At 36.6% G+C, this 72,089-nt stretch overlaps 1 protein-coding gene across 1 annotated transcript; it reads right to left on the bottom strand.

The window, feature by feature from the left end:
* Positions 1–42,001: 42,001 nt before the first annotated feature.
* Positions 42,002–42,601, bottom strand: LOC140180164 (uncharacterized). The gene has a single exon (XM_072220586.1). The coding sequence runs from the start codon at positions 42,599–42,601 to the stop codon at positions 42,002–42,004; it is 600 nt and encodes a 199-aa protein (XP_072076687.1).
* Between the last annotated feature and the right edge of the window lie 29,488 nt (positions 42,602–72,089).

Genomic DNA, 72,089 nt, shown 5'->3' with positions numbered 1-72,089 from the left:
AAATGCGGAAATAAAGTAAAAATACAGCAAAAGAACAATGTATAAGTACTGAAAAATAAAAATAAAGATAAAAATACAGAAAAATAAACAAAATAAGATAAAAAAGAGTCTGTAGTGGTTCACCAAAAAGATAGGCCAGGGATGGCGACCTCCCCACACGTAAAATATAACATCGTCCTCGATGCTTGATGACAAGTCATCTTAGCCTAGTTCTAATAGTCTTTTTCTTTGTTTTTATTTGGTTTTAGGCACTTTCTTGCATTCTAAGTAAGTAATTTGGAATGGAAATGCATGGTTTCTTTGAATCAAACAACCACCATTTAATTGATGTTAAATCATGAGGTTTAAGCTAAATTTAATTGAGTTTTAATGATTTATAAGCCTTGTGAATTTGGTGATACTTTGATTGGTTGTTTTGAATAATTGTAGGTGAAGAAAAGAAGAAAATAAGAAAGCGTTGCTTAAAAAGTGTAGGCCCAAGAAGGAAAAAAGTGTGGCAAAGGAAAGAAGAAGTGTGGCGCAACAATGAAGGAAAACCACAATGCTCTCCCCAAGAGCTCAGTGCTCTCCAAAGGAGCACAACAAAAATCCAAGGAAGCAATGTTTCAATGCTCTGCTCACCTTGTGAGCTGAGCACAATTTGAAGCCAAGAAACAAGGAAAGGAAAAACAATGCTCAGCTCACCAAGGGAGCATTATCGGGCATTCATCACAAGAAATTCAAGGAAATTGTTTGCCAAATACTTGCTCCAAGGTTTGAACCCATGACCTTAGGGAAGTGGGGGAGCGCTACTCACAAGGAAAATAAGCCAAAAATTGGCCAAATGCATCCCCCAAGGTTCGAACTCAACACCTTGAGGAAGTAAGGAGCAAGGAGCTATAAGGAAACCAAGAAAATACCACCAACGCATGCTTCCCTCAAGTTTCGAACCAAGGACCTCCCTTGGAAGCACCAATGCTCAGCTCACTTGAAGAGCTGTGCGCTACTCATGGTGCACCACACACATGCTTGACACGGTCCAGGGAGCAAGACACGCAACATTTGACACGGCCAGGGAACAAAAGGCGCGCAAGACATGCGTACAAGGCCCCAATGCTCGGCTCACCTTGTGAGCTGAGCATTCCCCTGGTGCCTTCCCCAACATTGCACGCTACAAAGGATCCCCACACAAAGCTCCAATGCTCTGCTCCCCACTTGAGCTGAGCATCCTCCTGGGAGAAAATCTTCACATGGGCTGAAATTCAATTAAAAATCCAACTTAATTCATTTCTTCACCAAATTAAAAGCCCATCCAAATTCCAAAATCCAAGAATAGAAAGTGTATAAATAGGAGCTAGTTTGATGTAATTAGGGATCTTTGGAGCTAGACTTTACTTTGATTTTTCTTTGAACTTTCATTTTTCATTTTGAGCTTTTACTTTTGAATTTAGATCTTAGAGAATTGGGAAGGGGAATTGATCTCTCTTCTTCCTTGTTCTTGCTTGAGCACTCTTTTATTTTCTTGCTTTAGATCTTGGGTGGAGAATTAAAGAACTTCTGTTTCAATCTCACCTTGAGATTTCTTGTTTACTTCTTCTGCATAATTGAATTTCAATTTCTGTTTATTGCTTCATCTTCTACTCTTCTGCAATTTACTTCTGCAATTTACTTTTCTTTACTTCTTTTGCAATTGTTCTTGTTGGATCAAGAAAGGATTTGAGATCTAGACTTGTTATCTAGTCTCTCCCACTCCTGAGATCTTCAACCATCTTTTACATTGCTGCAAATTAAGCACCAGTCATTTTCTGTTTACTTCTCAAAGCATTTTACTCTTTTGTTTGAGATTTACGTCAATTCAATTCATCCTCTACTTTCCTGTTTAATGCAATTTACTTGTTCTTGTTTAAATTCTGCAATCCTAACTCCCAATCCCTTTTATAATTCAAGCAATTTACATTTCTTGTACTTTAAGTTTCAGCCATTTACATTTCTTGCAATCAAAGTTTTTGCAATTTACATTACTTGCAATTTAAGATTCTGCTTCTTTACTTTCCTGCTCTTTAATTTACTGCATTTTACCCCTGTCCCTTTACATTTCAAGCAATTTAGTTTCTGCCAATTGCAAACAACTCAACCAATACTTGATTCGCTTGACTAAATCAACCACTAAACTAAAATTGCTCAATCCTTCAATCCCTGTGGGATCGACCTCACTCATGTGAGTTATTATTACTTGATGCGACCCGGTACACTTGCTGGTGAGTTTCGTGTTGGATCGTTTTCCACACATCAATGCTCACTCAAGCTGGGTGTGAAGAAGTGTCATCACCGGAAGGATGGGCTGCTGGAGTCTCTGTGGTGGCCTGAAGGTCTGCAGACTGGATAAGTGTAGGAGGATCTGTCTGCTGCAGTGGAGGCGCTGACTATAGAGGAATCTCTGGGTCTGCAGCCTGAATCTGGTGTGGTTCCTCATGCTGTGGCGCAGCCTGCTCTAGTCCTGCCTGCTCAGCCTAGGTAGGTGCCTCCTCCTCGTGATCATCCTCCTCCACCTCAGATGTATCAGAAGGGGTGTCAGGCTCGGAGGGGATGTCGCTGCCGGATCGGATCATTAACTTGAGGTGCTCATAGCTTCGCTTGTTGCGACGCTCAGATCTCTCATATCGCCGCTTGTTGCGGTACTCCATCTGGTCCAGCTACTGAAATAGGCGGTGCACGAAGTGGTAAATGGGCTCTGAGGCAGGTGGAGGTGCAGTGGTGGTAGCTGGTGCAGCAGTGGATGAAGAAGGGGCAGCTGAAGGTGTGGCTGTCTCATCAGAGGCGGTGAGGAATGGGGTCTGTAACCTAAAGCCTGAAACTTCCTGCTGTGAGGGATAATTTTCTTGCAGTCTGCAGCAGGTGGCTTTTCATCAGCAAGCTCCCAAGGCACATCAGCTCGACGGCTGAGCTGGGTGATCAAATAAGGGAAAGGGAGAGTGCCTCTGACATGGACCCTGGCTATGTAATACCGGATGAATCGTGGAAGATACAGGTCCTTACCCTCCATCACACACCAGATGAGGGTGATCATAGCAGCAGGCAGCTCTGTCTCATGAGTGCTCGGCATCACATAGTTGCTCAGAATCTGGTGCCATAGCCAAGCCTCATCATTCAGGTAAATCAGCTTGATTCCCTTAGGCATTGCTGTGTTCTTTCCCATGACCCAGGGGACAGTAGGATCAAAGGCTATTCTCTGCTTGACAGCATCCCAGTCAAATCTCATAAAGCACATATCCTCCTCAACCTTTTGGTAACCGTCAGGCTGATCTGATTTAGGCTAAAGGTGAAGGATGTCCTCAATGGCTTCCTCAGTGACCAAAATCTGTTTCCCTCTGAGGTGCACTGCATCCAGGGAAGTCTTGAAATAGTTTCAATAAAACTCTCTGACCCAGGAAGCATTGACCTCTGTCAAGTTTCTCTCCAGGAAGAACCAGCCTCTCTATTTTATCTATTCGGAGGTGTACTGCTGTAGTTTTTCTGGAATTTTTAGAGTTCTCTCCAGGTACAGGTTCCTGGAAATGGCAAATACTGGATACTTTAGCTCACAGTATCTGTTTGCAAATTTAACTGGATCATTGGCAGTGAGGAGCTGGTCAGCCTTCTCCTGCGGGGTAAAGTGCTTTTCCCACCAGGAGTCATCATGCAAAATGTCCAGGATGGACATAGAGGATTTGCCTCTTTTTGTTTGCCAGTGGTTGCTTTGCCTTTTTCTTTGCGTTGAGGGTCAGACATCCTGAAAAGCAGAAATTGCATGATATAATGAAAGAACAAAAGCAGGAAAACAAGTAGGCAAATAGGATTTATAGCAATTTAAGCATAAAGGCAAACGAGCAGTAGAATTATGAAATGAGTTGAATATATGTACATTTTGGACTGTATATGAGTTAAAAAAATCGGAGATGAAAGATCACAATCTAAAATATAATATAGGTAGAATTCATGTTAATTAGGAAAAACAATAATCATGCCTTAAGTTAGAAAGTGAAAGTAGTTAGTTAAAAGGAAAAAAGAGAAGTTAGAGAGTTAAAAATGGGTAATATGTGAAAAGAAAGTTAGAAAGTGAAAGCAGTGAGTTAGTAAAAAGGAAGTTAAAGTAAGTGGCATGATAAATGTATCCTAGGTAACACTAAATTCACAAATTTAAAGAATAATCAACTCATAATCAAGCAAAAATATCAGGTTATTGATGATAATTCAGAAGGATAGAAAAGTTGCAAAACTAACATGAAATCATCAATAGTGCAAGTTATTAACTAGGGGATCAAGAGGAAAAAGAATGCTAGCCCGGGCAGTCATGAATTGGTTTGGTTGTAGCCAGGTAAGGCAAAATATGAAATTTCCAAACTCAATACATGAAGATAATTTGCAGAAAATTGGGCAGCATTCCAGCTAAAATTGGGTGTTCCCGAGTAATAAACAGCGAGAAAAATAGTTCATATGAAAAAATATTGCTGCAAAGAGTTACAAACAGTAGGAAAAGTAAAGAACAGTCTTAACAACAGCATGAAACATGAAAGAACAACATATGAACAGTATGAGCATCACAGCAAAATTAGAATTGTGAAATAGATAAAACAAGTAGCAAGAACAGTGCAATTATCAGGCCTAAATCCACTAACCACATCCTAGCTACCTAACCACCTAAAATCCACTACAAACATGCATCTCTAACTATCCTATACTGAACAAAAATTGAAAGACTAACTAAGGATTCGAAAAGAGGAATCGCAGTATGGCGGAACCTAGTGTGTAGAAGTACAAATGTATGGAACAGAGATGAGGGTAGAGAGATGGTGGTGGTGACGCGGCGGTGCTGGGAGGGAGCACGGCGGCGCGGTGGTGGAGCAGGGGCGGGGTGGAGGTTGGGGTTTGGGTGGGAGGAGGTAGGGGGAAAGGGAGGAGGGGGTAAGGGTTGTGGTGGTGGCAGGCGGAGTTGGTGGCAGGGTGGTCGGGGCGGGCCGTGGTGGGAGAGGGGCAGTGGTGGTTGAGAAGGGTGGAAGAGAGGGAATGAAAGAAAGAAGAGAGGGGGAAGGGGTGGTTTTCGGCGATGGGGTGCGGTGGTGGGGATGGCGCGGTGGTCGGTGGTGATGGCTGGAAGTGTTGGTGGTTGGGTGGCTGAGGAGGGAGGGGTTGCAGAGAAGAGAAGGAGAAGGGGGTATGGGGGGGGCGCGACGGGTAGGGTTTCGCGTAAAAGGGGGTTAGTAATTTTGAATCCACGCGAACGCGTGGAGCACGCGATCGCGTGACTAGGGTGAAATGGGTTCGACGCGGTCGCGTGATTGACGCAATCGCGTGAGTTGGGTAAAAGATGGGTGACGTGGACGCGTGAGGCACGCGACCGCATTGCTGAAAATTGTGCTAGACGCACACTTCCAGCGTCGTTTCAGCGCAACTCTCTGTCTCCATTTAGGGGGCCATAATATACATGCGACGCGGACGCGTCGCTCACGCTTTCGCGTGGGACGAGTGTTTTGCAAGTGACGCGTTCGCGTCAGGGACGCGAACGCGTCGGCCGTTTAATTTTCTGGGCGTTGGAACTTTACGCCGATTTCCTCCTCACGCCCACGCATGGCCTGCGCGATCACGTGGTGTGATTTCTCTCTCTTCTTTTTTTTTTACAATTATGCAGTATGCAACGCTAATGTAAATGCTACGAATACTTCCAGGTTCAATGAAAATAAAATAAAATAAAAACAAACAACACGAAATAAAATTTAAAAAGAAACGATCATACCATGGTGGGTTGTCTCCCACCTAGCACTTTTAGTTAAAGTCCTTAAGTTGGACATTTGATGAGCTTCCTGTCATGGTGGCTTGTGCTTAAATTCATCCAGAAATCTCTACCAATGTTTGGAATGCCAACAGCCTCCGAGGTCCCAAACTAGGCATGTAAAGCTTCTGAGCAGCTTCAAATAGATTCTCAGGCTCCCGGGGTGACGAATGTCAGAATAGATTCCAGGATCCCAAACTTTTCTTTTAAATCCGTCTTTGTCTTGATCTATATTCTTCCATCCGGGCGGTTTAGAAATTGTGTTCTCACCAAGATGACCAAACGCCTTCCAAGACCCATTCGATTGAACTAGATACCAATCCATGCACTTCGAATTGAAGCGTGGAACCTTATTGAATCTTGCACACCAGCTCTGAGTACGAGACATTTCCTTCTTACTCTTAAAGCCGCAGAGAGCTCTAAGCTGACCATCTGTTTCAAGCAAACCATATTCAAGTGGAAAAGTAAAGATAAAGGTTAAGGATTGTACCCACTTGAAGCTTGTATTAGGTGGTAATGGCCTTGGGATAGGTGTTTCCAGTGGTTCTGTAAGCTTTACTCCCTTGTATTCTTCTGTGAAATCCTCCATTTCCTTGCAAAATTCTTCAACTGTAACTGCGTCCTGATCAAAGTCTTCTATGTCTTCCTCATCACTCAAGTCATAAGCTAGAGCTTGAGAGAAATCTACTTCGACATCATCTTCGTATTCACTTGGATAAGGTTCTTCAAGCTCAAGGAGTTCAGTTGCGAATGTAAGTTCGTGACTAGGAGAACTTGAGTCATGATCATCACTGCTTAAGGAATCAATTTCTTGGTCTATTCCGTCCAATTTTTCACAAGGTATATGCTTTGGAGGTTGTACACTATCCTCCTTGGCATCAAATTCGAACTTCTCGGCGGAATCCTTTATAGTTCTCGATTCCCTTGGAGGTTTAGCATCTCCTAAATCTTCAACCACTTCTTCTTCTACAACTATTATGGCTTCCTCCAATTGTTCCAATACAAAGCCATGCTCTTCATTGTCCACCGAAGTTTCTAGTGTCTCCTTCATGCTACGCTCTTCTTTTGATTCTCCACATGTAGCCATGGGAGTACTTTGAGTGCTCAGATGTTGGGAAGCTAATTTATTTACTACCTCGGTCAAGGCAGTAGTGAGTTCCAGTACGTCCCTTTGCATCTTCACTTGTCCTTGAAGAAGAATACGAAGTTTGTCATTCATTGGAGGTTGGAGTGGATATGAGGGTTCATTGGTTGGGGAAGAGGGTTCATAATAAGAATGTGGTGGTTCTTGGGAGTAACTGGATTGGAATTGTGGTGGATAAGGGTCATATGGTGGTGAATGGTGAAAAGGAACTTGTGAGTGTGGTGGTTCAAAGCTATGTTGAGAGGATGATCTATAAGCACAGGGTGGGGCTTGTTGGTAATTACAAGGGGGTCTACCATATCTATCAGCTTGGTATGCATTGTAGAGTGGTCCTTGTCCATGATATCTTGGAGGGTGTTGTTGCCTAAAGGGTTGATCAGATCCTCTTGGCTCTATCCATCTTTGATTGCTTAGACCTTGATGCATATTCCTGTTATAGCTTCCACTCCTTTCAACAAAATTAGAACCAAACTCAAAGCGAGAGGGGTGAGAATTCATAGTAGCTAATAGAAATAAAAGGGAAAAACAAAAACAAATAAACAAGTAAAAGAAAAATATTTACAATAACCAATAATAAGGCACACGTTTGCAATTCCCCGGCAACGGCGCCATTTTGACGTACGGATTTCCTATCGGTAAAGAAATTCACAAATATAATCGCGCTGTAAGTATAGCTTCTAAACCAACAGAAAATCCTTTCGTACAAACGCTTAGTTGTCACAAGTAACAAACCCCTTTAAAATTGATAACCGAAGTATTTAAACCTCGGGTCGTCTTCTCAATTAACTGCAGGGAGGTGTTCTTATTATTAGTTATGGAAAACAGTATTTTTGGATTTTAAAAGGTTTGAACAAGGAAAATAAATTGCAGGAATTAATAAATTAATATCTAATAAAACTCTTGACAAGGTATAAAAATTCGAAAGCCATATCCTAGTTATCCTTATCGATGATGATGAGAATTGAGTTTTAATCCCACTTAGTTAACCTTTACTAAAGCAAGGGAAAGTCAAGTGGACTAATTAGTTAGATCCTCAAGTCCTAGCCAACTCCTAAGAAGGGACTAGAGTTAGGGGAATTCAATTCAATTAGCAAAAATAACAATTAACAACCACGATAAGTTTGATAACTCAAGAGTCTCCAGTTAATCAATTAAAGCCAAGAATATAAAAAGCTAAATAAGAATCATAAATCTGAAATACCTCAATTTATATTAAATAAAGAAAATCCTAACATGAATGGTTCAAAAGCCAATTTGGCAACATAAGTAATTAAATAAAAGCATTAAAGTATCTGAAAGTAAAAGAGAAATATAAAGTAAAAGGAATATTGAACCTGAGAAGAAGTTGTAATCCTAAATCCTTTAAGAAGAATCCTAATCATAAAACCTAAGAGAGAGGAGAGAACCTCTCTCTTTAAAAACTACATCTAAAATATCAAAAGTGAATGTACGATATCCTCTCCTCTGATTCCTCCATTCTCTGGCTTATATTCTGTGTTTCTGGATTCAGAATTGGGCTGAAAAAGGGTCCAGAAATCGCTGGGGGCATTTTCTGCAGATTCTGGTGCGTGACGCCTGTCACGCGTCCGCGTTGGTCACGCGGTCGCATCATCTGGGAGTTTTCCTTGTCACACGTTCGCTTTGGTCATGCGTACGTGTCATTTACGTTCTACTCAAGGCACGCGTCTGCGTCAATCACGTGTTTACGTCAGTGCCTTTTCGCGCTGGTCACGCAGCCGCGACGTCCATGCGTTTGCGTCGCTGCCCTTTTCTTCAAAACTCCATTTTTGTGCTTTCCTTCTATTTTTGTATGTTTCCTTTCTGTCCTCTAAGCCATTCCTGCCTTAGAAGATCTGAAAATACTTAACACACAAATCACGGCATCGAATGGTGATAAAGGGTAATCAAAATTAATATTTTTAAAGCATAGGAAACATGTTTTTCACATATATCACATAATAAGGAATGGAAAGTAAAACCATGCAATTTACTTGAATAAGTGGGTGAAGGATTGGATAAATCACTTAAATTGAGCATAAAATACATCATAAAATATGGGTTTATCAGCAACTCAATTCATTCATTGATTATATATTCAAGAGAATGGAAAGAGTTTACTATGGTGGGGTGTCTCCCACCTAGCACTTTTAGTTTAAGTCCTTAAGTTGGACATTTGGAAGGCTCCTTGTTATGGTTGCTTATGCTTGTACTCATCTTGAAACTTCCACCAATGCTTGGACTTCAAGTAAGCTCCAAAATTCAAAATCAATGGCACCAAGCTTTGATGAAGTTCCACACAAGCTAAGGGCTTCCAAAATTGATCTTCATATATTCCCGGATCCCAAATCTTGTTTTTGCACCCATCTTCTAATTGATCATCATGATTCTAATTGGGTGAGAAGTGATCCAAATTCTCAAGTAAACACCAAAGCATCTTCCTAGACCCCTTTAGTTGATAACTATACCAACCATTGTACTTAGACTTTGAGTTTCCAACCATAAGGAACCTTGATTGGCATTTCCACCCACTAATAAATTCTCTTTTGCTCTTAACCCCACAAAGAGCTCTAAGTTGCCCATCTGTCTCAATCAAACCATATTCAAGTGGGAAAGTAAAGATTAGAGATAAGAATTTTACCCACTTGAATGTTATGTTGGATGGTGACTTAGGAAGGGGAACCTCCCCACACTTAGACAATGCGAGGTCTACTCCCTTGTGCTCTTTCTTGACTACCTCCACCTCTTGGCAAACTTCTTCAACTTCAACCTCTTCCTCTTGACAAAGTTCTTCACATTCAACCACCTCTTCACCAACTTCTTCTAGCTCTTCCCCACTCTTCATGTCACAACATGGAGGTAATGTGGAACTTATCTCAACATTTACCTCAATATCAATAGGAGAAGATTCCTCAAATACCAAAGGATCATGTCTTGGTGTGGGCTCATCTCTAAGAGGAAGATTTGTTATTTGCTCACCTTCTTCCAATTCTTCATCATTCATTATAGGCTTAAGAGGTTGCGTATTATCCTCCTCAACATCATCTTCAAGTTCAGTGGAAGAAAGTTCAACAACTTCCACAAGATCATCAACAACATCACTTAGTGTGGAAGTGTTCTCAAGCTTGGAATCCACCTCTTGCTCAACTTCGCCTAGCTCTTTAACCACTTTTTCTTCATTAATACTCTCCATCCTTTCCACTTGTTGCACGACACACTCCATGCTCCACTCTTTGGTTGGTTCTCCACATTCATCCGTGGAGATGCTTTGTCTACGGTATGAATCCCATGCATCCAAGTTGGCTTTAATTTTGGCAAGGTTAGTCTCGATAGTTTTATGTCTCTTTTAGGCTTCCTCTTACTCCTTTTGACAGATTATTGCTTGAAGTCGATCCATTACTTTCTTGAGACGATCCATTGGCTCTTGTTCCACTTGGCTAGTATAAGTAGGATCATATTGCTCTTGGATTGATGGATATGGGTATTCTTCCATAGAGGGTTGTGGTGGAAAGGGGAATTCATTTTGCGGTTGAAAGTTATCATACATGGGAGGTGATTCATCTTGGTAAGAATAGTGAGGTGGTGGTTCTTGAGGGTATTGGTGGTGGAATTGGGGTGGTCCTTCATATGGTTCATATGGTTCACAAGGTGGTTGGTATGGTGGATATGGGTTGGGGTCATATGGAAGTGATTGGTGAAAAGGGGCTTGTGAGTAAGGTGGTGCAAAATTACGTTGAGGAGGTGGTTCATAGGCATATGGTGGTGGTTGTTGACAATCATAATAAGGGTCACCACATCCATTAGATTGATATGCATTAGGATTGGAATTATACCCATAAGAGTCCGGAGGTTGTTGTTGCCAAGAAGGTTGATCAATCCCTTGAGGCTCCTCCCATCTTTGATTGTTCCATCCTTGATGCACATCCTCATTGTAGCTCCCATTTTCTACAACATAATTTGAACCAAACTCATAGCCAAAGTGAGGAAGAGAATTCATAATAGCAAATAAAAACAAAAGCTAACAAAATTAAGCAACAAAGTCCTAAGCCTAACAAAAACTAACAAATAAGAAAAAGGCAAACATATTCACAATATTCACAATAGCCAATAATGTAACACCATTGCAACTCCCCGGCAACGACGCCATTAATTTGATGGCAAGGATTTATACCGGTTTGGAATTCCACAAAATATTTCCGTTGTTAGTATAGTCCAAACCAATAGTCAATCCTCACATCAAATTAAATTTGGTTATCACAAATAACAAACTCCAAATAAGAATTAACCGAAGTATTTAAACTCTGGGTCGTCTCACAAGGTATTGCAATGAAGTGAATGATTATTGGCTATGAAAGGGGGTAAGGGGTTTGGTTTTTATATTGTTGCAAGAAATTAAATGGCAAGACAGTAAAATAACAAGAACTAATAAAATAAGGGAAAGAACTCTTAGCTAGACATAGGTAATTGAGATCACCATCCTTGTCTACAAACCAAATATTGATAATTATAAGGAACCAAGCTCATTAAGTTTACTTCTATACTTGAAGTATATCAAATGGCTTAATCAACATCAACCCATAGGTCCCAACCTATCTACTAATTAGATTAGTAGTGGGTTAGTGTCAATGGATATCAAATTGATCACCAAGGGTTCTCAAATCACCAATTCAATGAAGCCCAATGACTCAAGGTCACTCAATTCCCTTAGCCTAGGCCAAGAGTAAAGAAAACTACTCAAAAACTAAAGGAAACATTCTATCAAACACCTAGTGTGTAATAAAAGTAAACATCACAAAATGCAAGAATTAGTGAAACCCATGACTACCACAAGCAAGAAATCAACAATAGCAATTAAGATGAACATAAAAAGGACATAGAAACATAAAATTGTATTGAGAGAAATTAAGATCCAACAATTGTTCATCAACATAAAAGAGAGAAAAACAAGAAACTAACAAGAGAAACTAAGAAGATTAAGGCAATAGAACACTAAAATGTAAGAGAATTAAGATCAAAACAAAGAATTGAAAGATGAATTTAAGAAAATTAAACCTAAACTACCCTAAATTCTAGAGAGAAAGGAGAGCTTCTCTCTCTAGAATTCTAACCTAAAACATGTTGAAAACTAAACTATGACTACTTGGTTCATTCCCCCCCCCCCCCCGCTCAATCCTTGGGTTCAATAGCATCATAAATGAGTTGGATTGGGCCCAAAATGCTTCAGAAATCGCCCCCAACGAGTTGCCTAAAGTGGACCCATGCTGCTCCATCAGCACGCACGCGTACCGTGCGTGTGCGCATCTCTAGACGTCAGGCAACTATGGCAAATTTTATATCATTTTTAAGCCCCGGATGTTAGCTTTCCAACGCAACTAGAACTGCCTCATTTGGACCTCTGTAGCTCAAGTTATGGTCGATTGAGTGCGAAGAGGTCAAGCTTGACAACTTTGCGGTTCCTTCATTTCTTCATGAGTTCTCCCACTTTGTATACTTTTCTCCTCACTTCTTCCATCCAATACTTGCCTTATGAACCTGAAATCACTCAACAAACATATCAAGGCATTGAATGGAATTAAAGTGAATTGAATTTAGCTATTTTAAGGCCTAAAAAGCATGTTTTCAAATTTAAACACAAATCAGGGGAGAATTACAAAACCATGCTATTTCATTGAATAAATGTAGGAAAAGATGATAAAATCCCCCAAATTAAGCACAAGATAAACCACAAAATTGGGATTTATCAGATGGTTATTATGAGCTTGATGGATGTTGAAGGAAAGTGTGCCAGGCACTATATCCTTGGAATGTTGAGAATTGAGAATTGAAAGTGGATTGAGATGAGAAATGGTGATGACTGGTGATGCTTTGAGGTTGATGGACTTGTTGGATGTGGAAAGTGTGCCAGGCACTATATCCTTGGAACTATTTATTATGAAATAGATATTGTTGATTTCCTTCTCTGCCGCAAGAGTGTGCCAGGCACTATATCCTCGGAATGAGCATGCAAGTGTGCCAGGTCTATATCCTCGGAACAAAAGCGTGCCAGGTGCTATATCCTCAGACGTGGTAAAAAGGCGACATCCGAAAGGATGTGTCGGGTTGGCATTCATAGACTGACAAGTGATATCACGAGCCAATATGACAGGCATTCATCATGTGCATCTTCTATGTGTTTTGTTTGCTTTGCCTAATTGCATCTCTTGCCTAAATGAATAATATGCTTATTTGCTAGTTGTTTTATTTGCTGTACATGTATATTTCTTGAGTTTTACTTGCTTGTATCATTTGTGATTGTCTAGTGCTGAGGAGATTAGGTAGGAGGTGGCGATGGGATCGCACGGAGGTTAGGTTGGTGAAGGCTGAGGGATACAGTGGTGATGTTAGTATTAGTTAGAATTCCCCTAAGTTTAGATAACCTGGTTTATGTTTTAAGTTCTTTATTTATTTAATTTATTCTAAGCTTGAATATCCGTATTCGATGTGAAGTTCTAGGATTGCCTTCGGCGTCTCGGAGCCTTACATCTTACATATTGGGCACTGTTACCATACTGAGAACCTCTGGTTCTCATTCTATACTTTGTTGTTGTTTTCAGATGCAGGTTGTAATTCACCTCGATAAAATTGCGGATATGGTGGCAGAGCGGAGTATGGTTTCTTCATGGTTTATTTTTGTTTTACTTTTGTTGTAGTACTTTCTCTCGCCCTTTTGCTTTAGACTTTATGGCCTTAGAGGCTTACTTGAGAGCTAAGTTGTATAAGCTGTTTTAACTCTAAGACTCTGTATTTTTCTATTTGTAACTAGTCGGCTTAAACTCTGCAAGCTACGGCTAGTTGCCTCATGATTATTATACTCTTATATTTATATATGTTCTATTCTCTTGCTATCTATACCTTGTGTTTTGTACGTTAGCTTCGTGAGAACGTTTCGTGCTTTTGTAATTCTTTCTTTGAGCTTAATCCTTCATCGGGCTTTTAGAATATATTATTTCCTTCTATATAAATATGTATAAGCTTTAGAATTGTTGTAACCTTTGATTAACCTTTGCTTTATGGCTAGAGGTAAGGCTTAGGGTAATTAGGGTGTTATATGATAAGTCGCATATTCCACTAATTGATAATTCGGGACATGTTGAGTTTGTAGTGCACACTCCACAACTTTGAACTAGTTGTCTGCTTTAGCAGGATTTGTCAATCCATTGAAAACAAGCAGGCCAACTTTCAGAAAAGCAACTAGAGTTCTCAGAACACCACCTAAGCTATCCTCAGCACCTTCTCCATTTTCATTTCCGGCTGATTGCCTTGTCTGCCACATAGAATGAGTAGTCATAGTAGTGCTCGCTTGAATCGTGTTAGCTAAGTTAGTTATCGCCGCCATGAGTTCACTGTGATTGTCCGTCGATGGGTTACCCTCACTCTCTCTTCGAGTACGTGTCTGACCTCGTCCGCGAGTCACCATTCAGGGTCCTATCCACACCAAGCAATCGATATCAAGGTGATCAATCTCAATATCTCGAGCCTAGTGCTTCAATTATCCCAAAAAGGAACTCACAAATAAGCATGCTATGCAATATCAAACAGATAACCTAAATAGCATGAAAGAAAAAGACACAGAGTATGCAATGAAGCACAATCGGTCAATCCCTCAGGCTCACGAGGATGAACCACTCTGATACTACTAACTGTAACACCCTAATTACCTTAAGCCTTACCTCTAGCCGTAAGGCAAAGGTTAATCAAAGGTTACAATAATTCTAAGGCTTATACAATATCTATATATAGAAAGAAATAATAGTTCTAGAAGCTCGATGAAGAATTAGGCTCAAAAACAGAGTCTCAGAATCACAAATGTTCACACGAAGCTAAAGCATAAGGTACAACATATAGATACAAGAGACTAAAACATATATAGATATAAGAGTATAATAATCATAAAGACTAGCCGTAGCCCGTGGAGTTTAAGCCGACTAGAATATATAGACATACAGAGTTTTGAAAGTTAAAATAGCATATACAAAATATCTCTCTAAAAGTAAGCCCCAAAGGCAATATAAATACAAAAGTGTGAAAACTAATCAAAATAACCAAATGACTCCAACATGAGATAAAGATCCTCCGCTCTGTCACCATCCCATAACTCATCAAGGCTAGTTACGACCTGCATTTGAAAAATAACAACAAAGTATAGAATGAGAACTGGAGGCTCTTAGTATGGTAACATTGCCCATTAATGTAAGTATAAGACTCTAGGACGCCAGAGGCAATCCTAGAATTTCATATCCACACAAGATTCAACTTAAAGCATAACTAAAATTAAAACTATAACTTTAAAACCTTTATGAAATCGGGTAAACTAACTTAAGGGATTTCTAACTAGCAGTTCACCACTCTCCCACAGCCTTCTCCAGCCTAACTGCCATGCGATTCCATTGCCACCGCCTACTGAACCTCCATAATCCCAGTCGAAAACACAAATAATAGCAATGCAAGTAAAGCACAAGTATAGCATGTATATCAAGAAATTCAAGAAGCAAATAGTCATGTTATACAATTAGGCAAGCAATTCAAGTCGTCAAAGTAAACAAACAGATAGAAGATGCACATGATAAATGCCTGTCCTATTGGCTGTGATATCACATTGTCGGTTAAACTGCCAACCCGACATGTCTCATAATGGGAACCCCCGAGATATCGTGCCCGAAACATGGTCTAGGATATAGTGCCTGCACACTCTTGTGATTTTGAAGGGATGCGGGCGGGATACTCTTGCCACGGACCTCACATCTAAATGTAAGCAGGACTAACCACTGTCTTACGCCAAGCGCATAGCGTCTCAACAATCTCATGTTAAAAATATTACTTCAGGGGTTTCAGAAATCATTTTATTCAGTACTCAGTAGTCCACAATTTCCACAACTCATTTTATCAGTCATCAATACAGCATTTCGCCATCTCACTCAACAACTCCGTCTTCAGTACTCTAGAAACCTAAAACTCCGTTTTCTAAATTCATATAGAAATTCACTAAAATAATTCACTAACTTATCTTTAACGATATTAGAAACTAATTATTAGATAATATTCTAAATCAGACTTTTAAAGGATTTTAGAAAGTAGGAAAATCTTCGAAAACAAAGAAAAATCATGTTTCAGCAAAACAGGGGTCTCGCGTACGCAAGCCCTTGCCTCACGTACGCATGCTATTGAAAAAAAGGGTTGGTCGCGTACGCAACCCCTTGTTCACGTACGCGAGTGTCCCAACCTGAATGGGTTGCTCGCATCGTGTGTTAAAGTTCGTGTACGCAAGGGTTTATTTTTGAATAGCTCGCATACGCATGCAGTGTCCGGGTACGCGAGAGGCCCAACCCAAAGGGTTTGGTCGTGTCGCGTGCACTGTGTCGCGTACGCAAGGGTTGAAAGTCTGCTGGCTCGCATACGCATACAGTATTTGCATATGTTAGATGCCCAACCCGAATGGGTTGGTTGCGTCTCACGGACCATGTCGTGTACGCAACCCTTACCAATCTCAGAAAAATTTCAAACTTGCAGAATTCAGTTTTTGGCACCAAACTTTAAATAGTCATAACTTTTTCTACAAAAATTCATTTTTATCAAACTTTATATCAATGTAAAGATCTTTAAAAGAACTTTTATTTAATATAATTTTAAACAAAGTTTGGAAACTGAGGCTCAAGTGATGATCCGTCAAAATTCACCAAAAACTGGTTTTTACCAAAAGTTAACAAGGTTTTCAAATTTCCAAAATTCACAATCAAAGAAAATCCTAAACCACATCAAACTTCAATTCACATCAGAACTTACCCTTTTTCTCTATTTACCATTCTTATCAAATTTTCCACTCACATCATACAATCCTCAACCCCAAATGATCAATTTATCATATTAAAACTATTTCTCAACCGACGCACTCATCAACCATCATTCTATCACTACTAATCATCACAATTGACATCATTCCACCTCAATATCAATCTCCAACACCATTTCTCAACATTAATAATACAATTCATCAAAATAATCAAAATCATCAAATCATCATAAATCCTCATTCAACAAGTTCAACAACCAATTCAATTCAAACCTAACCTATAGGGCACTAGTCAAAGTGTCCAGAAATATTACCTTTTACATAGAGGAAATCGAAACCATACATTGGCCAATTTTTAATATGCCAAAAACCAAAGATTGAGTCCAAACAAGTTTCCAATCAACAACAAATCACCAACTCACATTCCAAGCTCCAAATCAACTCCAACAAGTGCAAGAACTTAAATAAAACCATATAAATTACAATAAATCAATACCTAGGGTTTCTAATTACACAAATTCACAAGGTAAAGAGTTTCCTTACCATTTCTGATGGTGTTTGGGGCACAAACCACCAATAGCCCAACCTTAGAGACCACCTAATCAATCAAAACACAAAAATTCATTCAAAACCAAAATCTAAATTTTCAAATTTCTAAGGGCAGAAGAAAGGAGATGAAATTTCAAAATATTACCTGTAAAAGTTAAATAGAACTAACAGGCTCGACGAGAGTTTCACGTAGCCGCTAACGGCACGCAAATCGAAGCACTGTAGCTCGAGTTATGGCCACCAGAAGTTGTATGTGAATAGTAACACTTCTCTCTTCTTCCCTCTTCTCACTTCCAGCTGCTATGGCTGTGTTTGATGATGAATGAGGCTGAATGGCCTTTATTAATAAACTTATATATGTTAGACTTGGGCCCGGTCCAACCCGTTAGCATTTTTGTCCCGTTTGGCCCAACTTTGGGCCAAACCTCTAAAATTAGTGCTCGGTTTTCAACTTTAATTTATTTCCTAAGGTTTTCTACTGTTTTTATTATTCTCGCACAGTACTGAATAAACTTAAGCCAGTACTGCTGGTAAATTTACCGGTACGCGTTTTTACATAATTTTTCGAAGAAAATTACATTTTCCAACTCAGAAAAATCTACTGAGTCCAATTATCATATTTATATTTTCTAATTAATATTCAAAATTTTTGGAACCTATTTTAAGACCATTAATTTATTATTATTTTATGTTAATTATTTCTGGTTCTTACATATGAAGCTATTGGGCTTGCTCTATCTCTCCTAATTTTTTTTTGTTCTTTTTTCCTTTGGACTACCATCCATGGTATGAAGTTGTTGTTTCCCAACTCCATGATGGCTTTCCTTTTGTTCTTCTCCTATTGGTCTAACTCAATGCCTTTTTTAGTTTGTCTTTTAGCTGCACTTGCCTCTCTTTCTTTTTCTTTCTTCGTAGAGCCATCCTCATTTTATTTCTCATTTGATGTTATGTTTCTATATCTCCATATAGCACAATATTTTTACTCGTGATGTGCCTTTCTATATGTGAAACATATTTGGTAGATGCATCCATATTCCATGTGATAAACTTTACTATTAACCATGTATCTTTCCATAAGAGGTTTAGTCAAGTTAACCTCAACACACAACTTTGCAAACTTTCTTCTGCAAAGATGTGAAGTGTTGTGATCTATCTTGCATGTTTTTCCCACCAAATCATCTATTCCTTTGTGAAGTGTACATTATCAATGAGTGTATGGAGAGAAAATGGTAACTTTTTGTATATTTACACAATTAATCCAAAATATATTAGTTCTGTAAGACCCGGTTAATTAACGGCTAATTAACCCATAAATGAGAATTTATTCTAGAAAGTCAAAATTGTTATTTTTATGGCTTAATATGATAGAGGAAATTGAGACGAGAATTTCGGTACCAATTTTATAGAAAACGGACTAAGTTTGGACCGAACGGGCCAAACCGGTCCAACCGGACCCAAAGTGGGCCCTTTGCCCAACTAAACTAAACCAAAACCCTAGTTTTCAGCACTCTCTCTCCTCACAACACTCTCATTCACGCTGAAATGGTGGAGAGGAAGGGAAGAACACTCTCTCAAGTTCTATCTCTCACTTGATCTTCAAACCACCATAACTTTTGATCTAGAGCTCCGATTGACGCACCGTTTGCAGCCACGCGTTCACCGCGGAGAGCTCTACAAAACCCATACAATTAATCTTGAGATAAGTCACGTTTTTCTCTTCGAATTTCCAGCCTTAATTTCGAGTTTCATGAGCAAAAATGTTGAGATTTTGGGTTCTTTGATGTTATAGAACCCAACTCTCTTGAAGGAGAAGGTTAATCTTGTCTCCTTGGACCTTGGGTGTGGTAAGATTCTCAACCCTAGTGTAATTTGTTGTTCTATGATGTTTGGGTATTGAGATGTTGTGTATGGATATGATGATTGTGGCTTAGGTTGTGTATATGTGAATATTGGAGCTTGATTGGTGATTTTGGAAAGCTTGGGAGAGAATTTTGTGAGATAAAATCTGTTCTTGGAGGTGTTGATACCTTGAGAGCTTGTGGACAAGTGGTTTGGAAGTGCTCCGGTTGAGCGTGGGAAATCGGCTAAGGTATGGTTTCGGTTTCCCGTATCTAATATGTAATGTGGTAGGAAATACATAGGCTAGAGGCCCTAAGATAGGCATTCAATTGTTGATGTTGTTGAATGGTTGAGATATATAATGTGATCATGTATGTGATTATGAATATTGATGCCTTGATTGTGTGATATATGAGAAATGCATGTTGTGATATATGCTTGATGGATGATTGAGGTTGAATTGATGGGTGATACCATGTTGATGGTGAGTATGATGTTGATTATGTATAATGATGGTTGATTGGAAATGGTATTATTGGAAATTGGGGTGAGGGAGGATGTATGACATGATATTATGTTTGTCCTTTAGCCATTTGATTGAGAAGTGTTAAAAGGGTTGGATGGTGATTTTGGAAAATTTGGTAAAATGTCAATGTGTGAGTTGAGGATGGCTTGATGTTGATTTTGGTACATTTTGATTGATTTCAAAGAAAAGGGATGAAATTGGCATGTTTTGATTGATTTTGAAAAGAGTTGAAAGTGGCTTGTTTTGAAAATGGCACTTTATGGTTTTGTATGAAAACACGGCTTTTGGGCATACTTTGACGGGACATAACTTGGACTCTGATTTGTACCAAATCTATTTAGAAATGAAATTGGATCTGGGATGTCCATGCCGTTCGAAGAACGGGTGAAAAACGATTTAAAATGAGAAAATTATGTCCGTCGAAAGATTGGGGGTTGAATCTGTAAATTCTGCAGCTTTTAACTTAGAAAATTTTTAGCAGAATGACCCCCTCGCGCGTAGGCGCACTTGGCGCATACGCGCCGTTCTTCGAGAAATCACCATCCACGTGTGCGCGTGGTGTGCGCGGGTGCGTCGGTGCGCTGCACCAAATGCCCAGCTATTTTCCCGAGAGTTGTGCCAGAGTTGTGCCAGTTTTGTGCCTGGGGCGCAAGAGCACCCATGCGTACGCATGGCTAACGCTTGCGCGTCGTTTTGGTAATTTTCAATCCACGTGTTCGCGCGTATGACGCTTGCGCATCGATGAGTTTTAAGGCCATCCACGGGTGGGCGTGGAGTGCGCGTACGCGTGGCCCTATTTTCATCCCAAAGTTGATTTTTGAGTTTTAAAAGCCAAATTTCATACTTCTAAGCCTCCAATCTCACCACTTATGTCTTGAATCATTATGATATGCCTAGCATGAGAAAAAGGGCTAGTGAATGTGGTAACTTGCGAGTGAAGCAAGGGGAAAAATGAATGATCATTGAGGATCAAAGATGATTATGTGAGATGCGGAGGATGGCGGTGGAAGTGCTTGTTGTGCCATGGGCCGAAGGGTCGTAATTGTTAATGAATTGGCTGGTTATGGATTTAACCGTGAGCAGGATGGCTAGATTATTGCCGTGTTACGGTGGAGCCATGATTATGGCTAAGTATAAATGCATATATGCTGTTGAATGAATTGTGAATGTTGCACTTCCACCATCGGAGATGAGGGTTTCCCTGGGAGGAAGCAGTGGCTAGCCACCACGTGCTCCAGGTTGAGACTCAAAGCACTTTTGAACCTATGTCGTAAGTGTGGCCGGGCACTGTGAAAGGCCCGGATGAGCTCGCCCCCGTAAATATTCACCAGTGAGGGTGATGGATATGGATCATGATTATGATCAAGTTTATGATGAGTATAACTCGAGTTGGGGATGCGCGACAGAGGGACAGTCCAATGGTTAGCTACCAGGACTTGTCGGGTTGGCTCTATAACCGACAGATGATATCATCAGCCACTAGGGACAGGCATGCATTATAAGCATACTACATGAATTGTTTGAGATTGCCTATTTGACTGCATATTACTTGCTAATTGTCTAAATGCCTTATCTGTTCCTATTTGTAAATCTCTTGTCTGATATAATTGTGTTTTCTATATTATACTCCTGCTGGTGGTTGGGAGGTCTGAAGGAATTGGAAAGGGAAGTATTAGTTAGACTGAAGGATCTTTAGTCAGTTGCCACTTACGGTTTAGTTTGTTTATAAGCTTTGATATTATCTGGAGGAAGTTCTAGGATTGCCTTCGGCTTTCCTCCATTATTATGTATTATATATGTGGAAGCTGTTACCGTGCTGGGGACCTCTGGTTCTCACCCATGCGAATTTTGTGGTTTTCAGATGCAGGACGCGAGGCTTCTTGTTAAGGCATGCTGGAGACTTCCGGATTAGTGAAGATCTTTGTTCTCGGGGCTCTGTTTTAGTTTATATGTTTTGCATAGATACTTTTATCTCCATTAAATAATACAAACTATGATGACTCCTTCTAGAGGGGATTTTGGAGATTAGATTTCTGTATTTGTGTCCCTTTGGGTTTCCTTTGGGGTTTTCCTTATTTTATTATATGTATATATTGCTATGCTCGGACCGGTTATCTTCGCAGCCGGATTTTGAGGCTTGATCTTCCTTTTTTTGACACTCCTTTATATATATATGATCTTGCGCTAGCTTATCCTTTGCTCGTTACGTTATCGATCGGAGTGTTGCGCGTTCGAGTTACGATTTTTGTTTACCCCTTTTTTTTACAAAGGCTCCTAGTTATAATCAATTATTCATACTACTATACGTACTAAATTTTTGGTTTTAGAGGTCGTAATACCTTGCCATCTCTGAATTATGACTTAAGCATAAGACTCTGTATGGTAGGGTGTTACAAGTTCATAGTGGTGGCAAAATGGGCCAAATCCGTCGGGTCAAACTGCCAAAACCACCAAAAATGGGTCGGGGCGAGATTTTAAACCCGTGAAACTTTAAAAAACCACCAAAACTGTGGGGCAGGCTGTCATTTTTTAAGGTTATTTTAGTAATTTTACAAATGGTATAAATAATAAATTATGTTTCACATAAACCCTGAACACACTCACACAGCCTCCTTTGACCTGACCTTGAGTCCTTGAGATCCCTCCTCCCTTAGACCCTGATCCTGAGCTCCCTGCCTCCCTCTTCACTCTCGTCATTCAAGCTCTCTCAAAATTTTAGAGCACCGACAGAGCAGCGACGATTCCTTCACACAATTGCGATGGTGCGCTCCTCATTCTTCTTCTCTGCCTCTCGTCATCCCTGTCTCCCTCAAACTCTCGGTGGCGCGCTCGTGTCTCCTCTTTCCTCTGATCTGCCTCTCATCGTCTATGTCTCCCTCGGACTCTTAGCAGTGCTCCTCCTTCCTCTACTTTGCCTCTCATGATCTTAGTATCCCTCGGAAACCCAGCAACGCTCTCGTGTCTCCTCTTCCGTAGCACACCTCTGGCTCTCTCAGCGGCGACAAGCTCCTCGTTTCGTAACTAGTTCTTTGTTTTTTTATTTTTCTTTTATTTTTCTCTTTTTGGAAGGCATGTTTGATACTTTGATGATTCTATTTGATTATTAATTATGTTTATTATTGATTACTGACTCTGTTCTAATGTTTGATTATTGTTATTGATTTTGTTTAAAGATTTTCTTAAAAAATTACTAATTCTACTTGAATCTTTTTTATTACTATTACTGATTTTGTTATGTTATTTAGGTTGAGTTGTGTATTCTGTAATGAATAAATCTGTCTCCATGAAAGTTGATGTTAGAATCTAATACAAAATACTGAAAATGAAGAAAGCTCTAAAGATAAAGAAGACATTAAAAAGAAAAAGACGAAGGAAATAACATCTTATGTGTGGAGATATTTCACAAAACTTGGACCTGGTGATGATGGTATAGAACGTGCTCAATTTGATGGATGCAAATAGAAGTTTAAAACTGGTGATAAATAATATGGAACATTGTCACTTATGCGTCATTTGGACAGGTGAGTGAAAATATACTTTGAGGACATTGATCAAACTTTGATAGAAATGAAAAATAAAATGGGGGCTCTCAAGATATAGATAACCATGTATCACGTGAGATGTTTGATGCCTTTGTGATTGATTATGATGTTCTATTTTCTATTGTTAATAATAAAAAATTTAGGAATTGGGTAAAATACATCAGTCCAACTCTAGGCCTCATTACTAGGAATACTCTTAAGGAGGATGTGCGGAAAATTTACTTAAGGAAAAAAGAAAAGCTTAAAAATACTTTAGTATCCATTCCAAATATAGTTTGTTTGACTTCTGATTTATGGACATCCATCACTGTCGAGGGTTATTTATGTTTAATTACTCACATTGTTGATTTAAATTAGAAATTGCAAAATAAAGTTTTGAGCTTTTGTCATATGCCTCCTCCTTACATGGAATTTGAATTGTCTTACAAGATTTTTGAGCTTTTAAATAAGTGAAAAATTGAAAAAACGATTATGACGCTTACTCTAGATAACACATCTGCTAATGATACATGCCAAGATCATTTGAAAAGTACTTTAAATATGCATGATTAGTTGTTGTGTAATGGAGAGTTCTTTCATATTCGTTGTTCTACTCAAATCTTAAATCTCATTATGTAAGATGGATTAGAGATTGCTCATGATGCATTGGATAAGATTAGGAAAAGTGTGAAATATGTAAGGGGATCAGAAAGTAGAATGATAAGGTTTAAAGAATGTGTTTCAGTGATTCAAGATTTGAAATTTACAAGTGGGTTGCATCTAGATGTTATTACTTGATGGAATTCTACTTACATTATGCTCGAAAGTGCTCTCAAGTATCATAAGGCCTTTGAGTATTTAAAGGCAACTGATCATGCTTATAATTATTGTCTTTCGATTGATGCATGATGGAGAGCCAAAAGGACGTGTGAATTTTTATATCCTTTTTATGAAACCACTAATTTGATTTCTGACACATCATACCCTATCTCAAATTTGTATTTTCTACAAGTTTATCATATTCAATGTATTTTAATGGGGAGTTTAAGAAGTGAAGATGAACTTTTAAGGAGCATGGAGAAAAGATGATGAACAAATTTAAGAAGTATTGAAAAAAGTATAGTGTCATTCTTGCATTCGGTGCTATTCTTGATTATAGGCTTAAGATTTCTACTTTAGAGATTATGTATGAAGAGATTGATGTTGAGACTGCAAAAGGGAATATTGAACATGTAAAAATGAAGTTATACAAGCTTTTTGAAAAATATGACAAAAATGCTTTTTTAACTGTTGACGCACAAGGACCTAGTATTCAATCTTCATCCATGGTACATACTCCTGAAATTGTAGGCAAGAAGAGACTTGTGATTGTTGGTGTAAATAATGTTTAACATATTTTGGTTCTCTTATATTATTAATTATCATTGTTCTATCATGACAAGATAATTTATTTCTATTTTGCTTCAAATTGATCAAACATAACTATCAAGCTGACATCTCCAGTAGAAAGAATCAACTTGATACATACTTGGATGAGCCACTTTTATCAAAGAATTATTTTGAAGATTTAGATATTTTGGAATGGTGGAAATTATATGAGCACACTACAAGAAAATATCGATTTTGCTACGCTTTTAAAGTGTGGCCAAAAGTTGGAAAAAGCATAGCAACAGCTTTCGGCCATGCTTTTTGAACTACTGGCACGCTTTTGAAAGGGTCACATCTGCAAGCATACCGATTGCTCTATTGCCACACTTTTTGTGACCTATTGCCACGCTTTATTTTTTGCCACACTTTTATAGATTGCCACACTTAAAAACGTGGTCATATGTTTACCTTGTAGCCATGTTTTAAAAGCATGCCAATAGTGAAGATATGGCTACGCTGTTAAAGCGTGCCAATAATGGAAGATATGGTTACGCTTTTCAAGCGTGCTGATTGGGTTGGTTTTGGCTACGATTTTGAAAGCGTGCCGATAGGAGACATATAGCCACGCTTTGCCAGCTAGAACCTTTTGCCGTGCATTCAAAGTGTGGCTTATTCCTTTGTCAAATTAAAAAAAAGGGGAGAAAATAAGAAAGTATAAAGAGAATTGATTTTCATGAATTATTTACATGCTATAATTATAATTAAAAAAATTATAATTCCACAACAAAACTAATCATTTAATTCCTAGTGACAGTCATACTTTAAATTTTGTAATTCTACGTGATTATCTTCCTACATTTTGCTTCAATCTCCCCAACTTGTGCTTCTTCACGGTAGGCCCAACAAAGGTGGAATTGGGGCCATAATGTTAGGGCTAATGCTGCTGTTGGGGGGTAGAAGAGGACCATTGTGCTTCAATAGGTCATAAAAGAGAACAGGGTGAGTTGAAAATAGCATGATCCAGCAAGTAGCCTTGAAGATAGCTTCTTATTTTCAATAGGTTTATCAATTTGACATGGAGTTGCTTCTTCTCCATGGGACTCTTTAGCCTTGTTTTTCTTTTTGTTTTTCTTTTTCTTCTCGACAAGCTCCCTACCAACAAATACCACACATCTAAATAGTTAGCACCACAATATATAATGTGAAAAGGGAAATACACAGGTGAGAAAATTTAACATCCTAAATGCTCAAACATTGAAAACAATATTGAACAAGTTGTTATCCTATTGAATTCTAATTTACAGAAAGTAAGGACATCAAATGCAAATGAAACTAAATTTACAACGTATTATATGCTATAAAAACTAGTTGCCGGGTATCAAGAGGGTTTAGCCCTGAAAAAAATCATATTGTATGATTTCTTAGCAAATGTGTTCCATCAACCCCCTCCCCCCCCCCCAAAACACATAAAAAAATGCTAACATCAGCAATGAAAAAATGGATGCAATTAATTACAATGCAACCCAAACATTGTTCTATTACTCGTTTAAAAGAAAAAGGAGGACTCACTTTACCTGTCATTCCATGATCTAAAATAAACCTTAATGAATCTTAACTTAGGCCTGACTAGTTAATAATGATTCTTACAAGGTCAATTTCTTAATGCAAATAAAATATGGAGACATGAAAAGTAGGCAGCAAGGTACAAAGGCATACAAATTAATACCTTAATTTTACCACTCAATTACTTGTGTAGAACGGTGACAAAGTAACAGCTACCACCAACCAACAACTATAATTTCAAGAGTAGTATTTCTAGTTCAATAACTATCAAGCCACAGCTTCATCACTAGCTCTTTTGAACTTGGATGGTACAACACTCTAAATAAGATTATGCTACAGATGAATAATAGATTTGTGTATAAAAGTAAAATTCAATTGGAAATAAATTGTACTACAAAGAAAACATCTAATTAAGTTTAAATAGTGATATCCTTAATAACATTATAGAGTTGTTCATATTATTTGAACAATGAAGGCACATTCTTCTGCTATCTGTTATCACCAAGATCTGCCACCAAACATTAACCATAATATGGGTTTGTCACATGTCCTCCAGGTCACATGAACTGCTCAAAGTGACTTCACTACTTTAGAATTACGATTATATAGAAATGAAAATCTATAGGGAACATTTTCAAAGATATGACATCACAGGACTACCCTGGGAGCAAACTCATTCTAATGACTACTATCACGCAAAATAAGAAAGCTTCTAATTATACCTAAGAATCAGCCAAAATAGTGTGATTCTCTCAATGATACAGTTTCCAATATGAGAATCTCTTGGATGATTTTGAACAAAAGGCACTTATGTGTAGTAAAGAAACTATGATTACACTAAATCATGATTATAAATGCAAATAGAGCAACTAAAGCAGTTTTAAAATAATTCTAACTGTATAATTAGTTAAATTCAATTAGCCAATAATAATGAAAATTCCACTTTCTTTGTTACTTGCAAATAGCATGAATGAATACACAAATAAACAAGAAGGTTCATGCCACAATATAGAATAATTGCTATTAATTTGTATGAGCATCAATTAGAATACTACATAATAATTTAAAAAAAAATAAACAAGAAAAAACAACACAAGGAAGGGGATAAGGCAGAAAAGAATCAGATACTGGCTTTAACAAAATCAATAATAATGCAATCAACTCATCATTACCTCCATTATTACACTCACTCCCTGACCCGCACTCACTCCCTCAAATTTCTACACTTACAACCTCACTCACTCTCTTTATGACTACTTAAAACTATGAGTTATCCATGGATGAAAAAAAAATAGATCCTCATGTTCCAACATATTCATGTGAATAAATCTCATTAACCAAGTTGAAATAAATTTCATATATTCCAATATAAGAAATCAGTACAATTCATATACCAATAATTATTGACTTAAATGTGACATTGTCAAATTCCATTTGGACTGCTTCCAGTTGCTCATTTGTTACAGTTAATGACATACATGTCTTATAGCATTCTTTTGCCTTGAGCTCACATTGTATTGTGAGCTATTCTATCTTGTTCTGATACTTTTCAGTTGCTCATTTGTTGCTCATAACATTCTAGATGCAGATATTCAGAGAAATAGCTGAGAACAGAGAAGGACTCAAGGTAGCTAGGACAGCGACGGCTGTGAAGATTGAGGAGGAGAATGGAGAGGGACTGAGTTTGAGCACCACAATCACAATTTATCAATTTATCTAACAAGCAAGAATCACCAACAGTCTTCTAAATTCATAATCATCAATATATCTGAAACAATTAGTAAGGGTGGCAAATGGACCGAAATCCGCTGGGCCGACCCGCGTAACACGCCAAAAAAGGCAGGTTAGACTGGAAATTTGAGATTGCCAAACTTAAAAAGCCCGCCTAATCCATACTGCCTAATCTGTGGGCTTCGACGGGGCGGGTCGAATCGGCTTCCCTGACAAGCCGAGTGTTTTTTTTGTCAGGGCCGTTTATTTACAAATTTCTATGATGTTATTGATCTATAAGAGGATGAATATGATAATTGAAGATGTTCTAAGTTATATTTTGGATTATATTTTATGTTTGATTGATTATAAATTTGAAGATGTTTAATTATATATTTTGGACAATGTTTGTGTTGCTTTGGACAATGTTGATTTTATTATTTTGTTTCAAAAAACTTGGTTTATGATTATGTTATTACATATTTATAATTATAAAAACTTTAATATTTGTGAATTTAGAAATCATAATTTTTTTGTTATGTCTTTAAAAATTATAACTTTATTGAAATGCTTGTGAAATTATATATATTGTTTAATATTTAATACTTTATGAAAAAAATATTTGGTGGGTTTGGCTCGCCAACCCGCCGTTAGGCGGGACGGGCCGGGGCGGGGCGGCCAACCTGCCAGATGGCAGGCTTTTGGCATGGTGGGACGGGCTTTTTCGTTTGCCACCCCTAGCATCAATTTATCTAAAACTACATTAAAATTGGAAATACTAATGGAGGTAGATAAACAAACCTAATAAAACAAACTCACCTACAGAAGTTGAGGCAAAAGCTGACTCAGGGACGTAGAAAAGCTTCGGAGTTTGGAGCTTCAAGACAACCACACGTAGAGGATGACGAGACATGCGAAGGAGGCAGAGACCGGTGACTAGGAACACGGCATTGAGAGAGGGAAACGGTGGCGCGACGAGTGAGGCAGAGGGAGACGGCGGCGCGAGGGGTGGGACACAAAGGAGGATTGGACAGAGGTGCTGTGACAGCTTGAGAGAGGGAAACAGCGGCATTATTGTGAGAGATGTGTTAGAGTTGTGTTAGGGTTGAATGAGTTAAGTGAAGAGATGAGAAGAATGGGAGGAGAAGGAGTGACGACAAAAGGAAATTAGGTTTCTGAACATTTATATATATATAAATGGGTACGCTTCTAAAAAATGACCATAACAAAAAAATAGTCACGCTTCAAAAGCGTGTCGATTGATACCTTTAGACCACACTTTTGAAGTGTGGCAATAAAAAGCGTGGCAACAGAATATTAAAAACGTCACCATAACATAACTCTATTGGCATTGCTTTCTATGGCCACGCTTTTGAAGCGTAGCAAAAAAAGTGTGGCTAAATCTCTAATCAATCTCCACCCTCATAAAAGCGTGGAAAGAAAAAGTGTGGCCAAATCTCTAATCAATTGCCACCCTCATAAAAGCGTGGCCATTGACCTTTTTGGCCACGCTTTTGAAGCATAGCAAAAAAAAAGCATGGCGACGATCCTTTTTTCTTGTAGTGGCAACCAGGGATGGATCCAGAATTGTTAACGTGGGGGGGCCAATAACATATATTATATTAAAAAATATGCAAATAAAATATAATGTAAGATGCATTATAAAAATATACCGATAGAGAATATATATTTAAAGTACAAAAAAATGTGTACTTTTTACTAACGAAATGGTACACGTCGATTCTTCATATCATAAAATTCATCGATAATAGAATCGGTGTCAAATCTTTCAGCAATCTTCTTCTCAGTGTATTCTGTGTAAGATTAGAGAGTTCACTTACTTGAACTTCTTGTGAAATAAGATTAGAGGGTTGACTTGTTTGAACACCAACATTATTAGTAGCTTTTCTCTTAAAAATTGCATCAATTTTACTCTGCTTTCTCATCATAAAATGTTCTAGTTTCTTTTTACTAGGAAAAAAATTCAAATAATTATATACTCATATGAATAAACAAAGTCTAAATATTTTTTATTAATTAAACATTAATAACAAAATAAAAAAACTACTAGGCGTACAGCAGCAATGGAATAGAACTCAAAGTGGCATTTGCTCACAATGGCATTTGCTCACAGTGGCATTTGCTCAAAAGCTACTAGGCATACAGCATCAATGGAATCCGTATGACCGTATCAATAGTTAAATGGTATAGAATATAACAATTTTATACATGTATAACCCAACATTTATAAAAGTAATAATTTCATTATTAAAGTTATTTAAAAATAACAGTAGATGTTTAACTATTAAAAATGGTTTGATAATTGTTGAAAATTAAAAGATCATTGTTAATTGTCCATCCTCTGTAGAATGTGAATCTAAATCTAAATGAAAATTAAATTAAATAGTGGTAAGCTTTAAACAAACATGTTTACTTACGCTATACACAGAGATATATCAACAAGAACAATAGAGTGCATAGTAACTATTTAAGATATATAATCTCTAAGTCTAAGGAATTTAAAATTTAAAAAATAAAATAAAAATGTGTTTAGCATATTGTACCTTGTACTGTTGTGACACTTGACAGTGGAGGGCGTGGCTATCAAGCTTTGGCTTCAAAAGAATACTAAACGTCAAAAGGAATGAGGGAAGAAAGATAATGTAGACATGTAGTGTTTACTGTTTAGCCAGTTTAGGAATTTAAAAAAAATTAAAATCATTATATTTTATTGGGTTGGGCTTCTTAAATTTTGCTACAAGTTTTTTTTTTTTTAAAAAAAGCTGGGGGCGCCCAGGCCTCCACGTGCCCCTCATGTATCCGTCCCTGGTGGCAACGTTATCCAAAGTTATCAATCATGACGTGTGACTTATTGAGTATTCCAATTACTACGATGGCTTTGGAATCTGCCTTTAGTATTGGAAGTCATGTCATTAACAAATATAGAAGTCGCATGTTGCCAGAAAATGTCGAGACTGTGATTTTTCTACTCTCAATTGGAATACATGCTTTGTTGATGGGAATTAGACTATTAGTTACTAATTTAATATTTATATAATAATTAAGTATCTATTTCTTGTTCTAAATTTTGGTATTCATCTAATTGTAGATGAAAGTAAAAGTGAAGATGTGATTCTTGAAGGTGCTAAGCAAGGCGGTGTTTCAATTTTCGGAGTAGATTCAAATTTTATTGATTTAGAAGCTGACAATTGATTTGTGTGTTGATTTATGGATTATATTGTGTGTTTTGTTTCAAGTATAGTTTGATTATTTGATAAGGATATATATATATATATATATATATATATATATATATATATATATATATATATATATATATATATATATATATATATGCTTTATTATTGTTATGTTTGAGACTTATTAATTATAGGGAAAGTGTCTATCCGGCCAAGAATTGAACAACTCAATTAATTATAATTATTTTAATTTTTTATTAATTTATAATTTAATATTTGATATTAATTGCTTTTTATGCCAAAATAGAATTTGTGTGATATGTTGATCCATCAACGACGGGAATCATGGAAGAGGACGACGAGCTCCCATTTCTTCACCTTCTTTCTCTCTCCACAGCTGTGGTGCTTGATTTCACTCAACAACACAGCAACTGCGCCGACCTTCTCCATCCAATGACCTACTCGTCGCTGCCTCCTCAGTTCTCCGCCGTGCCTGCTGACATTAGCAGTGCCATTTGTGAGCATGCTACAAGTGTTGTTCAAGCTTGCAGTGCATTGTTTTACTCATCAATTGCCCCTACCTTCTCCATTAAATCATCCAACCCGTCGCTGCCTCCTCGGTTCTCCGTGATGCATGCCGCCATTAGCGGTGATGTTTGTGAGCACGGTGCAAGTGGTGTTCATGACTCGATCAAGTCCCTGTTCTACCGCAAGGACCATTATGCCAAGCCTTTCTTACACAAAGAAGCTGTCATCATGGTGCAAGGCTTCGGGAGAGAGCATTGTCCATGGAGTTTTCAAGTTTGGAAGGAGGATCGAATATCACATTGATTGATGTTCATGAAAACAATTCAACAGAAGGCAATGAACAATTGAGTGTGGGTGATGTTGTTATTCAATAAGGGTTAAAAGTACGTTGGAGAAACTGGTCTTGCATTATAGGAAATTGTATGACAATAGTGTTATGTGAATGTTTCTTATTGATGAGTTATTTTGGAGGAAAAATAAATTTCTCCCAAAACACACAAATCTAACCGGCAAGTGTACCGGGTCGTATCAAGTAATAAAAACTCACGGGAGTGAGGTCGATCCCACAGGGATTGAAGGATTGAGCAATTTTAGCTTAGTGGTTAATTTAGTCAAGCGAATCAAGATTTGGTTGAGTGTTTTGTGATTTGCAGAAATTAAATTGCATGGAAGTAAAGAGAACAGGGAATTAAAGTGCTGAATCTTAAAGAACAAGAAATTAAATAGCAGAAACTTAGAATGCAAGAAATGTAAATTGCGAAATCTTAAAGTGCAAGAAATGTAAACGGCTGGAATTGTAAAGGGAATTGGGGATTGGAATTGCAGAATTTAAACAAGGAAAAGTAAATTGCATCAAGCAGAGAAGTAGAAGAGGATTTGGATCAAATCGGATCTCAGAGCAGAAAAGTAAATGAACATTAAAAACATGTAAAATTGAGATCTCAGGGCCCAGAGACTAGAAAACCAAGTCTAGATCTCAATGCCTTCCTAGATCCAATAAGACCAATTGAAAGGAAGTTGTAAATTGCAAGGAAAGTAGATGAGAAGCAAGTAACAGAAACGAAAATTCAATTAAGCAGTAAATAAACAGAGAGATCCAAGGATGAGATTGAAACAGAATTTCTTCAAATCTCCAACCCAAGATCCAAGACAAGTGTAATTGAAATTGAAAGCAATAAAACTAAGAGGAAGAGAAGTGAATTCTCCTTCCCCAAGACAAAGAAATTAAAGATCACTCAATATCCAAAGCTCTCCGAAAACTATTATGAAAATTCCAAAAGAAAGCTCCCCGAAGAACTTGAATTCTATCCTATTTATACACTTTCTTCAAATGATCTTCAAGCCTTGAGTTGGGCCTTTGCTCTTGGTGGAATTGGGTTGAAAGAGGCCTTGGTTTATTGCTCTTGAAGTTTGGAGAAGAACCAAAGTGAACCAATTGAACCGGGTTTGAGTTTTTGCAAAAGTTGGACCAAAAGTTGGAGCAAAAGTTAGGGGTCTAACTTTTGCTCCAACTTTTCATAGCAGCCCACAAAATTTGCTGATATGAACGTTGGTGCCAACGTTAGGGGTCTAACTTTGACCCTAACGTTGGCCTTGCCTTGTGTGCTTGTGGCGCCAACGTTAGCCACCAAGTTAGGGGGCTAACGTTGGCGCAAACTTTTGCTCCTCCTTGTGATTTTCATGTGCCAACGTTAGCCTCAAAGTTAGGGGGCTAACGTTGGCGCAAACTTTTGGTGCCCAGGGGTAAATTTCTTCATGCCAACGTTAGCCTCAAAGTTAGGGGGCTAACGTTGGCACAAACTTTTGGTACCCAGGGAATGCTTTTCAAGTTCCAACGTTAGCCTCCAAGTTAAGGGGCTAATGTTGGGGCTAACTTTTCAACCAAAAGTTTGTGCAAAAGTTTGATGCTAACTTTAGGTCCAGCTTTTTGCTTCCTGGTTCAATTTCACTTATTCCATTGTCTTCTCTTTACTCCTAGCTATTCCTTCTTACTTCAACCTTTCTCCAAGCTTTCTTCACCTATAATTAATCAACCAAACTCATCAAAGCTATGCTCATAATCATGAGATATTCATTCTATCATAATATGCAACAATTTTAGCATAAAACCTCATGAAATGGCATGAATTTATACATGGTTGATTCAATCAAGGGAAACATGAAAATCTACTCAATTAGCTTGCTTATGGTTCAAGAAAGTGCATAATGCTAATGAAAACAAAAGAAAAAGACTAGTTAAAATAGGCTAAGATGACTTGTCATCACAACACCAAACTTAAAGCTTGCTTGTCCCCAAGCAAGAAATGAATTATGCTCAGAGATTCTTTTAATTAAGATGGATTGAGGAACACTTGTAAAATACAGTGAGTGAAGTGATCAGGTAACAGTGGGGTGAACTCTAAATCATATGCTTATGCAAGGGCTTCAGTGCTCACTAGTCCTTACATATTGGGAGTCGTAGGTCTTAGGATTTTCATCCAAATGGTATCATGGAGATCTCTTTATATGTAATCACCTTGAAGCAGCTTATAGTTTCTGTGCTTTGGCCTCGACTCTAAGTGTCATGTCTCAAAGCGGCTCTTTAGATAAGCTTTCAATCAATACTCCTAAACCAGTTGGTTTTAAGGTATTAGGTGTTGAAGCACCCCTAAGGATTTACTTGCTCAAGCCTCTTTCCTTGACACAGCTCAACCACAAGCATTTACTAGGCTAACAACTCTTTGAGTTTTGTTGCTTCTTTCTTTTTCTGCCTAGTAATTGATGCTCAGAGCCTTGGGCCATATTCTTTTTGCTTTTGTATTTTCTTTTCTTTCTTTTGTTTTGTTTGCTGCTTCTCGGATCAATAAGTTTTTGAGAATCTCCATAATACTTTTTTGAACTTCATGTCCCGCCTATGAGCTCCCATGCAAGTTTTCACAAGCATCCAACCTCAATACATTATCATACAACTAGAACCACCACTTCTCCTAATCTTTTGCTTACCTCAAAATTGTTTAATTCCTCAATCCTTCTTTTCAAAGAACTTTCATGTGATGCATTTCTTGGAAATTGAGTGCAAACAAGTTTTAAAGATGAGAATGTTGTGAATGATCAAACATCTTGCTTATTGAATTATAGAAAAACTATGCTATGCAGGGGTATTATGTAACTTTCAATTTAGCAGCATCTGATACAAAATAATCACTGAACAATACAACCTTTTGGAGTTCGCTTGCTTTCCTTCTTCTCATCATCATCACTGATCCACACATTCCTCTTTTATCTCTTTGGTTGATGATGCTTAATCCTTCCAAAAGCTTGTATGATGCTCTGCAATGATATTGAAAGTTTCTTGTTCCCCAAGCACTTGAAAAATGGTTAGCATGCATGATTTATTTGTGGGCTTTTTGAACTTACTTTGGTGTGGGAACACCAAACTTAGTACCTTGCCAATGGTTCTCATGCATCAGATTAACCATGTGTGAAACTCTTTTTTTTTTTTTTCAAAAGTGACAAAACTGAAAACTAAAGAATAGCAAAATAGTTGATTAGTTTATCTAACTGCTTGAAGCTAGCATTATGCAGAAAGTGAGAATATGTTTTATGATGAAATTTTGGTGGAACACCAAACTTAGAATCTTGCATTCTCCTTTAGATTGTTTTGGTGTGCAACACCAAACTTAGCTTCTTGCATTATAGATAAAACTAATTAACCTTTTTATTGAAATAGCTATGAAAAGAAAGTTACCTCAGGCTGGGTTGCCTCCCAACAAGCGCTCTTTTATTGTCACTAGCTTGACATTCATCATTTTGTGCTTATGGCAGTTGAGGCTTCTGTTGCCTCATGTTTCCTCCTCTTGCTGTGGGTTTCTGTTTCTCTCTCCATAGCTTTCTTACTTTCCTCCATGACTTCCTTCTCTTTCAACCCAGCATCCTTTTCATGGCTCTTTGGGTTCAGAATCCCCTTTTTCTCACCCAATTCAGCGAGGTTTTGCACTAATTGTTCCACCTGCCTTTCAAGTCTTCTGAGTGAAGCCTCTTGGTTCTTGCTTATCATCTCTTGATGTTTCTTTATTTCTTCCCGCTCTATTGCCATCATTTCTTGAATTTTGATGGACCTCTCCATCAGCATTTCTAGAATATAGATTCTTTGAAAGGTTGGAAGTGGTTGTGGCAATTGTGGTGGTCGATGAAGGTCATTTTGAGCGAATGGTGAGGTAGGACGGGGTTGGAAGTGTGTGTGATTGTTGTTGTGGGGGTGTGTTTTAAGTTGATTTTTGAAGTTGGGATTGTTGCAGTTGAAGTCCCTTGGTCTTTGGTTTTGGTTCTCAACCCCCCTCCCATTAGAATGAGTTCTCCAAGGTGGATTGTACACATCATTCTGAGGACCGTTCTGGAGCATGCTAGAGTGATTGCTTGGAGCTTGTAGTTGCTCATGGTTAATGACCCCAAAGCTGTGTTCAGCTTGATTACACCCATATGAGCTTTGAGTCAGGTTGTATGTATGTACTACAGCATGTCTCAACTCAGTGATTTTTCTAGCCATCATATCTAATTGTTGTAGAGTCTGCTGATGTATCTGCTTGTTTTGGCTTATTACTGCATGAGCACCTTCAATTTCTTTCTCTAATGGATGCACTTCTGCCTCTTGCTTAACAATTCTTTGTGATGGGTTAAATTTGACTAGGAGTCCATTCATCAGTTCTTCCCATCCGATAATGCTTCCTTGTGGAAAGGCTTCAAACCATTGGGCAACGTCATTCATGGCTATGGATAGTTGCTTCGAACCATGGGTTACATTATCATCCAAGGTGGGGGTATTACTCTCATGATTGCTAGAATTTGTTGAGTTCTCTTCCATGATCTGCACAGTCACAACCAATTCAAGTGAAGATAGAGCATATTCAGGCCAGGATATGATTGAAGGATCAGTTGAAACAAAGTATCAAACAGTTGGCAAACTTGAGAGAGTAATGAACGAAAACCACTCCTCTCGTTTGTTTTTCAAGCTATGAAAATCATATTCAGCAGGATGAGCCAAGGAAATTTCACTCTATTGCTAGAATGAGGTTTCTATTAGCTCAGGCAAAACTTCAAACAGTTAGTGGGTTAATCAAAAATTAAAGAAAAAGAGCTTGATCTAGATCACCACCTCACTTAATCATTGTCAATCTAATCAATCCCCGGCAACGGCGCCAAAAACTTGATGAGTTATTTTGGAGGAAAAATAAATTTCTCCCAAAACACACAAATCTAACCGGCAAGTGTACCGGTCGTATCAAGTAATAAAAACTCACGGGAGTGAGGTCGATCCCACAGGGATTGAAGGATTGAGCAATTTTAGCTTAGTGGTTAATTTAGTCAAGCGAATCAAGATTTGGTTGAGTGTTTTGTGATTTGCAGAAATTAAATTGCATGGAAGTAAAGAGAACAGGGAATTAAAGTGCTGAATCTTAAAGAACAAGAAATTAAATAGCAGAAACTTAGAATGCAAGAAATGTAAATTGCGGAATCTTAAAGTGCAAGAAATGTAAACGGCTGGAATTGTAAAGGGAATTGGGGATTGGAATTACAGAATTTAAACAAGGAAAAGTAAATTGCATCAAGCAGAGAAGTAGAAGAGGATTTGGATCAAATCGGATCTCAGAGCAGAAAAGTAAATGAACATTAAAAACATGTAAAATTGAGATCTCAGGGCCCAGAGACTAGAAAACCAAGTCTAGATCTCAATGCCTTCCTAGATCCAATAAGAACAATTGAAAGGAAGTTGTAAATTGCAAGGAAAGTAGATGAGAAGCAAGTAACAGAAACGGAAATTCAATTAAGCAGTAAATAAACAGAGAGATCCAAGGATGAGATTGAAACAGAATTTCTTCAAATCTCCAACCCAAGATCCAAGACAAGTGTAATTGAAATTGAAAGCAATAAAACTAAGAGGAAGAGAAGTGAATTCTCCTTCCCCAAGACAAAGAAATTAAAGATCACTCAATATCCAAAGCTCTCCGAAAACTATTATGAAAATTCCAAAAGAAAGCTCCCCGAAGAACTTGAATTCTATCCTATTTATACACTTTCTTCAAATGATCTTCAAGCCTTGAGTTGGGCCTTTGATCTTGGTGGAATTGGGTTGAAAGAGGCCTTGGTTTATTGCTCTTGAAGTTTGGAGAAGAACCAAAGTGAACCAATTGAACCGGGTTTGAGTTTTCGCAAAAGTTGGACCAAAAGTTGGAGCAAAAGTTAGGGGTCTAACTTTTGCTCCAACTTTTCATAGCAGCCCACAAAATTTGCTGATATGAACGTTGGTGCCAACGTTAGGGGTCTAACTTTGACCCTAACGTTGGCCTTGCCTTGTGTGCTTGTGGCGCCAACGTTAGCCACCAAGTTAGGGGGCTAACGTTGGCGCAAACTTTTGCTCCTCCTTGTGATTTTCATGTGCCAACGTTAGCCTCAAAGTTAGGGGGCTAACGTTGGCGCAAACTTTTGGTGCCCAGGGAGGATTTCTTCATGCCAACGTTAGCCTCAAAGTTAGGGGGCTAACGTTGGCGCAAACTTTTGGTGCCCAGGGGTAAATTTCATGTGCCAACGTTAGCCTCAAAGTTAGGGGGCTAACGTTGGCGCAAACTTTTGGTACCCAGGGAATGCTTTTCAAGTTCCAACGTTAGCCTCCAAGTTAGGGGGCTAACGTTGGGGCTAACTTTTCAACCAAAAGTTTGTGCAAAAGTTTGATGCTAACTTTAGGTCCAGCTTTTTGCTTCCTGGTTCAATTTCACTTATTCCATTGTCTTCTCTTTACTCCTAGCTATTCCTTCTTACTTCAACCTTTCTCCAAGCTTTCTTCACCTATAATTAATCAACCAAACTCATCAAATCTATGCTCATAATCATGAGATATTCATTCTATCATAATATGCAACAATTTTAGCATAAAACCTCATGAAATGGCATGAATTTATACATGGTTGATTCAATCAAGGGAAACATGAAAATCTACTCAATTAGCTTGCTTATGGTTCAAGAAAGTGCATAATGCTAATGAAAACAAAAGAAAAAGACTAGTTAAAATAGGCTAAGATGACTTGTCATCACTTATGCATGCTAAGTAGATGTTTTTTTAGTCGATTTATTTGAAAAAATCTGGTATAGTAATGTGGTTATTTGAGAGATTAATGAAGGGTGTCTTTTTCTTGAAAATGTTGCCTTTTTGTTCATTACACAGTTATATTGTTTCTCCATTAAAGGGAGTTAAACTCTTTGCAGCGAGTGCATTTTTTTGTTAATTTAGTTAACGCTAGTTTATATATCGGTATGAGTGCATATCTCTTGGTGTAATAGCTCAAAAAACTATTTGCTCGACTCCCATATGTGTTTGCACTATTTTTTTATATTCTTTACTGAAGTAGTTCATTATATAGTAATAATCTTAAGTTGATAAAGATTTTTTTGGTGTCTGGGATTGAAGGTCGATGAATTTACAGATGTCATTGTCATGGAAAAGAATAAGTTGGAATTGAGACATGAGGTTTGAATTATTCGTTGTTGTTTGTTACCATAGTATAATTAGTTAGTTTATGCTAGTTTTAATTGGTACTACCATTGAACATCTGGTTTTGTCAATTGCATTACAGTTTCTGGATCATAGTGGGATCAATGAAGAGAAAATCCCAGTCATAAGAATATATTTTGATTCGTTGCTTCTGGCACAGAAATTTTATGCAAACTATGCAAAGAAATTTGGTTTCATAATTAAAGCCAAGAACACGAATTTTTATAAGATGAGGAAGAAATCAAAGATACCCATTAATCAATCTATTCACTACACCCGAGAAGGTTATCGAGAGTCTCAGGTGAAGGCAACAACTCGGGGGGTTGGATTGTGTCTAGATTAGAACTGAGACATTCCCACCCCTGTTAGGCTAAGAAATCGGTCCATTATCATGAGTACAGGGAGTTGACCATGCATGCTAAGTGCGTCATTACGGATAACGAGGCTGGCATAAGACCCAACATGATGTACCTATCACTGGCTAACAAGTTTGGTGGATCTTCAGACCTGAGTTTTTCAGAAAAGGATGTCAGAAATTACATCACAAGCAAACTACGTTGTGCCGACGAGAATGCAGACTTTAAGAAGATGATGAATTATTTTGTGTGGATGAAAGAGATCAATCCCAACTTCTTTTATACGATAGATGTTGATGATGCTAATAAGTTTAGGAGCACACTCTGGGTAGATGCAAGGTGCAGGGCTTCATATGAATATTATGCAGATGTGGTGTCGTTCTACACCACGTACAGAATAAACAGGTATGTATACTTATGGGTCAATTGTAAAAGCCTTTATTTTTTGAATTTGTTTTTGTGTTTGTCATTTGTTGCTAGTGTTTTCGCAGGTACGGTCTACCAGTTGCATCCTTTGTCGGTGTCAACCACCATGGGAAGTCTACTCTTCTTGGTTGTGCTTTACTTGGGAGTGAGGAAATCCCTAGTTTTGAGTAGGTATTCACGTAATGGGTGAGATGTGTTGGAACTGCGCCAAGGGGATCATCACTGACCAGTGCAAGGCCATGCCTGGTGCTATTAGGGAGGTCCTACCGAATATTATCCACTAATGGTACATCTAGCACATACTGAAGAAGTCACAATCAAAGCTTGGGGGTTACGCTATCTATAGATAATTGAATACTAAGATGAGCCATATTGTGTGGAATTCTCCTTCTCTGGACTCTTTTAATGTTGATTAGGCTAGATTCATCAAAGAATTCGACCTAGGTTAGAACAGATGGTTTTCAAGTCTGTGACCGTTAACTTAACTCGGGTTTATTTATTGCATATGATTTATTTATTTACTTTTGGAAGGTTTTTTGGTTTATCTTGGTTGTTGTTTTGTTTTAGGAGTGGAGTTGATGTTTCTTTCTATGTTGTCAATGGATGTTCCTTTCAAAAATAAATGGATGGTTTCGCTCGTTATGAAACTGGATGGTTTTTTGTTTGTTTCATCAGTTCTTTGAATGTGGTTATCCTTTTGTGTCTAAGTGACACTCTTATGCTAGTTTTTTTTTTGTAGACCTTTATACCAATCGATGAAAATGGGTTCCAATATTCTTCAGGAGTACACAGAGGAGTGAAAGTATGCACGCATTTTACGGGGAGTTTCTACATTGCAAGAGTGTTTGCTTCAGTTCGTCCATGAATACGATAATGTGCTTGAAAGCAAGGAGCAGAAGGATCTGGAAGATGATGCTGCAGGCTCGAAAGGAGTCATCCCATGTGTATCGAGCACTACCATCGAGAGACAATTTCAGCAAAAATACACCAGTAATATGCTCAGGGATGTTTAGCTAGAGTTAAGGAAAAAAACTGATTGCGTTGTTCAATCAACTGAACACCAGGGTGATTCTATTTCTGTGTACCATACTTTCACGGTAGATTTTAACCCATTGAATCACGAGGTTTGGTGCGAGTGCAACATGTTTGAATCCACCGGTATATTGTGTTGCCACACCCTTGATGTGTTTTCATACTACAAAGTTGACAGAGTACCGAGCTGCTATGTTCTTCCTCGATGGAGTAAGAATGTCATGCGCAAGCACACCTACATTAGGAGTAGCCATGATGTGGCTCGGTCAGCCACAACCTGTTCAGGTGTTTGTGTTCAGAGTTCTATAACGTTGCTTAGGAGTTCGTTACTTGTGATGAGGAAGCAGCCATATTGCGTTCAGCTCTTTGGAATGCAAAATCCAAGCTGACTGATTACTGTGCTATCATACGTCCCACTACTGTCACTGCGATTTAGAATAGCATGCCCACACAAAGCACACGTGGTGTTATTGTACATGACATGCAGGGGTCCTCAAGTGTTACAACCAAAAGACGGCCCAAGAGTAAGTGGCTTTGAGCAGATTTGGACAAGTCAATTAAGAAATCTATACGGAAAAAAGAAGAAAAATTCACATCCGATAAGTGCTAGAATTAGGGGTGTCCATGGTTTGGTTAATCCAAAAACCAAACCAGTTTTTTGGTTAACCAAAAATATAGTCTTGATTAAATAACCAAATTGGTTGTACATGATAAAACTAGTTATTAACCAGTTAGTAAAATTTGAAACCAGTTTTTAACCGATTATTAAAATAAAAACTGGTTTTTAAAAAATAATCGATTTTTATATAGAAAAATTGGTTTTTACACCAAAATATGGTTTTTCACAAAAAAAATTGGTTTTTATACCAAAAAAATGGTTTTTACAATTAAAAACTAGTTTTTACACAAAAACTAGTGTATGTGAGCACGAAAAAATTTATAAAAGTAAAAAAAATTATATGCTTCAATATTTAAAACAAAAATACAAAATAATTATTATGAAAATGAAAGTTTAACTTAAAAAAAGTGAGTAATAATTAATTTATATTTTTTAAGGTAAAATAATTATACACTGATACAGAATTTAAAATAAAATTAAAATATTTACATTAGAATGCTATTTTTTCAAAGACTTCTCTATAAACAACATTGATGGTTGAATTTGCAGACATTCCTACGTGATTCATAAGTAAAACTTTTAAATCTCTCTTACTCTTAACTCTTGAAAGTGCCACATATAGTTGGCCATGTGTAAAAACTGGTTTGTGCAAGTACAATCCAATATGAGATAAAGTTTGTCCCTGAGACTTATTAATTGTCATGGCAAATGATACTATTATGGGAAACTGTCTTCGTTGGAATCTAACTGGGACGATTTCATTTGTTGGTACCATATTCATTCTTAGAATCAAAGCAATATGACCAACATTGTTACCCATTAAGACTTCACATTCTATGACATGATTTCTAAGCTTCCTAACTTGTAGCCTTGTACCATTACAAAGACCACTGGATTGGTCAATATTCCTCAGTAATATCACCGGAACACCAACCTTGAATATTAATTTATATGAAGGCAAGCCAGAGCAATTTATGCTATTCAGTAATTCAGGACCATAGAGATCTAGTTGACTCTCCATATTCCCTTTATCCATACAAATGGAATCCGAACTAAGATATAATTTTTCCCCTCCAGGAATGATAGCCATCAGATGGTTGTTGACCTCTTCAACGACGTCTAGCGTGGGAGCCAATATAGTTCTTGTTTTGAAAAATACTTTGAGGACATGTTTTCCAAAATATTTGGATAAGAAAAATGAACCAGCTCATCAAATGCCTGGTCCGAAGAAGGAATAATAATATCTCCTGGAAGACATATCTCAGATTCACCATCCATATTGTCACCTATTAGACCATCACCAACTTTCAATAACCACTCACCAAATTGCTCTGTCTCATCTTGATCTGAAGCAGTCGTCCCTACAGAGAGTCTCATGTTTTTTATTAGTTTGAGCACCTGACAAAACTTCCAAAGGTAAGACGAATTCACTGTTGAATGAATGATATCTTGTCTCGATCCTCGTGGAATGATAGGAAGAATTTGTCTAAAGTCTCTACCTAGTACAACCACTTTTCCTCCAAAGGGCAAATATTTGCTATATGTTGGAGAACACCTCATGATATCACCCAAGCATTTATCAAGCGCTTTATAGCAGTACCTACTAACCATTAGAGCCTCATCCCAAATTATAAGTTTGGCTTTCAACAGCAACATTGCTTGAGGGGAACCAGGTTTGATGTTACATATAGAATCCTCAGTTATATTTAGCGGTATTTTGAACCTTAAGTGTGCCGTTCTTCCATTGGGAAGAAGTAAAGATGCAATACCACTCGAAGCAATGTTTAACACTATATCACCCCTTCAGCGAATCTCAGCAGACATAAGGTTTCAGAGAAATGTTTTTCCAGTACCCCCATGACCATACACAAAGAAAAAACCCCCTTCATCACAATACACAGCTGTAACAATTTTATCGAATGCATATTCCTGCTCAGGTGTTGCGACGGATAACATGTCTGAGGCATTTTTCTTTAAATCATTCCTGTTAAAGTTTAGCTTTTCCTTAATAACCCTTTCGATTAACAAAGAACTATCAACTTTAGTTGATAAAGGTATAGGAGGATAGTCTTTCAAGGTTTTACCATATGAATGTAAGATCTTGTCTATATCCATTAAGCACAACTGCTTAATCTCATCATCTGACATTTTTAATTCTGCATATTATACAATACTGTAAAAATTCAATCAAACTAAAAATGATCAATAAGGAAGAACTTTTATCATTGCAATTAATAAAAACTCACCCCTCATGTTCATCACGGCTCTCTGTCGATACAAAATATCATCTAAGAGTTTATGCCAACATCTATCCCAGACATATTCTGGTCTTGAGATATTGTTGGATGTTAATAGAATGACAAATAACCTCCTAACATATGATCCTGAGGCCCATGAGCTTGTTTCCTTAAAATTGCATCAATGAATTCTTTGTCATCTTGCAAGAGTCCAAGGGCGAAGCATGCATCTCTATACGTAGCATAAATTGTTCCTCCTATTGTTCTTATATCTTGAAAACTCATACATCCTCTTTGAGAATTCAAGAGAAGTCATTGGTAATATTCTTCGATATTTGCTGCAAAAAAACTTGGTTAAAATCCCACTTTTAAGTTGTTAAATGGATTAAGCTATGCTATTTTAATTATTATGTAGCTACATATCCGCATAAAAATAATTTTCCTAAAAAATATAGAAAAATTAAAAATTGTATAATCTACAGATTATAACTGCTGAAAGTTATTTGAACATTTATTTTCTAGTGTAGAAAAATCGAATAAAATGGACGTGGGGTACAGGCTGTTAAGATTTTAAATTTAAATCATTAAATAAATAAAATCAAAATTAAATATAAACTCGTCATTACCTGCAGGTACATGAGTCAACCTTCCGATTGCGAAGCCTTTCTTTCGAGGAAACCACTTTGAAGCATCATCCTTCCAAACAAACTTGATTGGAAACTCAGCATAAGTCAGACTTCGACTATAGGGATATGACATGTTCGCCGCCATCCATCCCAAAAACTTGGACTTATGAGATATTGCTCTTTCGACGATATCATTCACATTAGAAGTTTCACCATAAACCACAGTTTGCTCATCCTCCAAATGGAATGGAAGTCTAATCACAAATGGTTCTTTCTCTTGGATTTCGTATCCAAATAGATGCCAGACTGCCTCACATTCCGAAATGTACCTACAATCGTAGTAATTCCTAATTTCATCAATAACTTGTGTAGCTTCTGATGGATCACCAGCATTGTATAGAGTAGTTGTTACGCGATCATTACCCTTGTGTACAAACTTAAACAGATACTTAATAGAACTTGTTTGGGATGTGTATTCCACATTTATGCGGCACCCGAACATGAGCAACAATTTTGGATTATACAGAACAATGAACTTATTGTCTAGTACACATTCCCTTTTCTTCACTGTTCGACCGTTATCAGTATGCCTATATTTGGGATATCCATCCTCATCAATGAGTGTTCGCTATCTAAAACTCTTTAGGATAGAACTTTAAACAGGATCCATTCTTCATGCAAGGTGAATTCTTGTTGTACGGACCACATGGACCATGTACCATGTAATTTTGAATAGCTCCATGTAGATTTGACCTTTTATTTTCATCAAGAATCTCAGTTGTTATATGTTTATCTAGTTAATCTGGTGTTTGTGGCTTGAAATCGTTACTCATGAATAAAAGGATATGTGCATACGGAAGCCCTCTCTTTTAAAACTCTACAGTTGGTGTACGAATTGTGAATCACACTTTTCACAACTCGTACCACTGACCAGCAAGTGCACTGGGTCGTCCAAGTAATACCTCACGTGAGTAAGGGTCGAATCCCACGGAGATTATTGGTTTGAAGCAATCTATGGTTATCTTATAAATCTTAGTTAGGAGGTCAATTATGTTTATCAGTTGAATTGCAAATAAACAATAGAGCATGGATTAAAGGTTACTTGTTATGCAGTAATGGAGAATATGTTGGAGTTTTGGAGATGCTTTGTCTTCTGAATCTCTGCTTTCCTCTGTCATCTTGTTCACGCACGCACGTCCTCCTATGGCAAGCTGTGTGTTGGTGGATCACCGTTGTCAATGGCTACCTTCCATCCTTCCAGTGAAAACTACGCTCACGCGCTCTGTCACAGCACGGCTAATCACCGGTTGGTTCTCGATCCAGTTGGAATAGGATTTACTATCCTTTTGCGTCTGTCACTAACGCCCAGCCTTCAGGAGTTTGAAGCTCGTCGCAGTCATTCAATCCTTGAATCCTACTCGGAATACCACAGACAAGGTTTAGACTTTCCGGATTCTCATGAATGCCGCCATCAGTTCTAGCTTATACCACGGAGATTCTGATTAAGGAATCTAAGAGATACTCATTCAATCGTATATAGAACGGAGGTGGTTGTTAGGCACACGTTCATGATTTGAGGAAGGTGATGAGTGTCACAGATCACCACCTCCATCACAGTTAAGCGCGAATGAACATCTTAGATAGGAACAAGCGTGTTTGAATGGAAAACAGAATTACTTGCATTAATTCATCGAGACACAGCAGAGCTCCTCACCCCCAACAATGGGGTTTAGAGACTCATGCCGTCAGAGAATACAAAGTTTAGATCTAGAATGTCATGAGATACAAAATAAGTCTCTAAAAGTTGTTTAAATACTAAACTAGTAGCCTAGGGTTACAAAATATGAGTAGACTATGATGGATGATGCAGAGATCCACTTCTGGGGCCCACTTGGTGTGTGCTGGGCTGAGACTTAAGCAATTCACGTGCAGAGGCCATTTGTGGAGTTGAACGCCAGTTTTTATGCCAGTTTGGGCGTTCAACTCCAGCTTTTGATCCTTTTCTGGCGCTGGACGCCAGAATTGGGCAGAGAACTGGCGTTGAATGCCAGTTTACGTCGTCTATCCTTGTGCAAAGTATGGACTATTATATATTTCTGAAAATCCCTGGATGTCTACTTTCCAACGCAATTGGAATCATGCCATTTCGAGTTCTGTAGCTCTAGAAAATCCACTTTGAGTGCAGGGAGGTCAGAATCCAACAACATCAGCAGTCCTTTTTCAGCCTGAATCAGATTTTTGCTCAGCTCCTTCAATTTCAGCCAGAAAAATACCTGAAATTACAGAAAAACACACAACTCATAGTAAATTCCAGAAATATGAATTTTTCCTAAAAACTAATAAAAATAGACTAAAAACTAACTAAAACATACTCAAAACTATATGAAATTATCCCCAAAAAGCGTATAAAATATCCGCTCATCACAACACCAAACTTAAACTGTTGCTTGTCCTCAAGCAACTAGATAAATAAAATAGAAGACTAATAGGTTGGGAAGCAATAATATCTCAGAGTTTTTGATTGAAGTTCAGATTCTAATTAGATGAGCGGGACTAGTAGCTTTTTGCTTCTGAACAGTTTTGGCATCTCACTTTATCCATTGAAGCTCAGAGTGATTGGCATCTATAGGAACTTAGAATTCAGATAGTGTTATTGATTCTCTTAGTTCAGTGTGATGATTCTTGAACACAGCTTCTTTATGAGTCTTGGCTGTGGCCCTAAGCACTTTGTTTTCCAGTATTACCACCGGATACATAAATGCCACAGACACATAACTGGGTGAACCTTTTCAGATTGTGACTCAGCTTTGCTAAAGTCCCCAATTAGAGGTGTCCAGAGTTCTTAAGCACACTCTTCTTTTTGCTTTGGACCTTGACTTTAACCGCTCAGTCTCAAGTTTTCACTTGACACCTTCACGCCACAAGCACATGGTTAGGGACAGCTTGGTTTAGCCGCTTAGACCAGGATTTTAGTCCTTTAGGCCCTCCTATCCACTGATGCTCAAAGCCTTGGGATCCCTTTCATTTGCCCTTGCCTTTTGGTTTTAAGGGTCATTGGCTTTTTCTGCTTGCTTTTTCTCTCTCTTTTTTTTTTTTTTTGAATGCTTTGTTCTTTGCTGCTTTTTCTTGCTTCAAGAATCATTTTTATGATTTTTTAGATTATCAATAACATGTCTCATGTTCATCATTCTTTCAAGAGCCAACATATTTAACAGTCTTAAACAACAAATTCAAAAGACATATGCACTGATCAAGCATTCATTCAGAAGACAGAAAGCATTGCCACCACATTTAACTAATTAGAATTTCTTTTATTAAACTCAAAATTTTATTGCCTCTTATTCAAAAGATCTACTACTTTATTCATGTTTGCTGATGATGAGAAAAATAAACTATAGCTTAATTGGAGATAAAATCAAAATAGATACTAATTACTACTATATGACTTCTAAGGTAAACTTTTATAAGGACACTATCACAGAGTTAAGGCAGAAATTGGAAATTAACAACCTTTATTCTGGGGGCACGGGGGTTCCTCTGATCCTTGGGGTGCTTGGTCCTACAAGAGAAGACTTTTGGCGCTTCAGTTCCCTTAAGTCACGCCCCTGCTCCTCTTGTTCTTTAAACATATAGGTCAACATTTGACTGTGTTCCTTCTGTTCTTTTATTATTTGCTCCATAGCTTCCCGTATCTTGGTGACGGACGTCTCAAGATACTCCCAGTATTCAGCTTGAGGGATCTCTGGGAGGAATTCCTGTGCTCTCTTCTTGATGGGATCCTCCTGTGCTTGTTGTTTTTCCATTGATGCTTTGGTGATTGGCTTTTCAATTAGGATATATTTAGTTATTCCCATTCTCACTCCAGCGTCCTTGCAGAGCAGAGAAATCACGCTTGGATAAGCCAACCTGGCCTCTTTTGAATTTTTGTTAGCAATCTTGTAGAGTTCAGTTGAAATCAGCTGATGAACCTCCACTTCCTTCCCCATCATGATGCAATGGATCATCACTGCTCTTTTAACTGTGACTTCAGAACGGTTGCTAGTGGGCAACAGAGAACGGCTAATGAAGTCCAGCCATCCTCTGGCGACTGGTTTGAGATCTTCTCTCTTGAGTTGATTTGGGACACCCTTTGTGTTGGTGGTCCACCTGGCTCCAGGGATACATATGTCCTCTAGAATCTTATCCAGGTCAATGTCTGCTCTCATCATCCTCCTGTTGAAGGAGTCTGGATCATCCTTTAGTTGAGGTAGCTTTAAGATCTCTCTGATCTTGTCAGGGGTGGTATGAACAATCTTCCCTCTGACCATGGTTCGAAATTCATAGAAGGCAGTTCCAGATAGTTTTTGCTTGTCAGTCTGCCACATATTAGCATAGAACTCCTGGACCATGTTCCTTCCCACTTTCGTTTCAGGATTAGCTAGGACTTCCCAGCTCCTGATTCGAATTTGCTCCTGGATCTCCGGATATTCATCTTCTTTCAGATCAAATCTAACTTCCGGGATCACTGATCTCAGACCCATTACTTTAAGATAATGGTCTGAATGTTCTTTAGATAAGAACTTCCCTTGATTCCAAAGTGGTTTTGGAATGCTCTCTTTCTTGCCTCTTGGAGTGGGTTGTTTTCCTTTAGGAGCCATGATCTTAGTGATCTCGGATAAACACACCAAACTTAGAGGATTGCTTGTCCTCAAGCAAAAAAAAAGAAAGGAGAGGGGTAGAAGGAGAGCTAGGTGCAATTGTTGATGGAGGAGGAGGGAGGCCGAACCCAAATTTAAAGGGAGGGGGTGGGTTTTCGAAAAATTGGAAAAGATAAGATAAAAAGATTGAGTTGAAAAAGATAAGATAGAAGATATAGTTTAATTTTGAAAAGATATGATAGATTTTTGAAAAAGATAAATCTGAATTTTGTAAAAGATAATATGGAGATTTGAAAAAGATATGGATTAGTTGAAAAGATTTTTGAGTGAAAGAGATAGATTTGTTTTCAGAAAAGATTTGAAAAGAGTTTGATTGAATTTGAAAAGATGGATTTTTAGAAATCAGGGTTCTTGACATGTTCATGTAAAAATCATGCATTGAAGCATAAAATTTGAAATTAAAATGGAAATACGTGTGGAAAAAATGAATTTGGCTCCTCCCTGCCTTCCTGGCGTTTGAACGCCCAAACACTGCCTGTTTTGGGCGTTCAGCGCCCAATTGCTGCTCTCCTGGGCGTTCAACGCCCAGCTGCTGCCATTACTGGCGTTCAACGCCCAGTGGATGCCCCATTCTGGCGTTGAACGCCCAGATTGCTACCATTACTGGCGTTCAACGCCCAGTGGATGCCCATTTTGGGCGTTGAACGCCCAAAATATACTTTTACTGGCGTTTTCTTGCCAGTGAGCTCTTTTTCTCTGTTTTGTGTGCCGAGGTCTTCTGTAAATGATTATTTACCTTGTTGTCAATGAACTCTACATAAACAAATAAAAATAAAAATAGAAATAGGGCAAAAATGCTTAGAGGATTGTTGCCCCATGGCTGGGTTGCCTCCCAGCAAGCGCTTCTTTATTGTCTTTAGCTGGACCTTGCTAAGCTTTTAATCTAGCTTCAGCCTTGAGCATTCCTGCTCAATGTTGCCTTCAAGGTAATGCTTGATTCTCTGTCCATTGACAATGAACTTCTTATCAGAATCAATATCTTGAAGCTCCACATAACCATATGGTGATACACTTGTAATCACGTATGGTCCCCTCCACCGGGATTTCAGTTTCCCGGGGAATAGCCCGAGTCTAGAGTTAAACAACAGGACCTTCTGTCCTGGTTCAAAGATTCTAGATGAAAGCTTTCTGTCATGCCATTTTTTTTATTTTTCTTTATAAAGCTTGGCATTTTCGAAAGCTGTGAATCTGAATTCCTCTAGCTCATTTAGCTGGAGCAATCGTTTTTCTCCTGCTAATTTGGCATCAAAGTTTAGGAATCTGGTTGCCCAGTAGGCCTTATGTTCCAGTTCCACGGGCAGGTGGCATGCCTTACCATACACGAGTTGGTATGGAGAGGTCCCTATAGGGGTCTTGAATGCTGTTCTGTAAGCCCACAGAGCATCATCCAAGCTCCGTGCCCAATCCTTTCTACGGGTATTTACTGTCTGTTCCAGGATTCTCTTTAATTCTCTGTTAGAGACTTCAGCTTGCCCATTGGTTTGTGGATGATATGGAGTGGCCACCTTGTGGCGAATTCCATACCGAACCATGGCAGAGTAAAGCTGTTTATTGCAGAAGTGAGTGCCCCCATCACTGATTAGTCCTCTAGGGACACCAAACCTGCTAAAGATATGTTTCTGGAGGAACTTCAGCACTGTTTTAGTATCATTGGTGGGTGTGGCAATAGCCTCAACCCATTTTGATACATAGTCAACTGCCACCAGAATATAAGTGTTTGAGTATGATGGTGGGAAAGGTCCCATGAAGTCAATTCCCCATACGTCAAACAACTCAATTTCCAAGATTCCTTGTTGAGGCATGGCGTAACCATGAGGCAGGTTACCAGCTCTTTGGCAACTGTCACAATTACGTACAAACTCTCGGGAATCTTTATAGAGTGTGGGCCAATAGAAGCCACATTGGAGGACCTTGGTGGCTGTTCGCTCACCTCCGAAATGGCCTCCATATTGAGATCTGTGGCAATGCCACAGGATCCTCTGTGCTTCTTCTCTAGGCACACACCTACGGATAATTCCGTCTGCACATCTCTTAAAGAGATAAGGTTCATCCCACAAGTAGTACTTTGCATCAGTAATTAATTTCTTCTTTTGTATCCTGTTGTACTCCTTGGGTATGAACCTTGCAGCTTTATAGTTTGAAATATCGGCAAACCATGGTGCTTCCTGAATGGCGAATAAATGCTCATCAGGAAACGTCTCAGAGATCTCAAGAGAAGGGAGGGACGTCCCTTCCACTGGCTCTATCCGGGACAAATGATCATCCACTTGGTTCTCTATCCCTTTTCTGTCTCTTATTTCTATATCAAACTCTTGCAGAAGCAATACCCATCTGATGAGCCTAGGTTTTGAATCCTGCTTTGTGAGTAGATATTTAAGAGCAGCATGATCAGTATACACAATCACTTTTGATCCTACTAAGTATGATCTGAACTTGTCAATGGCGTAAACCACTGCAAGTAATTCTTTTTCTGTGGTTGTGTAATTTTTCTGGGCATCATTTAGAACACGACTGGCATAATAAATGACATGCAGAAGCTTGTCATGCCTCTGTCCCAATACTGCACCAATGGCATGATCACTGGCATCACACATTAGCTCAAATGGTAATGTCCAGTCTGGTGCAGAAATGACTGGTGCTGTGACCAGCTTAGCTTTCAGCGTTTCAAACGCCTGCAGGCACTTTGTGTCAAACACAAATGGCGTGTCAGCAGCTAGCAGATTGCTTAGAGGTTTTGCGATTTTTGAAAAATCCTTTATAAACCTCCTATAGAATCCTACGTGCCCCAGAAAGCTTCTGATTGCCTTAACATTGGCAGGTGGTGGTAATTTTTCAATTACCTCTATTTTTGCTTGATCCACCTCTATTCCCTTGTTTTAGATTTTATGCCCAAGAACAATTCCTTCAGTCACCATGAAGTGACACTTTTCCCAGTTTAAAACTAGGTTGGTTTCTTGGCATCTTTTCAGAACAAGTTTCAGGTGATCAAGACAGGAGCTGAATGAGTCTCCATATACTGAGAAGTAATCCATGAAGACTTCCAGAAATTTTTCCACCATGTCAGAGAAAATAGAGAGCATGCATCTCTGGAAGGTTGCAGGTGCATTACATAGCCCAAAGGGCATCCTTCTATAAGCAAACACTCCAGATGGACATGTGAATGCTGTTTTCTCTTGATCCTGGGGATCCACTGCAATCTGGTTATAGCCTGAATAGCCATCCAAAAAGCAGTAATAATCATGACCTGCTAGTCTTTCTAGCATCTGGTCTATGAATGGTAAAGGAAAATGATCCTTTCTGGTGGCTGTATTGAGCCTTCTGTAGTCAATACACATGCGCCACCCCGTAACTGTTCTTGTAGGAACCAGTTCATTTTTTTCATTATGAATCACTGTTATGCCTCCCTTTTTTGGGACGACTTGAACAGGGCTCACCCAGGGGCTATCAAAAATGGGATAAATAATCCCAGCCTCTAGTAATTTGGTGACCACTTTCTGCACCACTTCCTTCATGGCTGGATTTAGCCGCCTCTGTGGTTGAACCACTGGTTTGGCATTATCCTCCAATAGGATTTTGTGCATGCATCTAGCTGGGCTTATGCCCTTAAGGTCACCTATGGACCACCCAAGAGCTGTCTTGTGTGTCCTTAGCACTTGAATAAGTGCTTCCTCTTCCTGTGAACTTAGAGCAGAGCTTATGATCACTGGAAAAGTATCACCTTCTTCTAGAAATGCATATTTCAAGGATGGTGGTAATGGCTTGAGCTCGGGTTTAGGAGGTTTTTCCTCTTTTAGAAGAAACTTCAGAGGCTCTATCATGTCCTCTGAATCCTCCAAATCAGGCTGAACATCTTTAAAGATGTCTTCCAACTCTGATTCGAGACTCTCAGCCATGTTGATCTCTTCTACCAAGGAGTCAATAAGATCAACTTTCATGCAGTCTGTTGATGTGTCTGGATGCTGCATGGCTTTGACAGCGTTCAACTTGAACTCATCATCATTGACTCTCAGGGTTATTTTCTCCTGTTGGACGTCAATAAGGGATCGTCCAGTTACTAGGAAGGGTCTTCCTAGAATGAGAGTAGCACTCTTGTGCTCCTCCATTTCCAGCACAACAAAGTCAGTGGGAAAGGCGAATGGCCCAACCCTGACAATCATGTCTTCAATCACGCCTGATGGGTATTTAGTGGAGCCATCAGCAAGTTGAAGACATATCCGGGTTGGTTTAACTTCTTCAGTTAAACCAAGCTTTCTGATAGTGGATGCAGGTATTAGGTTGATGCTTGCCCCAAGATCGCATAAAGCTGTCTTGGTGCAATCACCTTCTAATATGCATGGTATCAGAAAACTCCCAGGGTCTTTAAGCTTTTCAGGAAAGCTTTTCAGGATGACTGCACTGCATTCTTCAGTGAGGAGAACTCTTTCTGTTTCTCTCCACTCCTGTTTATGACTCAAGATCTATTTCATGAACTTGGCATAAGAAGGTATTTGCTCAAGTGCCTCTGCAAATGGAATCTTTATTTCAAGAGTCCTTAGATAATCTGCAAAGCGAGCAAATTGCTTATCCTGCTCCTCTTTCCGGAGTTTTTGAGGATAAGGTATCTTGGCTTTATATTCCTCAACCTTAGTAGTTAAAGAAGCCTTTTTAGAGGGGTTGTTGTCAGCACTTGTGTGTGTCTGATCCCTCACTGGCAATTGAGTGCCAGAGTCAGAAGCTGGAGTGAAACTGGACGCCAGCTCCTTGTCTGCTTCTGGCGTCTGAACGCCAGAACTGTGCCCATTTTGGGCGTTCAACGCTGGATTCTGCCCTATTTGGGCGTTCAACGCCAGATTCTTGCCCATTTCTGGCGTTGAATGCCAATCCTGCCTTGTTTCTGGCGTTGAACGCCAGTTTTGGGCATGGTCTGGGCGTTCAGCGCCAGCCTTCCACCAATTCTCTGGCGTTTTAGCGCCAGAATTATTTTTCCCTGGGCTCTTACTGTCCTCAGGTGAATCTTTGGTGGGTTGCTCATTTCTTGACTTTTTGATGCCTTGAGGTGGGGTATTTAATGTTTTTCCACTTCTTAATTGAACTGCTTGGCATTCTTCTATTATTTGTTTTGACAACTGCTGTTTTGTTTGCTTAAACTGTTCTTCCATATGTATATTAGCTATCCTTGTCTCTTGTAGCCTGTCCTTGAATTCAGCTAGCTGCTTTGTTAGAAAATCCAATTGCTGATTGAATTCAGCAGCTTGTTTTATAATACTAAATTCAGCAGTTACTGTTTTAACCTCTTCATTCATGGAAGGGTTGCTGCTTAGGTACAGATGCTGATTCCTGGCAACTGTATCAATGAGCTCTTGAGCCTCTTCAATTGTCTTTCTCATATGGATAGATCCACCAGCTGAGTAATCTAGAGACATCTGAGCTCCTTCTGCAAGCCCATAGTAGAAGATGTCTAACTGAACCCACAATGAAAACATTTCAGAGGGGCATTTCCGTAGCATCTCTCTGTATCTCTCCCAGGCATCATAAAGAGATTCATTATCTCCTTGTTTAAAGCCTTGGATGTCCAGCCTTAGCTGTGTCATCCTTTTTGGGGGAAAATACTGATTCAGGAATTTTTCTGTCAGTTGTTTCCATGTTCTTATGCTGGCCTTAGGTTGGTTATTTAACCACCTCTTAGCTTGATCTTTTACAGCAAATGGAAACAGTAATAGTCTGTAGACATCCTGATCTATTTTCTTATCATGTACTGTGTTAGCAATTTGTAAAAATTGTGCCAGAAACTCTGTAGGTTCTTCCTGTGGAAGACCGGAATACTGGCAGCTTTGCTGCACCATGATAATGAGCTGAGGATTCAACTCAAAGCTACTGACTCCAATGGAGGGTATGCAGATGCTACTCCCATATGAAGCAGTAGAGGGGTTAGAATATGACCCCAGAGTCCTCCTGGACTGTTCATTTCCGCTTAGATTCATGATGGAGAAAGGGAGATGATGTAAAATAGAAAAAATATTTTTATTTATTTATTTATTAATTTATTTCGAAAATAAAATAAATCAAAATAGAATAAATAAAAATGAGTAAAAGATTTTCGAAAAAGTGAGGAGAGAGAAAGTAGTTAGGAGATTTTGAAAAAGATATGATGATTTTTGAAAAAGGTTTTAAATTTTGAAATAAAAATCTGAATTTTTGAAGGAGAGAGAAAAACAATAAGATAACGCAGGATTTAAAATTTTTTAGATCTGGGGTTCCTTATTTTCGAAAATTTTGGAGGGAAAACACCAAGGAACACCAAACTTAAAAATTTTAAGATCAAGACACAAAAACACAAAGGAAGAACACCAAACTTAAAGTTTGGCACAGGATTTAATAGAGAAAATATTATTTATGAAAAAGATTTTTAAAAAGAGTGTACCCAACTGCCACGGGCTTGGACTAATGCTCTAGCCAACTAGGCAGTAAATGTAACACTTGTTTTAAAGAAGGATATTTTTAACCAAGAACAATAATAAGAGACTCTAAACCAAAAAGAAAAATTTTCCTAATCTAAGCAACAAAACAATCCGTCAGTTGTTCAAACACGAACAATCCCCGGCAACGGCGCCAAAAACTTGGTGTACGAATTGTGAATCACACTTTTCACAACTCGTACCACTGACCAGCAAGTGCACTGGGTCGTCCAAGTAATACCTCACGTGAGTAAGGGTCGAATCCCACGGAGATTGTTGGTTTGAAGCAATCTATGGTTATCTTGTAAATCTTAGTTAGGAGGTCAATTATATTTATCAGTTGAATTGCAAATAAACAATAGAGCATGGATTAAAGGTTACTTGTTATGCAGTAATGGAGAATATGTTGGAGTTTTGGAGATGCTTTGTCTTCTGAATCTCTGCTTTCCTCTGTCATCTTGTTCACGCACGCATGTCCTCCTATGGCAAGCTGTGTGTTGGTGGATCACCGTTGTCAATGGCTACCTTCTATCCTTCCAGTGAAAACTACGCTCACACGCTCTGTCACAGCACGGCTAATCACCGGTTGGTTCTCGATCCAGTTGGAATAGGATTTACTATCCTTTTGCGTTTGTCACTAACGCCCAGCCTTCAGGAGTTTGAAGCTCGTCGTAGTCATTCAATCCTTGAATCCTACTCGGAATACCACAGACAAGGTTTAGACTTTCCGGATTCTCATGAATGCCGCCATCAGTTCTAGCTTATACCACGGAGATTCTGATTAAGGAATCTAAGAGATACTCATTCAATCGTATATAGAACGGAGGTGGTTGTCAGGCACACGTTCATGATTTGAGAAAGGTGATGAGTGTCACAGATCACCACCTCCATCACAGTTAAGCGCGAATGAACATCTTAGATAGGAACAAGCGTGTTTTAATGGAAAACAGAATTACTTGCATTAATTCATCGAGACACAGCAGAGCTCCTCACCCCCAACAATGGGGTTTAGAGACTCATGCCGTCAGAGAATACAAAGTTTAGATCTAGAATGTCATGAGATACAAAATAAGTCTCTAAAAGTTGTTTAAATACTAAACTAGTAGCCTAGGGTTACAAAATATGAGTAGACTATGATGGATGATGCAGAGATCCACTTCTGGGGATCACTTGGTGTGTGCTGGGCTGAGACTTAAGCAATTCACGTGCAGAGGCCATTTGTGGAGTTGAACGCCAGTTTTTATGCCAGTTTGGGCGTTCAACTCCAGCTTTTGATCCTTTTCTGGCGCTGGACGCCAGAATTGGGCAGAGAACTGGCGTTGAACGCCAGTTTACGTCATCTATCCTTGTGCAAAGTATGGACTATTATATATTGCTGGAAAGCCCTGGATGTCTACTTTCCAACGCAATTGGAATCATGCCATTTCGAGTTCTGTAGCTCTAGAAAATCCACTTTGAGTGCAGGGAGGTCAGAATCCAACAGCATCAGCAGTCCTTTTTCAGCCTGAATCAGATTTTTGCTCAGCTCCTTCAATTTCAGCCAGAAAAATACCTGAAATTACAGAAAAACACACAACTCATAGTAAAGTCCAGAAATATGAATTTTTCCTAAAAACTAATAAAAATAGACTAAAAACTAACTAAAACATACTCAAAACTATATGAAATTATCCCCAAAAAGCGTATAAAATATCCGCTCATCAACAGTGCAAACATCTGAAAATTGAAAAAGAAAAATGAGCAAAATATTACAACATAAGATTTTAATAAGGCGTTGCATAAACACAGACTTACATCCCAAAATTTTGCCAAATATTTTTCCCTCTCTTAGGTCATCAATTAAACTATCAAGCTTGATCTTGAAAACTCGACATAATATATCAGGACGGTCTTCTGCCTTTAATCCAATGGGAGTCACTTCTCTTTTTATCTCATCCCATTTGGGGTTACAGGTCATGGTGATAAAATAGCTAGGATATCCTGCATATCTTCAAATCGCAAATGCATCATTACAATTATTCATCATATACCTAAGTCCATCGGTAAAAGTACTGGGAAGAATGATTCTTTTTCCAAGCCTTACAGCATCTACATCCCCGTTTATAAGACTTTCATGTAGACATTTGTATTTATCAACCCTCAACTGTGGTTGTTTACACCTAAAGAATTTTAACCTCTCTGATTCCACCATTGTGTAGGCATCTACCAGAAACTGTTGGAATAATCTCTTTGATCTCAAAATTAACAGAGATTCACCCGTCCTTTTTTGTAATCGAAAAGCAAAGAATTGTCGCAAGGTGATTGTTTTGTTTTTCTTTGTAAGCCTAGTGGAGATAGAATCTGATGTTGCAATACCCAAACGAAATCCATCCTCCCCATACAGAAATAACACTGGATATTGCAAGGCTAAATAAGATGGGTGAAAAATATCAATCCGTTGGAGCTTTCTAGATTGACTCTCTATAATATCTCTATCTTTGCTAAGTTGTTCGACATCTCCAACAATCAATGCAGCCACTTCAGATGCAGATGGCAAGTTGTATGTCCTGCCATTTGTAGTCCTTTTACTAATCAACTTAAGCTTTATGTTTGTGCAATTTTCTTGTTGGTACCTATCTCTTGCATAGTAAAAACTCTTTGCCAAACTATTATATTTAAATAGCATGTTTCTTAATATTGCCACAATTTTCCTATCTGGCTCATTTATAGCTTCATTGGAACTGCAAAAAAATTGGAGGAGCAGTCCCATTGTTCATCCCACGGTCAATTTTTTCGGCCATTGATGTAAAACAAAACATTGAATTAAATGTCCTTATTATTTTTAGAAAATGAATATTTCTTTGATCTCCTCCAGTATGAAGCTGAATGAGTTCATCAGGAGGCACAGAAAGTAGAGGAAGCTCGATCTTTCCTTCTATACAACATAATGAAAACTTTGGTTGGGGCGACTGTTTGGATTCAGCAAGCCTTTCTCCAGACCACATCCATGCTTTACAGTGTTGACATTGATAAATAGGATTTCCTATATCCCAGACATCTGCTGAATGAAGTCTCTTTGGATACTTAGTTGTCATACCGATGCAATTTAGTCAATGATGTACACAACGATGCAAATAAACATACAGATAAAATTTTTACATACCCGTCTAAGGTTTCTAAGGATGGTATAAAATTATCTTCCATATCCACATCCAACATTGAATCATCATAACCATTCAAAACTACAATCAATAAAAATTATAAAAAATGTGAACATATATGTTGATGTATTACTAATAACTCATATCTCTTGCAAACTACAAACTTAAATTCTTGATATAATGAGAAATTACCTTCATCATCAACAAAAGGGTCAACATTTTGGCCACTTTGTGTGTCACCGCTCGGTGGGTGCGTCTTAACAGTCGATAAATTTACATCTTCATGAAGTTGTGCTAAATTAATAGTCACCGAAGCAACAACAGAGGAAGATTGTCTTTTTTGCACCCCAATTATAGTAGAACTTCTTTACAAAAAGTTCAATTTTATTCAATTAAACGTTAGACACTATAGGAAAGAAAATAATATAATAATGATGATCATCTTTTCTAAATTACCTTTTTGTTAGGCACGATCTGTGGGAACCGCAGTGTGATGGAAGCTGATTTTGCGGAACGACTTTCGTTAGATTATTGGCAGGTCCTTGTACACTGGAGTATGCTAGAATTGTAATAAATCTATGTTATATAAATAATTCCGGATGAAGTATACTTTTTGTTAAATATTGGTGTATGAATCATTTGGCAATCATTAATTATACGTACTATTTGTTAACACGAACAGTGGAGTTCTTGTCAATGAGGGATCCATTGGTAGAGTTAAAGATTTAGATCTTATCTCTGATGTAGAAGGTCTTACATAATTAGGACGAGTATTTTTCTGTCCAATTCCATGCGAGGCACAGTGTACACCATACATAGATAGTTGCTTCCCAATGAATGAGTAATGAGAAATATATAGAAAATTTTCGTCATTAAACTGATATAAATTAAATTTAGATAAATATGAGTCAATTACAGTGAGAAAAATGCCACATTTATCTTCACTTGATTGTAAACTGAGAATATTAGATGAGGTACCAATTTTTCGACACACTATTCTTTGACTTGTAGTAATATATTGCACATTTTTATGTACATCAAAATTTGTATTATTGTTGGTCTTCGACACTGTTAAGTCAAGAAAAATAAATGAAACACAAATAATAATTATTCAATTAAATAATCTCGTATTTGATTTTATACAATTTTAGTAGTATACTTTCGTAGTTAAAAAAATTGTATTGGTTTTGTTTTATTGAATTATTTTTAAAATTATTAAACTAAATCAATGAGTATCTATATCATATTATTTAAAATATACCCAGTCATGACTTAAAAATAAATACAATTCAATTTAAATAATAAATAAAACTCTAAATTTAAATATAATTTTAAAATTACAATTTATTTAAATGGAGTTAAATAGATCTATACAAAAGCATCAAATTTTATATTTTCCCAATTAGTATAGAGTTTTATGTATTAATTTAGATTAAATAGTATATTATTTTAAATTATGACAGAGTATATCTTAAATAATATTAAATAATTAATTAACCTAAATAGTACTTGAAGATTTGAAGATTAGTTTTTATGTAATTTATAGCTTATTAAATATGAATTTTAAAAAAAAATTATAAAGATGAATAGTTATTTACCGTTGTTCAATCACTAAATTAAAATATTTAAAAAATTATGTATAGTACAAACTACTTTGCTAATATTCTCAACAATGATAATAGCTTAAATTGTATTTTTCATAAAAAAATAGAAATTAAAAAAGTTTCACAAGAACACTTACTAGAAGCACCAGAAAAAGCAGACTCATTATCATCAAGTCTTTTTTATTTTCTTGCCAAAATTATCCTTCGTCTTAACCTTGCAATCATGGATTGTGTGACTGGAATGGAATACATTATCATTTTTAAGTCACTTATCTACAATGTACTTCTCCCGCAACAGTGAGCTACGAATACAAATTTTCAAATTTTAATACTTATCTTGAAGTTAAATTTTAAATATCCATTAACTTAATTGTGTATTGATTAATTTATGAGTTGTCATTTTTTTACTGAAAAAGTAAAAAACTTAATTTTTAAATATGTAAAAATATATTAATAGTGACTTTTAATTCACAAATTAATAATCTAATTAAAAGGGGTATATATATAAGCCAAACCAATTTAAATATAGCTACCTTAAGCAAACTAATTTTTATATTATATATTATTAAATAATTAATTAAAAATATACACCCATTGATAAACCACTATTTTATGGTTTATCTTGTGTTTTATTGAGTGGTTTCATCAAGTCTTCACCCACTTATTCATACTAATTGCATGATTTTACATTTTCCTTCCTAGTATTATTCTATGATTGAAAACTTGCTTTCTAAAGAACTTTAGTTAGTATATTTTAATTCTCCTTTATACCATTCGATGCCGTGATCCGTGTGTTAAGTGTTTCAAGCTTTATAGAGCAGGAATGACTTAGAGAATGGAGAGGAAGCTTGAAAAAATGGAAGAAATACAAGAAACTAAGGAGATGACTAGCGAACACCGATGTGCGCGCCTGGCTCACACGAGCGCGTGGAATGGAGAAATTGCAGCGACGCGTGCGCGTGCCTGACGCGAACGCGTGGATTGGAGTCTGCACAAATGACGCGAATGCGTGGATGACGCGTACGCGTGACAAAGAAAATCGCTGAATGACGCGAACACGTGGACGACGCGTACGCGTGACCTGCGCGATCTGCAGAATTAACAGAAAACACTGGGGGCGATTTCGGGCCGCGCTTTGACCCAGTTTTTGGCCCAGAAACACAGAATAAAGCCAGGAAATATGCAGAGACTCAAGAAAAAACAACTTTACACACATTGATACATTATCATTAGGATAGTTTTTAGGTTTTTAGATCTGAATCTAGAGAGAAATTACTCTTCCTGTAGTTTCTCTTTATATTCCCAATTTATTGCTTTTGCTTTTGGATATTGAAACGTCATTACCTCCGTTGAAGATACTATTCTAGTTTGTTTCCTTACTTACTCTTTTATTTATTCCATATTCTTAATTCTTATTTAGAGTAGTAGTTGGATTATTTTCATGGATTGTTAGTGAAAAGGATTACTTTATCTTTAACTAATTTTCAAAGCTTTATTCTATTCAATTTATTATGTCTTCTTCTTATATTTCTATGAGCGTTATATTCATGTCAATGGAGTAAATTCCATACTTGACATGGGGGTTGATTAGGAGGAGACACTTGAGTTGGAAGGCGTAAGTGCTGTTTAAACTGGAAGTTGTTGGCTAGTTCTGTATTTACTAACGCTAGACCTTCCCAAGAGAGAGGACTAAGATTTGCGAGTAAGAGTTAGCTCAATCACTTGACTTTCCTTTATTTAGTAAGGGTTAATTAAGTGAAAACAACAACATTTTTAATACTACACTTAAGAGATTCCAACAAGGATAGAACTTCCAAATAATCATTCCCCCAGTCAAGGCTTTTTATCTAGAATATTAATAATCATTATTACTTTTTATTGCTTTAATTTACAATTATTTAATTGCTCATTATTCAACTCTCAAATTCTCTGGGAAACTCCTGATTAATAAATTAGCACCCTTTCTCATAACTCGTTCGGAGACGACCTGGGACTCATACTTCCAGTATTTTTATTCTAAACTTTTTTGTGATAACCTTTCTAAATTGATGAGGCAGATTTTTGCTAGTTAAGAGCTATACTCGCAACGCTATTCTATTATATTATAATCTCTTAATTGGCCTAACTTCCGCCGCTCGTCACCCATGCACAAGAATTTTTAAATTTGAATTTAGAAGTGATTAATAAATTACATTTTTTTAATCAACATATAATAAAAAAAATAGTTAAAGACAAAATATTCAACATATAATAATTTTAGTCATTTAAAATTTAAATATTAAAAATTAGATTACGTATTAAAAATTAAATACAACTTTGTGGTATGTTTCAATAATAATAATAATAATAATAATAATAATAATAATAATAATAATAATAATAATAATATACTTTTAAAAGGTAGTACTGCATGTTCTCCGTGACATGTAGTTTTTAAATTTATTTTATAAATAATAAAATAATTTTTTTAGATAATTAGATTAAGTGAATAATAAAAATTATTATTCAAATTAACAAACTTTAATCTATCTACTTTAATTTATCTGATAAAAAAAATGAAATTTACATAAAATATAGTGTATTGTGTAGTAATAACACTTTTAGAGAGTGCATAATAGTCTTATTTTTTCAAATATTTAACAATTATACAAATATTATTTATTTTCAACTATTAAGTTAATAAGTTTATAAAATGTGAACCATAAAAAAAAGTAAAATTGCAAAGAATTTGAACAAAATAAAATGAAAACACTAATCAATAGAAGACTGATCGACACTTAAAAAATTTATTTGAAATAAAAAAATTTACATAAAGATGTGGTGTAATGTGTAACAGTAACACCTTTAAAAAAATCTAATAATCAAATACTGAATATGATAATTGTATGTAATCGTAGAGTTCTTATATAAAGCTATTGTATTTTGGACCGGGCTAAAATTTTAATATGTATGTGTTATAATTTGTTGGAAAAAATATAAAAAAAATTATTTTATTTCAAATCAAAAGTTTCCTTTTTGAACGAAATAAAAAATTTTCATTTACGGAGTCATAAATATAACGTAACTTACTTTAGTGAGCCACAGCCGCATACAACACCAACACCCTAACAATCACTTTCACTCGGTAGCTACTCTTATTCAATAATATTTTTTATTTGATTATCTAACATTCAATGACTAATTAATAATAAAAAATAATAAATTATGATAGTTTTGTATTTTTTTAGAGTAATTTTTTCTCTTGCAGCTCATGGACATAGTTGTATTTTATTTTGTTTTGTTTTTTTGGTCATGGGCTGTTGTATTTTGTTTTGCGAATCAACTAGATATTGATTTGGGTTTTTAAATTGAATACGTAAGAAATGAGAGAAGACACTCAAATTTAGTGAATATTTTTCTTTAGTAAGTATGTGTAACAAAATCAAAGCTTATTACCCTAAAACGTACAACAACAACAACAACAACAACAATAATAATAATAATAATAATAAGTATTTATTAAAAGAAAATACACTCAAATCTTGGATTAAATAAACAAATAAACGAAACAACTCTTGTATCAAGTTCTAAGAGATAAATTAATGTCAACAAAAAGATTAAAGAGAAATAAACTACTCATATATGGTAGATCCTAATCACTCTCAAACGACCATAGTTCATTCAAATAATAGTTTAAATAAATTATTCTCATATATTATAAATTGAACTATGTAGAGGCGTGATGATTTAGTCCTCCATCACAACCCACTTTCCTTTCTTAGATTTGGATGAAACTGACTCCTCTCAAATCTCTTCCATATGTTTCTTAGCTCCAACAATCTTAGAATTATGTTTCTCATTAATTGCAATTGATGGAGTTGACTCACTCTTACAAGCCTGAGATATACCATCATGTATCAATAATAATAAGAATAATAATATTTTAGTTACTATATAGACTAAGAGCATCATTGTAACAATTTAAATTGGAAATTATTTGACACAAACTTTAGAAGTGTCATATGGACCAGTAGACAAACTCAGCAGTTCAGAATTTTTATGCGACAAAAGGCCCTACAAAACAATTAATTCAATAAAAAGACATCATCAAAATTTGGTTGATCTATTTTTGCAATACCAACACAAAAGAGAAAGTTATTAGCGAGAGGGGGTTACAGGGTTAGGATTGTATTTATCCAGGAAAGTAGAGACCAAAGAATTCTCATTAGTCATTCTCAGCACATGAATCACATATGGCTCATAAGAGTTCAGATTCCTCATCTTGAGTTGCACTTTGAAGATGAATTTAATATCCCTAAGCTTATTAATCTCGTCGGGACAGGAATTTTTCTCAACACCCTTCACATTTAGTAGAAAAAAGTTCATTCATGCTCTCATAAATAATAAATATTAAGGTATAGTTCAAGAACAATATACTACATAAATTATACGAATAGTTAGATTGTCTATACTATGTTATTATTGAATTAGACGCAAATAATTTTTTTAATGGCTTATCCAAGAGTCTCGATCCCATACGGGAGAATAGTTTAACAGCACATCACAACCCCAAATAACATGGCACACAAAAAATACTATGTACACTTTGAGATACCTATCCACCTCTAAATGACAATGAAACCCTTTCATTTGGTTAATTATATTTAACTCTTGCTATATATTATGCTTTGAAAGAGATGGTTAGCCTTATTTAAAATCAATTATCTTTAACCTATTAGGCTAACTGAATCACGAATGATAGAATTTAACAACAAAATTTATCAAGAAATAATACAAATGATTAGTTTATACCATTATTTTCTTAGACAAAGAGTATGTAGTGTGTGAATGTTAAAGAAGTATCGTGAGTCATACCTTGGCACATAGAACCCATAGTCGTCAATGCAATTGGGACAGAAATATCTTTTCTCAAGTTCCCTTAAGCCATGACGACACTTCTTACATCCTTTATACCACCAACCAAACTCGGTCTCAACTTCCTTAATCGTCCCTGCAGTAACAAATACAGCATCCTAAAATCAATGGATGCAAGGGTATAACACAACAATTGAGATTATGATCCAACAAACATTAAACATAATAATTGAAAAAAAGGAAGACTAATAAAGAAAGAATTTTACTTGATTATGCTCCTTTATCTCGGCAATTATTTTGTAGACTAACAGACGCAAAAAATCTTCCTCAACTAAAACAAGTTGATTACAGACCAGCGGCATTATGCTTTGTCCGTCAACAGGATCCAATTTGTTCACCCTTGCATTTTTAAATCAGAATTTTTGAAATTTGCTAATAGTTAAATAATCAAAAGCCTTGTATAAATATTCTACTGGGCACACTACTGATCTATACACTGTACCTTGCAAAGAAATTTCTGGCAGCTGGAAACTCAACATTGATAAAGAATTTCAAATTGTAGTTTTTGTTGGAAACACCCATGACCCTTACAAAAAGACATAACAAATTAAAGAAAATACCAGAAGCATATGATGACACAAAATATGCATTCAAATACCAGTAAAATAAACATACCAATAAAAAATTTCATCTTGCCCATTTGGAGAATAACCACATAGGTAAGACACAGGTGTTCCTCCAGATAGTTGAGCAAGTCAAGAGCAAAAGACTGCCACAACGTTACCCTTAATTTCTGTCCACCCCTATAAGAAATAGCAATGCTTGTAGAGTAAAGAGAGGCACAAAATTTTAAAATAAGATTTTAAAATAAAAGTCACTATCAAAAAGATATTAAGCATTACTCAAGATCATCAAGTTCTATGGTGATATAACTTGACAGCTTCCCGTCCCGTGTGAACTCGACCAAGTTATCCTTAGAGGCAAGCTGACCTATCACATCTACAAAATAAAGGCACCAATCTTTCCATTAACAAAACTTTATCTGCTCAAATTTTTGTCCAAAAATGACATATTTTTTTCAAAGTTTCATCCATGTCGAAATCAGATTTTTTTAATTTTCTTAAAAATAAAAGAGAAAAGACTGTTAATAAATAGATAGGGCCTAGAAATCGAGTTCGTGAAGAAACAAAAAAATAAACAGGTTAGTACTTGTTACCAACGATACTTTTAAATGTACTAATTCTTTAGTTGCTATATATATGAAATCTGTCTTTAGATGTGTTAAAATAAAATGCATAATAATAGAAAACAAAGCTATTAACAAATTGAAGAAAAATTTTACTAAATAATACAATTTTTTTGGTACTATACCTATAACAAAAAATAACGCATCAGCCAAGTCAAATGACATACATTAAATATAGACATATTATGTAATACAATTAGATTGATAAATTATTTTGCTTAAAAAATTAGATCTCAAAGAATTAAACAACACATGCATTATAGATTACTCTAACAAAGTACTTACCAACTAAATAACCATCTTCTTTAGACTCTGCCTGAATTTTTTTGAATGGAACAAAATTGAATCTGTTCAATGGAACTGAAGAATCTTGTACCGGACGCACAATCGTGTCCCTCTTAAAGTGGATTCTAAATTCGTGTCTAGTAGGCTTGAACTTGATGGTATTCAAAGCAACTGCAAAATTAGTGACAACGTACATATTGCCCTCAGCGAATAGGCCCTCGAAGATAGGAACAAATATACCTTTAATAGAGCATTGAATTGTATCCCCCTTAATGCATTAGTTTTATAAAGTCATAGATAAATGAGATTTATTGCTCAGTCATTACCAAAAAAAATTTCAAATACAAAGAGAAGATTTTACCTCTTCATCAAGGACAACCATCTCAATAGGTGCCTTCATCCCAGAATTTGCAAAGTGAGAAACAATCCAAAGTCTAATGACACGTACTTTGAGCTTCCACACCTTATGCTCTGGACCAGCATTGATACACTTGATGAGATCATACCTAAAAATCAAGGTCCTCATATTTAGTGAAAGATAAAAAAAATATTGCGAAATTCATCACATGGCACATGAACTCACCTAGCTGCCATTGCTATCTGCCACAACAAAATTACTCAAATATTATGAATTTCAGTATAGATAAAGTGTAAGTATGGTGATCATCTATGCTATATTTATAGAGAGTCACATCACTGTTCAACCCCAATATTGGTAAGGATTGTAAAAATCTTGACGTTTCTATCAAAATCCAACTAATAAAAAAAATGGAAAGTTTTTGGACTATTCAGGATTAAAGAATCTGAATCATATCAATAAAATAATTATCAAAATTAGGATAGAAAGTAACGGTTAACATTTATTGTGTTCCATTTACATGGCGAAATGGAGTTTAATTTTGAAAAATCAAAATAAGAAGCAATATATGCTGAAGAGGAAATCACTATATTTATATGCACTAATTAGGTACTGTAAATCACAAAAAGTTTCGAAAAGGCATGAAATTATTTTATTTTTGTCAATTGGCCAATCATTCTATATCATAAATACTGGCATTTCAAAATGTACAGAATAAAAAAGGTATGAGAATAAGATTTGATATATAGCACCAATTTTTTGTTTCTTAATCTGATATAATTCTTAAAAGGTTTGTTAACAGTTGCATACCTTCAATATGACCAAAGGTTGTGTTGATCACAGCAAGCCATTTATCTCTTTCACCCTGCTTCTATTCTATAAGCATTCTCTTTTTATAATCCTCATTCAATTGCTTCATGTGCTTGACCTTCAGCCACTGCTATTGCTTTAACTCTAATAGTTTTTCTTTCTATCTCAGCACGCTCTCTCTCAGTCTGACGCTGTAGTGGCTATGGGCTCGCGATTTGGGGAGTTAGGGTTCTTCTTTCAATTTTAAAATTTCACGTCAATTTCAATGAGGAGAAGAGTATGGGAGTGGGTCTAGGACTAGGTTACGGGTTACGGGATTAAGCCGTTGGGGACTCAGGTTTTTATTTTTAAAGTCAAAACGGCACCGTTTGGAGGAGTTATTAACAAACCAGAAACCCTTCAAAAAATCAGCCAGATCTAACAGTTCACCGATTAACCACAGATTTGACCAGTTTTGTAATCAGTTTTTTTGTCAAATGATTTACTCATAACATCTTTTAAGCCATTTTTAAATTTTATAAAATTATTTACAATAATTAAAAAAAGTGCTTATAAAAAAATTTTAAAATTTTATCAAAATATTTTATTTAAAATTGTTAGTAAAATCTTAATTGTACTCTGTTACAAAATGAATAACTATAATGATATTAGTATTTTATATAAAAACCCATACAAAAAAATGCAAATTTCATACAATATTTTTTCGTTCATTTTTAATAGCTCATAAATATAAAAAAAATATTGTACGAAATTTAAATTATTTTTGTATTGATTTTTATATAAAATACCCATATCATTATAATTATTCAGAAGTTGCAAGTAATTCAAACTTTATGAATTCGATTTATATAGAAATACAAATTCAATTTATTTAATTTAATTTATTTTTGTATGTGGTATGATTTGGTTGAAAGAGCAATAATTTATACTGCTTCGTAGATTCTTCTCTAATTTTATCTAGCATCAATAAAATTCCACTATCACTGATTTAAAAAAAATAAAATATAAAATGATGATTAAAAATAAATAAAGAGGATAGAAATAACAAACACAATTATTGACTTATATTCCATTAGTAAAAAAATCTCTATTCTAAAGTATTCCATCAATTAATCAACAATAAATAATGTCTATATATATATATATATAATACGTTAATAATATCCATCATTATTTACTTATATATTAGAGCCATGTTCCACTTGTATCAAAATAAGAAGAAAGTACTTCTAGTGTCATTAGCATGCCAAAAAAAACATAGATAATTAAATAAATCAAAACAACAATTGTTCAATTTAAAATATCTTAAAATTTGAATAGTATCAGTTCTTCTAATAGACAATAGTTATAGTCAAGACTCCACCAAACCTTCAAAACATGCTCCTTTATCTCCATTACATGAAAAATCTCATGTTTCACAGTAGCTACTTTTTAATGGAAGGAGCACTAGACATGTTAAACTCATCCAACAAACTCTTTAAACAAAACAAAACAAAAAAGTATAATTAAAATTTTAACCAAAAAATAAAATCTGAAATATAAAAGAGGCCATATAAGTGAAGACTAAATGAATACCCTGACAACAGGTCTTTTAGTAGCAGACAAATTTTCCATGATTGAATCAAGTGACATATCACAAAAATAACATCCATCTTCACCTCGAGGCTATATAGAAAAACAATGAAAACATAAATAAATAACACCTCATATTTGGCAAATTAAGCCTTAATATACATAGTCTAAAATCAACAAAAAATAAAGAAAAAAAAATCATACCTGAACAGGGTTAACAGGACTAACAGGGGATACACTAGATTTTATCGGGCCTTGAGTGTCCCTCCACCTCACTAAAATGGTAGAATCAGAACTTATCACCGATGCATCATAAGAATCGCACCATCCAGTAGTTTCTACTTCGACCTTGAATAGAAACTCCTTATCAAGGAAAAACTCATTAAAACCAATAGGATCTTTGCTTGCTTCCCCTTTTTTCTACACCCAAAATTTTACATTTTTATCATGTTAAATAAACAAATATCTTTGATTGACAATCATAACGTGATCAACAAAATAGCTTCACATACATTCAACTCTTTCACTGTCTCAGTACAGGTCCATCCGAATAGGGTTGCAGCCTCCTTATCGAACACAACAAAATTTGTTATAGCAGTATCATCAAAAACCAAGAAATTCAATTTATACCTATTTTTTATTCAAAAACATCAATTAACACTTGGCCTGTCACCCTTTAGTTACAATAAAATCATAAAAATTATATTCAACATAATTTAGATGCTTAAACACAATTTTTTTAGGCTTATCAATTTTCTAGATTTTAGTCTAGTAGAGGAGAATTTGGTATAAAATTATTGTAGGTATATGAATTTTTTCTGTGCACTCTATCTTTGTTTGCCTTTTTTTTGTGGCTAGACCATATTTCCATCAACCAAAGTAGTTTTGTTTTTAATAATTATTGGTATTAAGCCAGATATTGCTAAATAAATTAAAAAAAATACATAATCAATTACATAACTATATTACTGTTTTATGAAAAGATTGCACAAATAAGTCCAATTAGAGTTGTACCTGTCAACCACATTATTGACGTCCCTATTACAGCCATCGCAGAAGTATGTATCCGCATTAGCTTCTGTCTTCACGCTGCAAACACATGATTTATACCCCCAACTTGGAACGGGTTCAACATCAAGAACAGTGGCCAGAATAACATAGAATCCAACCTACATAGGAACAGTTTGAAAGTAAAAAAAAAAAAAAAAAAAAAACAATGAACCAAACATAAAAAAATAGTTTTCTATAAAGACTCACATCCGCAACCGCACATAACTCCTTTATTGACTTCCTCTCAGTGGAATATAAAACTTCATCTTCATCAACATACGCCGGTTTGCCGGAAATTACAGACAGGTACTGCGAGATCTCTCTAAAGTACACACTATTAATCACAACGCCACAAAAATACAGTCAATATGCACAACCATAAATAATTCACAATATTGGTACAATACCTTTTTTGAAGCATCATAGCCTCAAGAACATCTGGATTTATCAAGAGCTTGGTACTATACATAATATTTTGTACAATATTAGTACATATATACAACAATCATTGCTTAAATGAGTTGTACAATTATACAGGACAGAAGAATTATCGAATGGAAAGTAACTAAAAGTGTCCTTGGATTTAAAAAAATAGCTATAATCTACTGTGAACCTAATTAATTAGTAAAACTTTTTATTTTAGCAATGAGCTATAAAAAAAATATTTAAAACAAATATAAAATAATAAAAAGTATTATATAATAACAAAAATATAGCTTGATATTATATAATGATTAATTAATTATTGAGTTATTCAACATAGGATTTACAATCAAAAGAAATAAAAAATTGGTGATACCTCATTCATCCACTTTTATATAATAATAGTTTGTATCACTTCAACCAATTAAATTTTAGAAATAAAAAAAAAGAGTATTTCCAATAATATTAAAAAAATCTTTACCTATCTCAAATGTTCTTACTATATGAAAATATTGATGGCATAACCTTCCTTCTATTGACAACTTTTCTTGAGTCATCCAGTATCTAACCGAAAACTCATGAGTCACTACTTGCTCTCCGAATCAATACACTATATTTTTAATTTTTTTTCTACTCAACTTTAATATTTATTAATTTTTATAAAAATTTTTGTATTACATTTCTATTTTGATAACAAATTCTCAATCATAAATTGAATACAAAGTAATTTAAAAATTATTTTAAGAAAAACATATTAGTTATAAAATATTAATTTTATATTAAACACACACAAAAATAATCCTTATTATATATAATTCATAAAAAGCATGTTATAAAAAAGTGAATTAGTCCTTACATTAATGTCTCTTAATATATTAATATTGATAATAAATAAATAAATATTTATTTAATATTAAACATTCTCGTGTAATTTAATTCACACTGAAACTATATAACATGATTCTAATAATATTTCAAACGGTAAACTATAAGTAACAATTATTCAATTATAGTTTACCAAAATAAAAAATAATCCTATTACATAAATTCATATATAAATTGACACGGTTGAAAAAGTATACATAAGTAATCGGAATATATACAATGTACAATGAAAAACTACCAATTAAAATAATAATAACTTAATAGTATCTGAGCAAATAATTGTTAATTTAAAAAAAATTAAACAATCCACCATATTGAACATAAAAATGAAAACATAAAAGAAAAATGTATCTCTCC

Source organism: Arachis hypogaea, chromosome 16 (assembly GCF_003086295.3).
Source record: "Arachis hypogaea cultivar Tifrunner chromosome 16, arahy.Tifrunner.gnm2.J5K5, whole genome shotgun sequence".
In the NCBI taxonomy this organism is placed as follows: domain Eukaryota; kingdom Viridiplantae; phylum Streptophyta; class Magnoliopsida; order Fabales; family Fabaceae; genus Arachis; species Arachis hypogaea.
This window is presented reverse-complemented; position numbering and strand designations above follow the sequence as displayed.

What these genes read in the sequence shown, in the direction of transcription:
- LOC140180164 (XM_072220586.1), bottom strand. Translation starts at nt 42,601, where the DNA reads ATGGCTATCATTCCTGGAGGGGAAAAATTATATCTTAGTTCGGATTCC.